We start from the raw sequence: 70,452 nt of genomic DNA, 5'->3' as shown, positions 1-70,452 counted from the left end.
CATGGCTGCCACCCCTTTCTCTGTTCCCCTCTCTCTAGCCCCGGTTCCCTAGCTTCCTTTTTGGCCAGCCCTGAGTGCCCCTCGATGGTGTGCTCCTGCCCCTGCTCATCCCCATCCAACCCCCCTCCTTAGCCCCCTCATTTGTGCCTCGCCGCTGTGCGCCGGGAGCGCGCCGCGCTGTGGTGGTCACGGGCGTGGGCGTGCTCGGCGCGGCGCGCCGTCGCCTGCCCCTCTTGGGCCACCCCTGCCTAAGGCCCAGTAGGCCGGCTTCCCTTCCCCTGTTTTTCCCAGCCCGAGCCGATCTCGCGGGCCTTTGCCAAGGATCCGGCCCGTTGCCAAGTTTTCCCCTTTTGTTTGATTTTCCCATTTCCAATTTTGAGTGCAAACTTTAGAAAATCGTCAAAATTCGTAGAAAAATCCAAAATAGACAAACCAAATTTTGTTGTGCTCTACATTTTGAGTTCTACAACTTTGCCATAGCAATATTTCCTAAAAACCCTCTAGATTAATTTATATAAGTGCAATTGTTTTCCTATTGTATAGAAAATTGTCAAATCTTTATGTGATTCAAAGTTCATGGCAAAATGATGATAGTTTAGTCCTGTTTTTGGTAAATCCTAACAACCTTTCAATTTCAAGTTTTTATGCTTAGGTAGATTCAAAATTTGTTGAAACCCTAATTCAATTACAATATTTATTAATTGCCCAAATTTCTTAAATAATAGTTGCAATTAAATTCCTTAATGCTTATACATTAGAAGATCATTAAAACATGTTATTATTTTTTTCTTCACACAACTTAAAGTGATTTTCCTTTAATTCAAACTTTCATTCAAATGTTATCCCAACTTTGAATCTTGAAGTTCAATTTGATCAATTTAACTCCTTAGGGTTTAAATCTAGGAAATTTAAACTTGTTTGTTTATTTTCCAAACTTTAACCTTTCCTTAAATCAAAATTTAAATTTTTGATTTCAAAAATTCAAACTGAACCCAACCTAAAATGTGCATCCATTCTTTGATTGGTTGTTCTAACCCTTGCATTCCTTGAGCATAAATCATCTTTTCATAAAATAATAATCCTTGTCTCGCATCAGTAGAATCCAAAGTCCCTGTTGCTCCGTTCGAGTACGAGTCCGAAGTTGCCGCCGAGGATTCAGGTGTTGAGGTGTTCGAGGAGCCCGTTCCCGGTGAAGTCCCTGAGCCCCCCTCCCTCCGTAGCTTCTCAAGGCAAGCCCCGGTGCATGTTCCATTCTAAGATAGGTTATATATATATATATATATATATATATCATGATCATCATTGCATACATGCATGTGCATTACGTTGTCTAGGAGTTGATTGGAACCCTCATGCATAGCTAACCTAGTTACCATTTGCTATCCTATTCTAGTATGTGTAGGACACGCTGTCATGTGCAATGGCTAACGGTAGAAGTCGACCGTTGGGTGTCGGCCAACGTTCGCGAGATTGATAGAAGTCGACCGTTGGATGTACACCAACGTTCGTGAGAACAAATCATTTTTCGACCTTTCAGTTTTTTTTGGAACATATGAATCCTATGAGAATGAATTTGAAGTGTTGGACGAGTAAATGAACGATATGGAACGCGGTTCGCATATCGGCCTCATTCAAGCAGATTAAGGACTTGTTGCGGTATTGCTCACACCAGGAATTGAGATGTGTACCATTCGTATACTGTTTTATGGGAACAGCAAACCTATGTAACTTCGAGGGTTACGAGACGAATATCTGGAATGCGCAACGCTTGATGGTGGATCGGTAAGGCAGAGTAGCATGGGAGGAAGCTCGCATGATTGAGTCGCGCTCGACTTGAATGCAGCCCAGTGCTCCGGGCCAAGCAGTTGCAGTGACGTCTCGTAAGTCGCGTTGTGAACGGTGGCCACGTGGCATAGCGATGCACGTGTCGTGCGAATGGGTGAAACCTTGCAAGGTGTCTATTGAAAATCGATTCGAATCGCCGTGCTTTCGGTACAGAGTCCCTTTGGTCCCTGTGCGGTATTCGTAGTAACAATTGAAAGATTGATATTTGTTGCAGTACTGTTGGACAATTATAAAATTGTTTGAAACTTGTTTGCAATAGTTCAGGTGCATAACTAGTTACAGGATAATTACTGAAAAAGGCTAAAACGTGAGCTAAGGATTCACAATTAGTAAGCAATAGGCTCTATGTCAGCTTCCACCAAATTTTCCCTGCATATCCTTGAGAGTCGGACCATTCTATAATAGGTCCTAGTCGGGTAAGCCTTGTTGAGTATTCCTGTACTCAGACTTCCTTAATTAATGTTTTTAGGCTTAGTCGCCGATGAAGATGAAGATCCTCTGTGCTACGTCGACGACGCCGGAGTTTGGACGCTGGAGCCTTTTCCCGAGAAGTGAAGCTTGAAGTTTGTGTGTGTATTGTAGTCTCTGTGGGCTAGAGACTGCAATGTAGGCTTTTGTGTATCGCCGTGTGTCGCGACATTATCCTTGTAATAAGGTTTCCGCTGGAGTAGTAAGACTGATGTAATATTTTGGAACGGCTGAACTCGTGAGCCGGTTGTAATATAACTGTGGTATTGTAATGATGTTGTGATTCACCTTCGAGCAATGAATCTGTGTTTGCGATCCTTGGTTCGGGCAGGTATGCCACACTACCTTTTAACTTCCCCAAGACCACTAAATGCACCTTTTCTGAAGGATAAAATGGTTAGGTTACCTCAGAGTTTGCTTTGGAGGAGAGAATGATAATCATTTTGTAAAAGTATCAAGCGCTACAAAGAAAATATGTGGGAATGAGAGAATAGCCAGGGATTGTGAAAAAGAACCTAAAATTTGGGTACATTGAAATACTATTGGGACTCAAAAGCTATACTAGAAAAATGGTCAGACATACATGTGGGCTCGTGGAATATGAGAGATTAGTCGGGACTAAACAAATAAGATATACTTATTTCCGTCAGAGAATATAAGAGTTTTTAGAGGTTTTGTCTCAGAACATCAAAGGTTTTAGATGTTTTAGGACATATTAGTACATATGACAAAAGACCTTAGTACTCTCTTGAATGGGCTAGCCATCCTAGGCCCCATTTGGATACCATCGGATTCTGGAAATCCGGAATCCAGAATCCGGCTGGCTTCCAAACGATGGGCGGATCCTGGGATGGCATTTGAGCTAGATTCTCAAAATCCCGGAGCCGCTTCTAGCGGATTCTCAAGCGTACAGAGGAGTGGGGCCTGCCACAGACAATGCCGACCCCACCCTACTCGCCACGAACCACATGCCGTCGTCCACTTGTGCCGCCGTCGCCTATTCGCCTGGTCATCCGCCGTCGCCCGCCCGCACCACAGTCGCCCACCCGCCTGCTCGCCCAACGGCCGCTTGCGCCACCATCGCCCGTTGTCACCTACCCGGTGCACCGTCACCCGCCCATCTGTAACGCCCCTCGCTTGCATATCCGAATTACACCGGATTCCTGTCGTCCATCCCGAAGCTCCGGTCGGAAAATGGCTCCGGAAAATGTCGTCCATCAAGCACTTCACCAAGTGCTTCCATCCATCCGTCCATCGTGCTACGAAGAATAGTCATAACTTGAGCGTGCCCCATAACCGAGGCCTCGGCTATTGCAATAGATTTTACTCTCTCGGGAGGTGTACTCTTTTCCCCACATGAGGTCAAGACCACAGCCCATATGATCGCTATCATAAGGTGTGATTCATGCCTCAACCTTTCTCCTACGTGCCCGCAAGATTTCCATACGATCCCAACATGTGCCAAAGTTACCAGCTCCATAGCTATGGCAGCCTGGCCTCCTTTGCTCTGGGATCGCTATCCACGCCAAGTCGAGTCAATGCACGAAATAATGAAGGCACGCAGATACTCGGTTTACTGGTCCCATATACGGCGTGTGGTAGTACGAATAAAGTGCTCAAGAAACTGAATTCAACGAATCGGTCCTTAATCGATCAAGCAAGGCTTGGGAAAAGGCAAAGGCAAATCCAAGAAGACCGGTATACCTACATCCACTTGATCAACTACATCGTCATCGCAGTCCAAACCATATGATACCAAGTGAATAAGGTTGGAAATAGCAACAATCACGCGACTGATGGCCAATTCCCATCAATCGACTTCTACCGTGATTCTAAGCAGGGCTAAGTAGCATTAATGACAAGTTTTAGTTCATTAACAGGTTATCAACCTAGGTTTCAAGGATAATCCGATTCAATACAGAGGATTTATGCAAGTGGTAGGTTCTACCCAGATTATCCCATAATGCATATATACACAGCCTAGGCACATAGTGATTCATATTGCACATTTATAAGAAAATAAGGTAGGAGATATGCAAGTGATTGCCTTGCTCTTCAGAAGAGGTTTAATCAACGGAATTAACCATCATGAGCAATCAGCAGGAGCAACCATCAGGACTAATCATCGCTCTCACGTACTCCAGCTCGGACTCGACCTTCTGGATCCGATTCGACAGCTTCCAGCTCCATGACAACTATCGAATGCAAATGGATGCAATGAGATGAAATCATGCGATGCCGAGGCCAAGTGATGCTCCAATATGATAACAATGAACTAACAAGCATAACATGCCCTTGACCTCTCCTATCTGTCCAAACTCATCGCGTCCGAGCTCCCCCGCTACAGAGCTCTCACCTCTGTCCGTGTGGGCAACGGGCGCCACACCTCATTCTGGCATGATAAATGGCTCTTGAACACTACTATTGCCCAAACGTTTCCAGCACTCTTCTCTCACTGCACCCACCCCAACCTAACTGTGCAAGCGGCGTTCCACGCTCCGTTCGGCCAGTTTCTGCATCCCAGGCTTACCCGCGCTGCCGCCGAGGAAAAAACTCTTCTCTTCGATTGCCTGCAACACTTCTCTCCCACTGAGGATCCGGATGTCCGCTCCCTGTCCCTCCTTCCCCGTGCAGTCTTTTCCTCAAGCTCCGCCTATCATGTTTCACACCTAAATGATTCTCCTGACCCAGATGCTTATCGTTGCTGGAACACTAAACTCCCCTCCAAGGTCCGGTTCTTTGGTTGGCTCTTACATCATGGCAGACTGAACACTCGGTCGAACCTTCTACACCGGAACATCCGTAAACCTGACGAAGCCGGTTGCGAAAGCTGCCCAGGTACACTGGAAACTGATGACCATATTTTCATATCCTGTCCTCGGGCGCAAGAGGTCTGGCGTCGGCTGGGTGTCAGCGTCGTGGGGGGCATGCAGCGAGCTCCTTGGGTGTTGGGATGCGAACTCCAGCTTCCTCATTCAGTTCAGGTGGATGTGATTCTTCTGTTGCTGTGGCAATTGTGGAAGGCCCGCAATGCACTTATTTTTGAAAAGATCAACACCTCTCCTGTAGAGGTTCTTGTTAAAACTGTAAAGGATATAGACTTTTGGAGGTGTCGCTTTAGAAATTTTGCCTCTGATTTTAACAGGTGGCACTCCTTTGTGCTCTCTTGTCTCTAGTCTCCTGATTTCTCCTCCATTGCAGGAGAACGCTGTACTCTCTCCCCGGTATGCCGGGTGTATTTTGTACCTGAACTCTAGTACAATTCGCAATGAATGAAAAGTAGGTGGGGATCCCCCGAATTTGTTCAAAAAAAATCAATCATGTAATTCTCATACTTTGAAGGAACACATATGAAATGACACCTTATTCATTTATATTATTAAACGGATCTGCGGTTCTCGTCGGGGATGAGCGAGCTACTAAGCTCGTGGCTGGTGGCCAGCTAAGCAGAGCCATCACCGAAAGATGGCCGGCTGTCGGTTGTCATCTGGAAGTGGAAGCTATGTTTCCCCCCGTTTTCATTTCTGTTTTCTTTGATCCTGTTTGATTCTTTCTGGCGCAACTTGGGCTAATTTTTTTTTTGCATATATGAAGTATTAAACGAAATTTATTTGCAAAACTTTTTCATAAATAGATGCAACTCTGCGTGACGAATCTAATGAGCCTAATTAATTTATGATTAGCTACAGTAATGCTACAGTAACCATCATCTAATCGTGCGGTCAAAGATCTCATTAGATTCGTTAGCGAAGTAGCGCAGAGACTGTGGAATTAGTTTTGTAAACTGACTTTATTTGATATTCGTAATTAATGATTAAAGTTGGCCACAACATCTAGCACTACTAAACCAAACTGGATCTTATTCGGGAATCGGAAGAGGAAAGAACATTGCTTTTCGTGCTTTCGGCATGGCATTCGTGTGGGTAATCAGATGCGTTCGTTAGTGCCTATTCATGTTTTCCAGAAAAATTGAAGAAAAAGACAGGAGAAAGATGAGGACGCTGGAGCTCGCATGAGGCGGCCGAACAAACCATGCTAATACCACGAGCTTAGTCTAGCCTCACATGCATTGCCATTGATTGGGCAGTAATTGCGAATTCATTTTTTTCCCTCTCATCTGCAGCTCTTAGCTATATAGTATATTTTTGTCCAGAAAATAAAATTTTTTGAAACGTTTTTTTAAACGGTTCAGAAAATGAAAAATGGCCGCAGGTCGGTCTTCCTCTAGAAGAAACGAGGGTTTGACGGTTGACGCCGTCGTGAAATGAGGGCTTCCCTCTTTCCATTCCAGACCGACCAGCCAGCCAAGCCAATCAGTATTTGCTTATCACGTGAAGAAAAACTACTCCAGCAATTGAAATTTCAAAACAGGAAGCACCCTACGCGTTTCATCGTCATCCCAAGCTGTGCTTTCCCTTTCCCAGCTCCACCTCGTTTTTAATCCCACCAATTTTCCATGGTTATTTACTTAAATCACCGTTGGTTAATTACTCTGTTTTTCTGGTATAAGCGCTGATTAATTATTCCTCCGCGCACCAAGGCCCTGTTTGTTTTCAGCTAGAATAGCATAGCACACAATTCCCGAGAAAGGAATCTCACATGCATGGAATACTAAACGAAATTTATTTGCAAAATCTTTTCACGAATGAGTGTAACTTTTCACGACGAATCTAATGACAGTAATTAATCGATGATTGGCTACAATAATGCTACAGTAACCATTCTCTAATCGTGCAGTCAAAGGCCTCATTAGGTTCGTCTCGCGAAGTAGAGCAAGACTTTGAGTTAGTTTTGTAAATTGACTTTATTAATTATTGGTCAAAATTTTTGTGCTAATTGTGCTAGACACAACCAAACAGGACCAAACCAACGCGAAAGGGATCGCGTACCACCTCCGCCTCGTGTCTCTTTCCTCCCCTGCTCGCCAACCCAGCACAACCCCATTCGCATCGCATCGTATCGCAGCGCAGCGCGTCGCGGCGAGCGAGCGACAGCTCGGGAAGAAGAAAAAGGAAGGAAAGCCAGGGGAAGCGGGCGCGACCCGCGCACGACCACCGCCACCCGCCTCCCCTCCCCATTCCGAGCCTCCCGTCGAGTGGAATCCCCGTGGACTCCCCCCGCCCCCGCTTCTGCCTCCGCCGACGCGCCTCGCCGGGGCGAGCCCCCGCCGATCTGCACCCTCGGCCCCGCCTGCCTCCTCAGGTGCGCTTCCGATCGTTTTTTTGTTGCTGCTTCTACTCCTGCTGCTATCACTTCGCCCGGCGGATGTGGTCATGTGGATGTGGGTTTGGAGAGCTTGGCGTGGAATGGCTGGCGCGCCGGATCTCGCCGGGCGACGGGGTGTTGTCGGTGCTGCTAGATCTGGGGCGTTCTGTACGGACGCGGCCGCGAGATTGCCACCGGCGCGGCCCGTGTAGATCTAGCGACCCCTTTGTGGTTGTTGGAGCTGTTTCGATTTTGGTGCCCGGTTATATAGACTTCAAATTTGTTTTGGAGTTCGAGCTTGGTTTGTAGCGCTGAGATTCATGCTTAGAGCTTTGAGTCGGGGCTCGAAAGGGAATGGGGATGCTTGTAATGGGATCTCGATCATAGTTGGATCATATGGATGAATGGATTGTGCAGGTACCCAACCGAGGAGGATATAGAGCTGGGCACAAGAAGCTTGATTTGAAACGGAGCCATGAAGAAAGCGTTCAATCAAACGGTTCGGGACATGTACGTAGTTCCCATGCTATATTCTTGTCGTATACCGCGTGCGATTACGAGCGTTACTTGTTTGCAAGTCGCATGGATTGACCTAGTAATTTGTTTTGATCTCATCCTGCAGAAAAAGAGAGGTGAATAAGAATGTCCTCAAGGTTCCCAGAATAGAACAAAAGGTAAAAGATCTCAAGCATGTTCTTGGGCAAATTTCAGTTGTTTGCTCTTACTTTCCCTTGCCAGTTGTTAGAAAAAAGAATGATGTTCTTGTTCTAATTTGTGCACAGATTCTCGACGCCACAAGCAATGAGCCATGGGGCCCACATGGATCTCTCCTGGCAGACATTGCTCAAGCAACTCATAACTAGTATGCTTTCGTTTCTTCTTCTTCTTTTTTATTGGCTATCTATCAAACAGAAACCAGCTTTCCTGGTGTAATGTGTTTTGCATGTCCGTCTGCAGTCATGAGTATCAGATGATCATGAATATTGTGTGGAAGAGGATCAATGACACTGGTAAAAATTGGCGGCATGTTTACAAGGTAAAATTTTCTTACAGCCATGAATATTAACCATGGGTTTCAGTGCTGCTTTGGGCAGTATTTCAATATTATAATTAATTACTACGATTTTATTGGTCAACTGAAAGTGAAGTTCTATTTTCCGTTTTTCTCATGTGTGGTAGGGATTGATTGTCTTGGATTACCTGGTTGCGCATGGTACCGAGCGAGTTATTGATGACATAAGAGAGCATGCTTATCAGATATCGGTAATGCTATCCACCCAGTTCTCAGCATTATATGTTCACAACCATTATAATGTTAGGTTGTGTCAGCAGAGTTTTTTGGTATCTTACTTGCCTGGTTCTCTGACACTATGCTTAAATTCCAGACACTTGCTGACTTCCAGTACATTGATTCTTCTGGGAGAGATCAAGGCAGCAATGTGCGGAGGAAATCCCAGAGCCTTGTTAGTTTAGTTAACGATAAAGAAAGAATACAGGAAGTTAGGCAGAAAGCGCTTGCGACCAGGGACAAGTGAGTGGAGTCTAGCTTCATCCCATGCTATTCATAATGATCTGTGCACACTGTTTTACAGGCATGTTTGTTTCTTTTGCTGTATTGATTACTTTTATCTGTCATCTTTAGGTACCGGAGTGCATTTGCCACCAGTGGCCTAGGTGGATACAGTGGTGGTTATGACAATGATCATTTTGAGGGCAGCTACGGCAGTAGATATGATAACAGAAATGGAAATGGGAGGGAAAGAGAATATGGATACAGGGACGATGACAGATATGGTGGTCCTGGAGATACACCCAATCGGGAAGGAGATCGTTATTCCAGAGATTCTAATGAACGCTATGGCAGAGATTATAGAGAAGATGAGTACAAAGGAAGTCACAGCAACCATGAATATGCTGAAGGAACAGGCCGCAGGAGCTATGGTCGGGAAAGGGATTCATATGGGGATGATGAAGCTTATTCATCCCGGTCTGTTTTCTTTTTTAGTTCTACTTGAAATTCTTGCTTTGTGGCCATAGTCGTATTGGCAACTAATATACCAAATAGTATTTACTAAATCGGTAATATACTTTTCATCAGATTTTAGGGGTCTTAGTGGATCTTAACATCCTTCTGTTTTCCTTGCAGTGGCCGTGGCAGCAACGCCGATGGTCCTACCCAGGATGAGAGGTAAATAATGGAGATTGGTCACTTTTAGCATTTTCCTTTTGGAGTGTGCCCCCTAAGTTGTGTTAACTGCATTGACAGGCCTATAGAACGAAAGCTTTCTAACCAGCAGATTGCTTCACCACCACCAAACTACGAAGATGTTACAAGAGATGGCCAGGATAATCTTCATGCTGACAGGTGAATAGTCTATTTTGGATGCTTTAATTTCTTGGCTGAGCAATAACCCCTAACTACCAATTTCAGAAATGGAGGAAGTATTCCTGCTGCTGTACCAAAGGTGCCCTCTCCTTCTGTTCCTGCAACAAGTGTTCCCGCAGAACAGGTGAATGGGGTTCACGATAATACTGTCGAAGATGTACCTGCACCACCAACTGCTCACGCTGAGCCTAATGGATTTGACGAGTTTGATCCACGTGGATCTGTATCAGGTATAGTTTGTTCTTTTTTCAGCAATAAGTACATCAATTTGTAAAGTGAAGTAATGTGAGCATCAGTATGTAAGGGCTATTTTGTGGTTTGTTCAGTTACCAGAACACTGTAACCTGGCATGTTGTCGGTATAAATATCTTTTGGTGGTGAATATATATTGATACTATGTCTGCTGATCTGTATCCCTTTTCAGATTCTTCCCCTCCTGTGAACCCTGTGCCAGTGGTGAATAGCTTGGAGATGGATTTATTTGGATCAGATCCTATTAGTTCACTGGCTTTGGTATCCGTGCCTCAACCAACAACCACATCAAATGTTGAGCCACCAGCAAATTCAGGTTTTGAGACAAATAATTTCATGGGCATGCCACCAACTTCTTCCGGATTTGGCGAGGTATATGCATAACTTACTGGCACTAGTATGTTTCTTCTACTGGCTATTGTGATGCAGTTTTACAATGCATATGTTCTTAGATTGGCTTGCAACTTTTGTACTGAAAATATTTTAAGAGTTTTTCATAGTTTTGTGGAGTTTGATCGATTAAATAAGCTAAATGCTATAAGGGGAAATACCTTATTAACAAAGTGATATCTGTTTATTAGAACTGTTCTTAACCTTGAAGCACCTGTAGTAGTAGTAATGACAGAATTTCCGTCAGTAGGAATGCTTTGAATTGAGCTTCAAGTAACTTCATTTAGTGATGGTTCTGCTGTGTTTGCTTTTAATCCATCAAGTCATACTTTCTAATCCAAGCATTCTTTTTATTGTCTTTTAACGTTCCAACAGATTGATGCATCAAATCCTTTTGGGGACCCTACTCCATTCAAGGCGGTTCATGACGAAAGTCCTGCAGTTCCTCAGACAAATGCTGCTCCTGCTGGTTCTTCCCAGTCCACTGGACCTGGTGCAGATGCAAATCCTTTCCAGCCTGCTTCTGCCTCAAGCTTTGGTTTTGGAGATACCCTTGGTGATCTCACTTTTGTATCAAACACTGCACCTGAGCAGCAAGATATTTTTGCAAACACAACCTCCTTTCCATCAGAGGTATCAGCTGTGAATCCATCCGCGGTTCTTCAACAACCAGTTTCTACTAATTTACCCTCTCAGGCACCTCAGCCTGCAGTTGCTGGCCCATCGCCTGTTACTCATGCTGCTCCCACAGCATTTGCTCCTCCTCAAGCACCCCAGGCTGCTCACGCGTTTGCTTATTCACAAGCACCTCATCCTGCTGCTGCCAACCAGTCTCAAATTCCCCAGGCTGTGTCCACTTCATATGCTCCTTCTCAGGTGCCTCAAACTGTAGCACCCAATCTGCCATCAGGGCAGTCAAACTTCTTTATGCAACCAGCACCAGGGGCTGGTTTTGATAGCCAGTTTGGGGTTCCTACACAGAGCGGAGCTCCACCCTACATTCCTCCACAGACTTCTCAGTTCACTGCTCCAGCAAACCAACAACCATCTCAGCCAAGCTTCCTCCCACAAACTGGAACATCAGCCCCACAGCCAGCTTTGATTTCTCGGGGAGCATCCCAACCTCTTGGTGTGCCAAATTCAGTGCCTCCTGCTTCCAGCTTCCCATTGCAGTCAAGTTCATCAGCTCCCCCAGAAACTCTCATTTCAGCTTTGCAAGTTAGTCAGACTGAGCCAGTGAAGAAATTCGAGCCCAAGTCTAAACTGTGGTCTGATACTCTGAGCCGTGGTCTAGTCAATCTGGACATTTCTGGACGTAAGTTGCTTTTCTCATGTGTTCTCTTTTTCTGTGATGCCAACAGCCTACCTTTGTGTTGTCTGACCTCATTGCATGTGTTTTACAGCAAAAGCGAACCCTCATTCTGATATTGGAGTTGACTTTGATTCAATCAATCGCAAGGAGAAAAGGCAAGAAAAGAAAATAAACCAAGCGCCTGTGGTGTCAACCATCACCATGGGCAAAGCCATGGGAGCTGGTTCTGGCATTGGTCGGGCTGGTGCGGGTGCAATGGCATCTCCTCCCAACCCAATGGGTGCTGGCAGGCCCATGGGCATGGGTATGGGTATTGGTGCTGGTTATGGTGGCGGAATGGGGATGAATCGGCCAATGGGGATGGGAATGGGAATGGGAATGGGAATGAACCAACAACAAATGGGAATGGGGATGGGGATGAACCAACAACCAATGGGAGGAATGAACATGGGGATGAACCAGGGGATGCCGATGCGGCCTCCTATGGGAATGGGTCCTGGTGGAATGCCCGGAGCTGGCTACAATCAAATGGGTGCAGCATACGGTGGTCAGCAGCCATATGGAGGATACAGGTGAGATGAGAGGCTTCATCTTACCACACCACAGATTATGCGGCTGGAGGTTGAGGAACAGTTTAGAAGGCATATGTTTCCAGCTCACCTGGTTTTGCTTTGTGTATGATTTCTTGTTCCTTTTGGGGGTGGGTGGTATAATTTTCGTCACTATTCTTTTTACAATCCATGATGGATACTGTACCTACTAAATAGCAAATAGCAAACAGGTGAACGAGGGCGACACTACAACTACTGTGTTGTGTTGGATGCAAAGCCTATTACAAGCTCCCATGTAGTTGTAACTGTATAATTTGCTATAGGTTGCTTTTGCGGTAAACAAATTATTTGTTTCAGCATTCTTGCTGAAGGGACAATAAAAGGTTGTACCATGTGTTTGAGTTCTCTCCTCTTTTTGCAGTGTTATGTTATGTCTCGAATTTGACTACTGTGTAGTACTCCAGTCGGCGGTTGTGTGTACACCATTATTCTAACTATCGAGTAACTGCAGCCTGGAGCTGGCCGGGCATTTCTAGCTATTTGACTAGGGTGTGTTTAGTTGGTGAAAAAGTTTGGGTTTTGGTATTGTAGCATATTTTGTTGTTATTTGATAAATGATGTCTAATCATGGACTAATTAGGTTTAAAAGATTCACTTCGTGGTAATCAGTTAGACTGTGTAATTAGTTATTTTTTTAATTTCATTTAATGTTCTATATATGTGTCAAAAGATTTGATGTGATAGGTACTGTAGAAATTTTTTTAAGAACTAAACAGGGTCAATACAGCTTGGAAATAGCAAACTAAACAGGGTCAATACAGCTTGGAAATAGCAACGTCTCTTGGAGTTGAACTAGCGACAGGCAGTTCGAAGGTAGTTGACTTTTTTTTTTTGAAAACGAGTTAGCTGACTCTAAAAACGGGCTCAAACTACTTTATTTTACAAGCTCATATTATGCCAAAAAAATCGCGCTCTTAAACTTGCCGTTTGTTTGCCGTCTATATGGACTGATCTAGTATTGATAGTTTTTTTAGGTACCATCTAGTATTGACAGTTTTTTTATTGAGACCACACAGTACAATTCCGACACTTGTAACGCACGCACGCTCAATGAACACACGTACGTAAATCCTACCCATATGAGCATCTTCGAAGACTGAGCCGACAAATCCTCGAGATTGACAAAGTCACCACCAGAGTTAGAAAAACCGACCGGTGGACTCAAACCGCCGCCCACCGGTAGCGGTTTACCGGACCAGTTTGACCGGTTACCGGTTAAAACCGGTCAAATTCAAAATCGCATGTTCAACCGGTTCCGGTCGGCTTACCGACCGGTTTGACCGGTCACCGATGTTTCAAATTCAAAATCGCATGTTCAACCGGTTCCGGTTGGCTTACCGACCGGTTTATCAGTCTGGTTTGACCGGTTACTGGTGTTTCAACAAAAAATTCCGACGGTTTTGAAGTGGGCCTTAATGGGCCGACCCATTTTTTTTATTTAACTTCATATGCCCGCAAACTATACTAAATGAACGAATTTTTGAGAAAATTTGCCACCATTAGATTCGCCGCACCTTAAAGTATTTTTAGGAATTTTTTCATTTTTTTGAATTCAAATTTGAATTTTGAATTTGGGCCGGTTTGATACCGGCCCAAACCGTAACCGGCCCAAACCGGTTTGACCGGTAATCGGTCAAACCGGACCGGTTACCACCGGTTTCGTTCACCCTCTCACCACAGGCGGCTCGCTGTCAGCGGAAATGTTTTCTACCACTGAATGCACAACGCCGCTAAATTCCAGAATATTCACTCCCATAGGGAGTCGAACCCAGTATTTCAGATGCTACCGAGACTCTTGTAACCACTAGACTACAAGCTCTTTCACCCTAGTATTGACAGTTTTTTTTTTAGAACATCTAGTATTGACAGTTGGCCTATAGGAGGACGGAGCAGAGGGGAAAGCTTTGGGCCGCCAAAAGCAGACCAGCGCCATCAAATTCGCCAACAGGGCCGCCATAAAAGATGGGCTCCGGTAGATAGGCCTCCGCATGGCCCAGGTAGCTTGGTGAGGCGGAATCCGAGCCGCACCCTTAGGATCGAACAGTTACGGGACCTCCGGCCTGGTCGGTAAATAAAATACCATCCAGACGGGTGGTATTTCAAACTCCGTCCACTGCAGTGGCGAAGCTGCATGTAGTTACCGGGGTGGTCGGACCCCAACGAAATTTACAAATTCCTATGCATAATACTGTTGTATATGTATTTGACCCCGTCTTTTTAGTGATACCGACCCCGGTGGGCAAGCAGTGGCGAAGCTGCATGTAGTCACCGACATGACGTTGGGCGTGCCCGCGTGCGCTCCCCGCCGGCGCGGCCTCACCTCGCCGGAAAAAAATTCTCTGCGGCGGTGCCGCACCGCGCACCTGGTGCGACACCGCCCGAGATCCCGACGCGTGTCCAATGAAATCGTTGATCGGAGCCGCAGCACCGACACCATACCAGGCTGAGCCGTTCTTCCGAACCGCTACGTTTGCAAGCCGCTGCAAAAACAAACAAACAAACCAAGTCATGACTTTTTATTTGCCGAGCCGACGCCAACGCTGCTGGAATCCATCAGATAGTACTCCGTAGATGTACTCCAGTTGCAAGTTAATCAAGGGTTGCTGGCTTCGGCTCTGCGGGACGCCGGAAGCTGCCAAGTCGGAGACGGCTCGATGACAGAACGGTGCCGAGTTTTGTGCGGATGGACCTGCTCCCGATGGAGCCAGCGGAACACGCGTCGGGATCTCGGGCGGTTTCGCACCAGGTGCGCGGTGCGGCACCACCGCAGAGAGAATTTTTTCCCGCCTCGCCTCGGCGATGCGACCTTTCCGTTTACGGCGCCAGTGCGCCACCACTGCACTGCATTCACGCGGCGCCTCCGCGGCACCGGCACTATCCCTCGTCTCATTGTCGTCCTCCTCGGACCGGGCACCCTTCCGGCTCTCCGTTCCTCGCGGTGGCGGGCAGTCGGGCACCATAACGACGGAGGCGACGGACGCGCGCTGAGCCCTATGTCGCTCTTGTCCATGAGACCGCGATGCTTCCGCGTTTGGTTCATCGACGTGCTCCTCCGCGCGGCCGACATGCCTCCGCGGTCTGCGGGGGCCAGGAGCCACTCCTCGCACGCCTCTCCGTCTCCGCGGCCGCGTTAACGATGTCCACAGGAATCCATGGACGAGGTTGCCCAGCGCGAGGCCATGGAGCCATGGAGGACCCCGGCGTCGTCCTCGGTGGTGCTCAGCTTCTGCCATTCCACAAGCTGCAGCTAAGTTGACGGTTGACCGGACCTACGAGGGCTTCATGTTCCAGCTCCGCGTCGCCGACGAGCTCCACCAACTGGCCCGAGATGGCCTCCCGCAAGCGCACCTTGTTTTCATTCAATTCGTTCGCTCGTGGCAAGCCAATGCAATTCCACCACAAAACCAATGCAAGGACATGCCATCTGACCTCGCGCTCCCTCTCGATCGGACGGATGGATGGAACAGGCAACGGTGAACCAACGCAGGGGAATCGACGAGGATGCCGACGAGCACGATGCAAACCAGATCTCTGTATTGGGCTCAACGAAAGGCTGGTAGGTGGGCTTCACTAACTGGGCCGCCGCATGGCCCAGGCGAAACTAGTCATCAGTCCGTCCGATCCAATCGTGGCCGCAGCCTCCAGATCCAACGATCCACACGATCCAGGCCTGGACGGTAAATGGGATACCGTCCGGGCTGGACGGTAATCGATATACCGTCCACCCCGACCGCCCCCCGCTCTCCTGCTCGCCGCGTCGTCGCGATCAGCGCCACCGGCCGACGCCACAACATTGCGGCATCCTCCCTTGGTCCCATCTCGGCTTCCGCCGCGTCCGCCTTGCCGGCGCCCTTCTGATCCCCTTGGCCGCATCGCGTTCCAAGTGGGGCTGCCGCCATCCGTTCGTCTTCCTCCTCCCTCGCGGGCTCGCCGCCACTTCGTCTGTTGCCCAAAAGCGTCGCCGGCGGCCGGCATCTGCGTGTCCCGTCTCGACCACGTCATGATCCTCGCACTCTTCTCCCCACCGCGCGAATCTCAGTCTCCATGTTCGTGTCTGCGTCCTGCAACGCCGCCGCGACCTGAACTGGTGATGCTGACTGCTTCCGGCCGTGACCTGAACTGCTACAATGGCGCCTGCGGACTGCCAAAGTGGATGGCCGGCACAGCTGACTGGTGACGCCCTTGCCGTCAGGTACGCTCCATCGTTCGAAGGGCAAAGCTAGGGTGAGAATGGTACGGTGCAGGGTGGTTGCCAGGCAATGAACCTTGGAGAACCATGGCGTCGTGAATGCCTAGCACAGTTCTGTAAATGGGTCTATGAGAGCGTATTGCTGCTCACTTTTGCATCCTGAACGACAGCAGAGATTGTGCTTCGCAGACGGCACAGGAAACCTTCTGAGTTTTGGCTTCTCCATTACTGCTGCATTCAGACAAGTGGCCCTGTTACTGATCTCCAGCAGTCCAGCTGAACCTCTTTCCTCTCGGCAACATTCCCCGCTCAGATTCAGGATTTCAGGGGATGGTAGCGCAGCAGATAGCCAGCTCTCTGTTTTGCCCGGCAGCACAAGTGTCAGGCAGGCACACATCCAATCCTGAAACCAACTCAACTAGCAGGTTTCAGTTGCGATTTCGCGAGCAGACAATCGGACAGGCTGCGTTGCCCCGTTCAGAAGACTGAACGGATGCGCCTTCTTCTCCTGCACGATCCGTCCATGGTGCCCCGGTGCAGTGGCGGTCTCGGAAAGCTAGTAGCCGGTGAGAAGCAAGGGGGCATCAGAAGAACAAGTCACCGGACGGCTAGCAGCGTTCGCCGGAGTGCCGAACAAGACCTAGCCAGCAGCGTTGTCACTCACGAAGTGTCCTGATTAGTCGTTTTGATTCAGGTGGATGAGCAGCCGGCTCTCTCTGATGGAGCTTGCATCGTCGGCGGCGGGCGGACGCGGGACGCCGCCACACGCGGGCATCCCCGGCCTGAAGCTGGCCGCCTGGCCGTGGCCGTCTCCTTCGATTCCCGCGAGCTCCCTCCAGTCTGGAACGCTGATGCGGCGAGCTGACGCGCGTCCTCGACCGGCGGCGAGCTCCGGCACCAGCAACACCGCAGCCCCGCGTCGCGCCGCGCGCGCTCCCGAGCGCGCGTGGCTGACCTGAAGGACCGCGTCGTTGACTGCAGCCTAGGCCCGATCTGAACCGCAGGTGTTTGATCGGACGGCTACCGGGGACCCCAGGGTGGACGGTATTTGAAATACCGTCCACCCCCGTCCACCTGGCCCTCGCGGCCCCGTCCACCCCTGCACGCCGGAGCTCCGCTCCGCTGCGCGCCGCGGGAATCGATTGCTAACGTCCCCTTCGTCCAGGTTGTGATAAAACCGCCAAATTAAAACTCTAAATTAAGTGTAATGGCTGTCATTTAAACATATCGGGCGCATTCGTTTAATGGTTTAATTTGACGGTCATTTCGCAACCCACGGCCCGATCCAAACAACACCGTTAGTCCCACGCGATGGCGGACGCAGATGGTACAAGCACGACAATTACTTGAAAATACATGGCAAAACGACATAAAGTGATAAAGCATAACTTTTACAACACGAGTTCAAATACATTAGTTTCACAAAGCTGGTTCGAATATATACATAACTTACAACTTTTACAACGGAGAACCCAAGTCCAAATGAAAAAGAATCTACAACTCTACCATCTACTTTAGTTCAGTTTCTATTCAACCGGTCAGACCGGTTCACTTAACCGGTCAGACCGGTAACACTAATCTACCCAAGCCTACCGATCAGACCGGTCTAAGCAAAACAGAAGAGCTGCACACTTCGCCCACAAGCGTACAAGCCGCCAACTCGCTAGTCCATGGGTCTCGCTCAACCACCTCCCACCCCTCTGCATCTCTGCGGATAAACTTAACGCAGCAGGGGCAGAAGTCAACGTCTGGGTGCCCTGAAACAAAAATTGGTGGCAACAAACCCTGAGAAACTAATACTCAGCAAGACTTACCCGAACAATGAGTATAACTTAGCCCACATACCTAGACATGCAAGGCTTTTGGGCTGGTGGTGATTTTGCAGAAAAGCGACTAAAGTAATTCCTTACTTTTCTTATTTTAGCCCAAGTTCTATATAAATTAATCATAGCCTAATATTTGCATAACCAAATATAGAGCAAACATAGTGGAACAATAAATAATAATTCATTGTGTTCATCATCATAGGTATAACTATTATTCCATCACAACACTACGATGCGACGCAGTGACCAAGGTGCTCATATCCGAGAGCGACTGACGGCGAATCGATTCGATTTAACCTTGCAAGGTGGACCTAACCAACACGGCACGCGTATGCCCCGTCGGACCACACGCACCAACCCTTTCCCTCCCCGCCTCGAACTACAGAACCGCCCCACCTACATATAGTCAGTCGAGCTCAACGAGAGACCACCAAAAGTAAACATATGCATCCCGTTTCTCCGCGACTACTCGACTCGCCCTAAGGGGTGGTGATGAAGTTCTGTACTTTCGAAGCGAGACAGTACTAGGCTTACCGGTTTCGACTACCTCCTACTCCCGGCATGCGGTTAGTATAGTTCAAACATGATCAGCAGGGCCAACAACGGTACGGTCCTTAACCGACTCAGACGGGACTAAGACACCCAGGAACCCTGTCCTGCTGCCATACCTATACATCATCATCAATTCTCGTCCGGTCTCAAATTTTCATGCATTCTATATCCATTCAACAACTCATGTGTCGAAATATAAATAAATATCATATCTCGCGAGTAACAGGAAATTACTCGATTTCTAAACATCTTATATCTCGCGAGTGACAAAAAGTCACTCGAATTCTACCGAGAACTCTTAAGCATAGCATTACTATTGTCCTAACATACTAGTATAAACTCAAGGAAATCGAGTGATCATGCAACTAGGGTTTCAACCAATTTCTATACGTAATGCACAAGTAATAGATATATATCGGTGTCATAATTAAAATTAATAGGTTGTGCACCGGGGCTTGCCTTGAGTCTGCTGCTCAGCTCCGGGGTCAACTGGGCCTTGGGCCTAGTTCTCACGCCTCTCCACCTGCTGGGCCTGCTCTAGCCGCTCCCGTGGCTCCGCAACAACCTCGTACACAACCTCCTCCGCGGCGGCTGCTACACGTATGTATATGATATGAGGAATGCAATTATGATTTGTAATGATAAATTAGTCATTGCACGAGTATAGGTACTAATAATCTACCCAAAGGTACGCCCATATTAGTTGACGACATTTTCAGATATCCGGAATATCCGGACCATTATCCGGAGTGTCCGGACCCTCAAGTCCGGAGTTTCCGGGCCTATACCCAGAGTTTCCCCCGGAGTGTTCCAAACCCGGAGTATCTGGGCTTATACCCGGAGTTTCCCCGGAGTGTTCCAAACCCGGAGTATCCGGGCTTATACCCGGAGTTTCCCCCGGAGTGTTCCAAACCCAGAGTATCCGGGCTTATACCCGGAGTCTCTGGGCAGACCTAACAAAAGGACAAAAATAGCATGCATGTCACGGGGTGCAGCGGCGCCCATGGCATTCCCAGTGCGCCGGCAAGAAAAAAATGTGGAAGAAAGGCCGAGGAGGATCGAGAAGGATGCGGTGAAGCTTACCCCTTGCTCGATTCGTGCGGAGGAAGGCCGAACAATGGGGCTCGATGCGTGAGGCGGAGCTTCAAGCGGCCAACAATGGAGGACGCCCGTGGGGAGCCGATTCCGGCCGAGGAATGGATCAAACGGGCTTGGGGAAAGGTGGAGAACGAGGAGAGGAAGATGCTCGTGGAAGGAATCGACGATCCGGTGGCCGAAGGTGGAGATCGATGGGGGGCGGTGGGGGAACGAGCCCAGCTCGTGGAGGAAGAAGAAAGAAAGAAGAGAGAGCTGAGTGAGAGTGGAAAGGCTAAGACTTGAGTTTAAAGACACCTCATCCGTTTTGCCCGGAGTTTCCGGGCCTACGGCCGGAGTATCCGGTCGTGGTGTTACAATCCTTCCCCCTAAAAGAAATCTTGTCCCGAGATTTGGGTGCGAACATTAAATTGAAAAGCAGATGGTGGAGTTAGTTGGGTACCTTCGTGAGTGGCCAAAAACTCCGGATAATTGGTTTTAAGGAATTCTTCGGTTTCCCATGTCGCTTCCCGTTCGGAGTGATTACTCCATTGAACCTTATAGAAACTATTGGTTTGATTTCGAGTGACGCGAGTCTTATGATCAACAATTCTTACGGGACGCTCTGGATAGGCAAGATTGGTCTCCACTTGTAGCTTCTCTATGTCAATCACTTTGCTTGGAACACGAAGACATTTCCTGAGCTGGGAGACATGGAATATATTATGAACCGCAGATAAATGTGGAGGAAGTTCTAGGCTATAGGCTACAGGCCCACATCGCTCAATGATAGGAAAAGGCCCAACATAGCGAGGTGCGAGTTTTCCCTTTACTCCGAACCGTTGGACCCCTTTCATTGGAGATACCCGCAAATAGACATGATCTCCCACTTAGAACGAGATTGATTGACGTTTCTTGTCCGCATAGCTTTTTTGCCGGGATTGGGCTATTTTCAAATTCTCCTGTATAATCCGGACTTGTTCTTCCGCCTCACTGACCATATCAGGGCCGAATACATTTCTTTCACCGGCTTCTGACCAATTCAATGGAGTTCTACACCTCCGCCCATATAATGCATCGAAAGGAGCCATTTTGATGCTCTCTTGATAGCTATTATTATAAGAGAACTCTGCTAATGGCAGTCATTCATCCCATTTCTTGCCATAGGAGAGCACACAGGCTCTAAGCATATCCTCCAGAATTTGATTAATTCGCTCAGTCTGACCATCTGTCTGGGGGTGATATGCTGAGCTACGAATAAGCTGAGTACACAGAGATGCTTGCAATTGTTCCCAGAAATGCGCAATGAATTGTGAACCTCTATCCGATATGATCGTCTTGGGTACACCATAAAGACTCACAATGCGGGCCATATAAATCTCTGCATATTGATGGGATGAATAACGCGTCTTCACGGGAAGAAAATGAGCGGATTTGGTGAGGCGGTCAACTATAACCCAAATAGAATCATATCCTCTTGAGGTGGGAGGCAAACCAACAATGAAGTTCATACTAATATCCTCCCATTTCCATGAAGGAATATCCAAAGGCTGAAGCATACCGGCGGGTTTGAAGTGACTCGCTTTAACTCTTCGGCAGATGTCACACTCAGAAACATAGTGAGCTATCTCCCGCTTCATCCTTGTCCACCAGAACTGCTGTTTCAAATCTTGATACATTTTATTACTGCCCGGGTGGATTGAGTAACTAGAGAGATGAGCCACATCAAGAATTTGTTTCCGAAGTTCCAAATCTTTAGGTACCACCAACCGGTTCTTAAACCATAAAACACCCTCGCCATCTAGCTGGAAGCATGCCACACGAGGGTCCCTTTCTCTAAGCCTTTGCCTAATCTTTTCCATGCCAATATTATTTTTCTGAGCAGCAATAATTTGATCCCGCAGTGTTGGAGTGAGGGTAATGTTGGTAAGTGTACCCTCCGCTACAATGGCCAAATTCATCTTCTCCATTTCTTGGCATAAAGTTTCATGCAAAACTGTAGCTGAGACGCAGCTACAACTAGTCTTGCGACTCAATGCATCGGCAACAACATTTGTCTTGCCCAGGTGATAATGAATCTCCAGATCATAGTCCTTAATTAATTCTAACAACCGTCTCTGGCGCAAATTCAGCTCGCTCTGGGTAAAGATATACTTGAGACTCTTGTGGTCTGAGTATATATACACAGGATTGCCCAGAAGGTAATGGCATTAGATTTTCAATGCATGTACCACTGCTGCCAGCTCCATGTCATGAGTAGCATAATTCTCCTCATGTCGCCTGAGGGCTCTGGAAGCATAAGCAATCACCCGTTGATTTTGCATGAGGACACAGCCGAGGCCCGTACCTGTTACATTTAATAAACATCAAGGACCGAGTATTAGCCGGCTGAGTTAAACAAGGGTGAGGACACAGCGGAGACTCGTACCTGATGCGTCACAATACACATCAAAAGGACGAGTAATATCCGGCTGAGCCAGGACAGGGGCCGACGTCAGAAGCCTTCTCAGAGTCTGAAAAGTCTGCTCACATTTGTCGTCCCAATTAAATCTCACCCCTTTCTTAAGCAACTCCGTCATGGGCCTAGCAATTTTTGAGAACTCCGGAACAAACCGTCGGTAATACCCTGCTAGCCCCAGGAAACTCCGAATCTCCGGAACAGAGGTGGGAGCACTCCAATTCAGGACATCCCGAATCTTGCCAGGATCCACAGAAATTCCATCCTTCGAAATGATGTGGCCCAAGAATTGAACTTCTTTGAGCCAGAAATCACATTTACTGAATTTGGCATACAGCTTATGCTCTCTGAGGCGTTGGAGTACAACGCGAAGATGCTCAGCATGTTCCTCTTCATTCTTAGAATAGATAAGAATGTTATCAATGAAAACCACGACAAACTTATCCAGCTCAGGCATGAATACCGAATTCATGAGATACATGAAGTGAGCAAGAGCATTTGTCAGCCTAAATGACATGACCAGATACTCATAAAGCCTGTATCTAGTAGAGAAAGCCATCTTGGGAATATCCTCAGCTCTGATCTTGATCTGATGATATCCAGAGCGGAGGTCAATCTTTGAAAATACTTTGGCCCCGACTAACTGATCAAATAGAATGTCAATCCGGGGCAAGGGATATTTGTTCTTAATTGTGACAGCATTTAGAGGCCGATAGTCCACACACATCCTAAGACTTTGATCTTTCTTTTTAACAAAGAGTGCAGGACAACCCCAAGGTGAAGTGCTAGGACGGATATAACCCTTGTCAAGCAACTCCTGCAATTACTTCTTCAACTCTGCTAGCTCATTGGGTGGCATACGATAGGGTCTTCTAGAGATGGGTGCCGTGCCCGGTTGCAACTCAATGGTAAACTCCACATTTCGATCCGGTGGCATGCCAGGCAAATCGTCCGGAAAAACATCCGGGTATTCACACACCACTGATATATCGGCTAGGCTCTTGCCCTCGGTGTGGTGCACAATAGGAGTCATCGACTTATGGTTCATCAGAGATAATGTCATAGACCCATGGATAGGAGAGTTTACGTGCACCATATATGATGACGTATCCAGAAGAATCCCATGAAATTTCACCCAATTCATTCCAAGGATAATGTCCACTTTCTGAGTCGGTAACATAATCAGATGAGTGTCAAAGATTTTTCCTTGGAACTTCAAAGGCACTTGCTTAACAGTTTGATTAGTTATTAATCGCTCTCCAGGTGAGTGGATATTGTACGGAATCGACATATTTCCTATTTCCAATCCAAGTCTAGTAGCACACCCCTTGCTAATAAACATGTGCGATGCCCCAGAATCGAATAACACCGTAACAGGTTGATCGTTTATAGAAAACATACCTGACATCACAGGATCTCCCTCTGGGATACCTTCGAGGGTGGTGTAGTGCACGCGCCCGGGTTTGAAATGAGCCACTTGCTGCTTCTGACTCTGCTGACCGGACTGCTGGCCTTGCTTTGGTGGCATTGGGCAGTTACGGGCGAATTGTCCCGATTGTCCGCAGTTGTAACAGGGAAATAAATTTGGGCGCATCCCTGGCTGCTGCACCCATACCTTCTGCTCATTTTGCTGAGGGACAGGAGGCCTGACTGTCCCCGGCAACTGTGTGTACTGATGGGGCCGATACCCCCACTGCTGCTGTGGCTGGTGCTGAAAGGGGGCTTGCTGCGGGCCCGACTGCACCAAGCGAAATCTCTGGGGAGCGCTGCTTGAAGATCCCGCTGCCGGCGCCTTTCTTTTCTTCTCTGCCTTGTGAGCTAGGTGGGCGTCCTCCTGAATGATAGCCCCATTGACTAACTCACTGAAAGTGTCAAACTTAATCATCGCCAGGCGATCCTGTAGCTTTCTGCTAAGCCCCTGCCGGAAACATGCCTGTTTCTTCTCATCTGTATCCACGTGATATCTGGCGTACTGTGACAGTGTGTTGAAGGCCTGGGCATGCTGCATCACGCTATTATTACCCTGCTTCAGGGCTAAGAACTCCGTGAGTTTTCTTCTGATCACCCCTGCTGGAATGTGATGTGCCCTGAACGCTTCTTTAAACTGGGCCCAGGTGAACCGGGTGCCCTCGGGGAACATGTCCACGTGATTCTCCCACCATGTGCGCGCGGGGCCCCTCAACTGCTGGGTAGCCAATCCTGCTTTATCCCCATCGCTGTATGGGTGCAGGGTAAACTTGGACTCGATAGTCCGAAGCCAGCTGTCCGCCTCCAGCGGTTCATCCGCCTTATGGAAGAGCGGTGGTTGAGTAGCCAGAAACTCTGGATATCCAGGAGCAGGTGGCTGGTGGTGATGTTCGTGCCGCTGCGCTCTGCCCTGCTCCACAATCTCCCAGAGGAGTGCTGTCTGCTCATCGCGTCTGGTGAGCATGGCCGCAATGGCCTGAGCCAAATCAGGAGGGTTCGGTGGTTCGCTCATTCTGCATTCCAACCATTATTGGATTAGTTACATATCTTTATTACATAAAAATAATCTTGACAACGACTAATATCCCTGAATTGATAATGAGAGAAATTAATTGTAAGTATAACCCCTATTTATGATACATGAAGAACATGCAAGAACATTAGGAATAATTTAGTTACACAAACATGTCACCCATCAAAACATTCTAAAATTTTCTTTTGGTAAGGATGCCATCAGAACTTTCACGTCCTAGGAATGATTTCATTGATTTCCCGTATGTGTATGCTCCAAAGAAATGGGTTAAAAGTGAAAAGAAATAATGCAAGAAGACAATCGGTAATTATGCATCTAGTTTATTTAATCAGGAATTGGTGAGATATTTAAGTTGCAGAGCCAAGGAATATGTAGGTCTGCAAGAGAGGAATTTCAGTCTCCATCTTACAAAAATGATAGTACCAGCGAAAGGCTAAGCAACTTCTTACTGCAACAGGACATATCTGATAACAAAGAGCATGCAAATACTAGGTGAAAAATGATAGTACCAGTGAAGATGTTCATGCTGCCAGTCGAGACATTGTTCCATCCCTAGGAGAAAGCTCTACAGCAGGGACAAGGCTAGCTCTGTTAATACTAGGTCACCGTCTGTCCTGGAACTGGATGCGGATGTCGAAACCTGCTTACCTGCATCGTTGGCACCCAGCGTGCGGCGGCGGAGACGGCGACCTGGAGCTTGCCGCCGCACGCGGGCATCTCCCCCGAAGCCGGCCGCCTGGCCGTCGTCTCCTTCCCGTGAGCTCCCTCTAGTCTTCTTGAACCCTGATGCATTGCGGCGAGCTTCAATTTCCTGCGTCCTCGACCGGGCAACGAGCTCCGGCACCAGCAACGCCGTAGCGCCGCGCCGCGCTCCCGCTCCCGCGCTGACTTGAACGACCGTGCCGCTGACCGCAGCTAACGCCAGATCCGAGCCGCAAGTGTGTGATCCGACGGCTCTCGGGGACCCCAAGGGTGGACGGTATCTGAAATACCGTCCCCCCCGGTCCACCTGGCCCTCGCGCCCCCGTCCACCCCCGCACGCCGGAGCTCCGCCGCTCGCCGCGGGGACTCGATTGCTGTCGTCCCCTTGGTCCAGGCTCCCTCCCCCATAGCCCTTGACGCCACCAGCTCGCGTCACCAAGCAAGAAACAGAGCCCAGGCCACTATCAGCTGCGCGCCGACTCGCCGGACGGAACCCCGGGCGGCGAGGCGAGGCGGCCGCAGCAGGCGCTCGGCACCACGCCCGCCCCGGCCGTGCGCTCAGAGTGAGACGAGCGGCGCGACTTGCGGTGCCGGCCGCCCCCGGCGGCGGCGGCGGCGAAGATGGTGACACCACAGGCGGCACGCACCTCTCCAAGTCGGCAAGTCCAAGCAGCTTGCCGGCCGCCGAGGCGCCGTCTCCTCAGGCCAGCAGACTCTTTCGCCCATAACGTATCGCGAGAGCTTCGGCAAGAGCTCCGGAATCCTCGACGGCCGCCGGGCGCTCACCGACGAGCCCGAGCGACGCCGCGCCGCGCTCCCGTGCCCACCTGAAGAGGACGACCAAGCGCTAACCGAAGTCCACGCCCGATCTGGGCCGCTCGTTCTTGATCTAACGGACGGCAGGGACCCCAGGGTGGACGGTGTTTCAAATACCGTCCACCCCTGGACGTTGTTTCGCTCGCCGTCCGCCCCTGGTTGTCCGCCTCCGCTGCACGCCGGAGCTCCGCGGCGCCCCAGGACCACTGCCCCTTCCGTCCAGGCCCTCCTCCTCCGGTTACAGCGTGACGACACCGGCTCGGATCGCACCGGCGGCCATGGCCATTGTTGCCTGTTTTCAATCAGCATTGCATTACTTTGGCACACATCAACGCTCTGATCTACTCTGCAACGTTGTTGAGCCCTTGAGCAAGGCTGTGTTTTCGTTTTACAGTTGAGGCATAGATGCCTAGCTACTGGATTACCCATTCTAGTATTGATCTGAGACAGATGGCATGGGATTTCACGAACTGCATATTGCCCATGTGATTGGTACGGATAATTTAGGGAAAAGTCCTATTTTGAACCCTAAACTATCCCGAGAGTCCGATTTTCAACCTCGAACTCCAAAACCAGACATAATGCATCCTTGAACTAACGAAACCGGACAAATTTCCCCCCTGAGCCGAATCCACCGCGGTTTTTGCCTCGTCACCCGTCCGACGTGGACTTCGTCGCCCAGTCAGCCACTTCAATGGGCTTTTGTCTCCGCGCGGCCACTGTGGTCCCTCCCCACTCATTTCCCCACCCGCTCCAGAACCTTAACCCTAGAGGCGGCGGCGACCACCACGGCGGCGGCGCCTCCGGCGGCGAGCACGGCGACGACGGCCCTGATCTTCATCGAATCCGCGATTGGCTGGTGATGCTGCTCGAGATCTGAGGGCTGCACCAAACCGGTGAGTGCTGCAAACCGATTCCAGTGTAGGAGATGGGCTAGATCTTAGGGATTAGAGTTATACAAGGTCGGGATTGCCGGTTTTTATGGGTTTTTGCTTCTCCTGTGCACAGCAGCGACATGGATGTGTTCGGAACTCTCCCAGTTAGGTTTCATTTCAACGGTGAGTTCATAAAGTCTGGGTCTGATCTGCAGTATTGTGGTGGAAATGTTGCAATGGTATACATAGATCGAGATAAAGTTTCACTTCCAGAGCTTGTAGGTCATTTGAAAGATCATTGTGTAGTACTCGATGGAACCCTTTTGCACTGGCTTGTACCTGGGAATGAGCTTAAGTCTGGTCTGCGAGCTATTGTGGATGACAATACTTGCATTGAGATGGCAAATAGCACAGAAGAATGTTGCGTTGCAGATGTATTTGTTGAGGCCCCAGCTACACATGATAAATCTGAATCAGGCTCAGAAGAAGATAGTGATTATGAAGCTGAGTTAGGCTGTGATACAGGCTCAGAAGAAGAAGGCAGCATGGAGGAAGAGGCAGTGCCTGAAGATGTTGACATGGGAGCTGGTTCAGCAGCTGTGAAGCGATTAAATACTGAAAGCAGAGAGAAAATTGATAAGCAGATTCAGTTTGTCAAGGAGTTTTATAGGCCTAGCAAGGGTAAGGCAAAAGTTTGTGATAGTGGACCTATGATTGGTGACAAGTCTAGCTCTGACAGTGAGTACTTGCCTGGAGATAGCTGCACATCAGGTGAGGATGATGAGGCCAAAGAGATTCTCAGGAATTTTAAGGTGTTCAAGAAGAAGGTTAGATTAGGTAGAGCTGCAGAGTTAGATGATGTGTTTGTTGATGGACCCAAGACTCAAGTTGGTGACTGCAGTGATGATGAGAATGAGTCATTTGATGATGAGGGGGAAAGAAGAGCTAGCCAGTACCAAAGGTTTAGCAAAAAGGATGCAGTGAAAGACAACAAAACCTGCCAAGTTCAGTAATTGTTAATGTATCCTCAGGATCAGCATTTACTAAGGCCAAAGCCCAAGAACCATCAGGGAGGAGAAAGACAACAAAACCTGCCAAGTTCAGTGAATATTTGATGCTACCTCCTGCTGGTACTAAGTAATGCAAGAGTGCAAGCATATTTATGTGTCTCAACTTAGTTCTGTATGAACTTTATGTAATGCCAAAACTGCTGGCTTATTTGTGTTATGTGTGAACTTCATGTAATGCCAAGACTGCTGGCTTATTTGTGTTATGTGTGAACTTCATGTAATGCCAAGACTGTTGGCTTATTTGTGTTGTGTGTGAATTTGATGTACTGCCAAGACTGTTGGCTTACTTATGTTATCTCTGAACTTGATTACTTTGAACAATGCCTTGCATACCATTACTCCACTACATTACATAGAGTCGACACAGACATTACATAGCAATCACTTCCTACAGATTAGAGCTACCACGACAGCAATGCAAACACCAATTACAAGCCTAAGCACAACTCTCTCCTTCTGTAACATTTGCCAATCTGTTCATATTGACCCTGCAGAGCATTCTCAGCAGCATTCTGAGCAGTCGCAAACCCTTCTTCCATCTCCTTCTTCTCCTTCTTCAGTGACCTGACAGCATCGCGCAAATCTCTGAGAAGCTGGGCTATGAATGGAGTCGTCATGTTGTTCTCATACCACCTCCAGAAATCACATCCACCAGAAATCACATCCACCAGCCTAAAATCACAGAACAAATTGATGCAAAACAACTACAAATAGACACTGAAACTACTGGTATATCAACTCACCCGTGCAAAAAAGCACTTTAGGTACCTTCGTCCTGGATTCTCGTCACTCCATGAAATCCACCTTGCCGCCTTGGCTCCGCACTTGCAGTTCACCGCCGGCTCATACTCCAGAGGTCGCTCGCGGTAAGGGATGGGCGAGGAGTAATCCTCGATGTTGTAGCCGCTCCATGCTCGGGAGGAGGTGCTTGAGTTCCTCGAGTTCCTGGATGTCGCCATCAAGGCCGCCGTCGCCCCGTGCTCGCCGCCGAGGGCGCCGCCGCCGTGGTGGTCGCCGCCGCCTCTAGGGTTAGGGTTCTGGAGCGGGTGGGCAAATTCTGAGTGGGCCGCGCGGGGTTAAGGAGCCCATTGAAGTGGCTGACTGGGCGACGAAGTCCACGTCGGACGGGTGACGAGGCAAAAACCGCGGTGGATTCGGCTCGGGGGGGGGGGGATTTACCCGGTTTCGTTAGTTCAAGGATGCATTATGTCTGGTTTTGGAGTTCGAGGTTGAAAATCGGACTCTCGGGATAGTTTAGGGTTGAAAATAGGACTTTTCCCGATAATTTATACCTACAGCGGTATTGGCATATGTGATTTTACTCTGCAGCGTTGAGCACTTGAGCAAGGCTGTATTTTTTGTTTTACAGTTAAGGCATAGTATATCCTACTGAATTATCCATTCTAGTATTGATTTGAGAGACATGGCATGGCATTTAACTAACTGCATTAGACTAACTGAATTATCCTTGGCACTAGAGCTTGATCCAAAGCCACACATGAGACCACTACAGCTGCAATGCAAATGCAAAGCCAGCGTCATTTTTATTTTTTGATGAAACAGGAGGGGCAAGGCCCCTACTGGTTATATATTATAGAGTAAAAACAGAAACAAAGTCTGCAATTGGTACAAGAGTTCAAGAAACAAAGAAAATGAAAGCAATTACAGCAAGGCTTCCATCCATGTGGACATAACAGTTTGAGAGGAACTTTTTGCCCTAAGAACAACCACAGCAAATTCAGATTTGAACCTAAACTGAATTTAAGGTTGCTGCAAAGCCTTTGAATATCAGGTCGTTTCTCGCCATCCAAATGCACCAAGCCATGATAATTATAATGTCCAAAGAAAAAGGGACATTGAGCTGAGTGCTGAAGTTTTCAATAATCTGGAAAGGATCGCTATTAGTGATCTGCAATCCTAACAAATTCCCGCAAACCTGTGCAAACTGACAGTCCAAGAACAAGTGAAACTGAGATTCTTCAGTCTGGCAGGAGCAAAGCACACAGCCAAAAGATGGTAGTTCCATCCCTCTTCTTCTTAGCAGACTTCTTGTACTTAATCTCTCCTTCAGTAAGAGCCAGAAAGAAACTATATGCTTATGTTGACAACGAGTTTTCCATATTCTCTTGAAGATGTTATGAACATCACGGCTCCCTAACAAATGCCGATAGACTCTTGAGACTGAAAAATGGAAGGAACCCCATAAGAATGACCACACATCATGTTCCTCACTAAAAACAGCATCCTGAATATCTTGGGCCAACTGAGTCAGTTGTTGAAAGGACAATTCTGAAAGAGGAAGGTGAAACAAGGTATCCAGGGAAGGTGAAACATGGCAAGGCCTTGTGTGATCAAAGTGTAGCATTATGCAGTTTCCAACTTTCCACAAGGCTGAAGATGCTTTACTCTGGAAAGAGCACCCACCTGTCCTTCTGGTGCTTGCTTACAAATAGGAAACAAAAGATTAAAAATTTCGAAGCTAGCATTGTTGTTTTGGAGTAACAGATCAAATGCACTAGCAAAGATTTGGAAATTTGATAAAGCTGCTGCTATTGTTCAATCCAATCTTCCAGCACAATAGCAAAGATTGCTCTGTGTATTTACTCTGCTGCACGTACAGTTTCCCCGTGCTCCAAAACGATCAAAAGCTTTGTTTATTTCTACTCTTATTATTCTGGCCCCAAAATCTGTACCGGGTTGTGGCAAATTGTTGCATTCCCAATCTGTCCTGCTCACATGCTATTGACTGATATCACTTTGGGATGAAAAAAGCCCCAATCTCTTGGATGACACTCCAACAACTAACAGCCTGTTCGGCTGGTCTAGGCTTGGCTTGGCTTGACTTATTATGGTTTATTTCCTCTCACACATTACTATTCAATCTACCAGCCGAGCACTATTCATTCTACCAGCCGAACAGGCTTTAACAGTCTAACACTTGCCTTAGCTTGTCAGCGAGAAATCGAAGCAGCAAGACGAGCTGCACAGATCACTAGATCAGAGGCCGGTTCATCACAAACGCATGCTGCAATTTTCAAAAAAAGAACAAACGCATGCTGCTCTCAGTTTCAGTTGCAGTTGCAGTTGCAGTTGCAGTTTCAGGGGATGGCACGGTCTGGAACAGCCTGAAGGTGTCGTCGTACTAGCTGTGTTCAGGCAAGTCGCCGGACGGTTAACGGTGTTCGCCGGAGTGCTTAAGGAGACTCTCTCTATTCGGAGCTGCCACCGGCCATGGCAGGCCGAAGCTCGATCGCCGCAGCGCACGCCGTCTCGATCTTGACTAGCTGATCCATGCATGAGGACGGGCAGCCACTTGTCTCTGAAGATTATGCAGGCGCATGTCCGCTGGGTGTTCATCACATTGCATCCGATCCAGTGTTCGCTCGAGTGCTGAACAAGACCTCACCGTCAGCGGCCAGCAGCGTTGACGGCGACGAGCTCCGGCCGTCTCTTTCTTGGAGCTTGCGGCCGCACGCGGGCATCCCTCGAAGCCGGCGGGCCGGCCATCTATTTCCCGCGAGCTCCCTCTAGTCTGGAACGCTGATGCGGCGAGCTGTCCCGCGTCCTCGACCGGCGACAAGCTCCGGCACCGGCAACGCTGCAGCGCCGCGTCGCGCGCTCCCGCGCTGACCTGAAGGACCGCGTCGTTGACCGCATCCCAGGCCCGATCTGAGCCACAGATGTTTGATCCGACGGCTTTCAGGGACCCAGGGGTGGACGGTATCTGAAATACCGTCCACCCCCGTCCACCAGGCCCTCACACCCCCGTCCACCCCCGCACGCAGGAGCTCCGCCGCGCGCCGCGGGGAGTTGATTGCTGCCGTCCCCTTGGTCCAGGCTCCCTCCCCCACAGCCCGCGACGCCACCAGCTCGCATCACCAAGCAAGAAACAAATAGAGCCCAGGCCAATAGCAGCGGCGCGCCGACTTGCCTCTCTCCGAACGGAACCCTGGGCGGCGTGGCGGCCACGGCAGGCGCGCAGGGTGAGACGAGCGGCACGACTTGCTGTGGCGGCCGCCCCGGGAGGCAGCGGCGGTGGCGTAGACGGCGACACGGCAGGCGGCACGCACCTCTCCAAGTCCAAGCAGCTTGCCGGCCGCCGGGGCGCCGTCTCCTCAGGCCAGCAGACGATTTCGCCCAGAACGGATGGCGAGAGCTCCAGAAAGGTCTCCGGGATCCTCGACGGCCGCCGGGCACTCGCCGACGAGCCCGCGCGACGCCGCGCTGCGCTCCCGTGCCCACCTGAAGAGGACGACGAAGCTGCTGACCAAAGTCCACGCCCGATCTCGACCGCTGGTGCTTGATCTAATGGACGGCAGGGGCCCAGGGGTGGACGGTGTTTCAAATACCGTCCACCCCCTGGACGTTGTTTCGCTCGCCGTCCGCCCTGGTCGTCCGCCTCCGCTGCACGCCGGAGCTCCGCGGCGCCCCAGGACCACCGCTGTGCATGCAGGTGCACACGTCGCGGGGGGTCGCTGCCGTTGTCATGCGGCGGGCGCCGGAGCCGGGGATCAGGGGCGTGGCGGCCTCCTCGACGTCGCAGGTGGCCGACGGCGGAGGTCGAGAGCTCCCAGCGGCGGCGCAAGGTCCCCCAGTGGCAGAGGGCGCGGCGGCCGGAGAGGCCCCGCCAGTGATTGGAGAGCTTCATGGGAGCTTCACAGGAGCATGAGAGGGAGAGGTTGAGGTGAGTTGGAGAGTTGATTTGGAGACGCTATTGGTTACCACACTTTTTGGATAGTTAAATATTTTTTTAACTAGCCTGTTACCTCTTCATTTAGCTAGCATATTTACTTAATCTGTTAAAGATGCTCTTAGAAGAAAGAGAAGTGTTGTACTTTATTTGGTTTCCAACACATTCAGAAGAAATATGAATTATATTTGTAGATCGCCAAGGGTACCCAATCGAAAGATGAAAAGATGTAAACAACATAAGTACGATTAATGGGAACTTGAATAGGCTATGCTGCCTACTGGGCTAGCTTATTTCTACAAATAATTCATACTTTCTCTGATAGTAAAATAAAACAAAATTTCAATGTCAATTATCTTAAATTTTCTGTTTAGAGTAATAAAAGTTATATATTTTAATAATGAGAATTGCTCTTTATCTGTTGATAGATTTTTTTAGAAAAAATCTGTCAGATTTATACCTATTAGATATGCTTCGTGATATGTGCAAAAAAATGCTAGCCGCAGATCCCTTTTCCAAAGACTTTCTTCATTCTCTTTTCCTCCCTCTTATTTTCAAAAAATCTGTCATATTTCTTATTGCTTTATCTGTCATATTTTCTGTCATAAATCTGTCACATTTATCTTTGTGATAATGTGGCACCTCTGTATTAGTTGAAAATCTAATAGATTTTGTCTCATAAAATCTGTCAATAGATATCTAAACACGAGCAAAGCAACCAGCAGACCGGCGCAGGCCTCGTCGGCGTCCAATCTCACGGGTGTGGATCCGGTGCTCCATCCCCCGTAGCTTTTCTGTCACCAGATTTGTTAAGTTTTAATTTGTTAGATTTTGGATCATTGGATGGCGATCCAAAGAAGGTGAGGGCGATTTGTATGGCACCGCAAGCACGGAGGCCCACGTCGCACTCGTTTGGGAGATGGAGACCCAGGACAGGCAACGATTACTGTGAACCATTTCGAATGTGCCCATCCTTATATTTTCTTGTCCCCTGCAGTTCATTCCCCCTTCCTTTGGTGTTTCATTCCCTCTCATAGCGCAACTGCTCTCTTCCTCCATTCCGCTCTTTGGAGCTCTCCCCACTGCCTGAGTTGTTGACGTTGCGCCCCTTCCCTCCGCGAGAGCTCCCTAGAGACGGCACCCCTTCCCTCCACGTGAGCCGCCCAGCAAGGCCACCAATTCCCTCCGCGCGAGCCTTCCAACAAGGTAGCCTCACCCCTTAGTGCGAGCCATCCAACGAGTCCACTAATCCCCTCTACACGAGCCTCCGGAGTCCGGACGAGGCAGCCCTTCCCTCCGCGCAAGCCGCCCGGTGGCATTCCCCTCCCTTCTACACGAGCCGGCCTTGCGACCCCGCGATGGCGCCTTCGATTTTTTAATTTATTTGTATTTGAGTTCATTTAGTTTATTTAGGTAGTTTAGTTTTGTTAGTTATTATGATTAATTTTATTATTTATTTTTTCCCCTATGTTTGGGTAATGTGTTTGTTTGTGGTGTATGTTATTAATTTAATGTTTTTTTCAGGTGTGCTGTGAGTTTAAGGAGTTTGGATTTTTTTTTTATGTTTTGTTTTGAGGTATGTGTGTATGACGTGATTTGTATCCTGTATTATTCGTGTGTATGTTTGTACTGAGATTTTGAGGAGTTGGAATTGCACGATTTGTAATCTGTACTATGCATGTGTATGTTTGTTTGTGCTGAAATTTTGCAGTCATGCAACCCCCAACATTGTTTTTTGAGTGTGTGTTTGTTTTCTGGGTTAACTATTTTCTATGATCTATATGCTGATTTTTTATTATCTATATCCTGAGTATATATATGTCAAAAAATTCCCAACGGTGAGGCGTTTTGTTTACATCTGTAGTGTGTTTATTTGTTATAATTGTTTTTACAGCTGTCAAGGTTCTACTGGATAAAAATCTGACAGATTTAGAAGGCTAAAATCTGTCAACAGATATATAGAGGCTCCCTTTAATAATAATAGTGATCCTCAAAACCAATAATATTATTCACCTCGTAAATATATATTAATTATCTATAGTAATATATATTGACTCAGGAAATATGACTTCCATCTTATTATATTAACAGGATAATATGTATTTCTCAATGAATAGCTAGCAAACTGTTCCCCTAGTTTAACTATTAACAAGCTAATATCTATTGACTCAGGAAATATGACTTCCATCTTATTATATTAACAGGATAATATGTATTTCTCTCTTATTACAAAGATAGGCAGCTCTCCTATGTGTTCTAGGAAAAAAAACAGGATAATATTGTATTGACTCGTAAAAAAGAGGCTACTCCTTGAGTATTATTTATCAAACATACAGTGGAACAATGTCACCCGAACAAAAGATAGGTGTAACTAGAAACTGTAGTGGCACAAGGCATGTTACCAGTCCAACTTGAACACATGCTAATAGCAAAGAAATTAATCAACCAATTGCAGCAAAGTTGGAGCTGAAATATGTCAAGCACCATAGATAGATATCACAGAGATTGGGGCACGTTTTAAGGTTCAATCCTCACAGTTGCCAAGTGAGAGACCAACAATATCAGAAAATTGAAACAACGTGATGTTGCAATAACATGGCATCAGACATGAGCAACACCATTTCAAGCCTCAAATAGGAAACGAAACATGAAGTACTGCATGATCATCTGTCTTACAACAAACTCACAAGCAAGCTGGCTATGAAAAGGAATGAAAAAGATGGATCACACACCAGCAGTCAAAGGAAAAAATAACCTAAATCGCAACATACCTCCCAGTCAGTACAGACTGGCAAAATGTGCTTTAAGTTACTGCACTGTAAAGCATATACAGCCATCTCACAACGTCCACCATCTTGTTTGGCGATTTTCTGAAATAGCACTATCAATTCCAAATGAGTGTACCAAAGAAGTGAAGTTAAAGAAAAATCAGAGCAGTTCTTGAACACATGCAGCACTATTTCAAACAAAAAGAAGCATACTCTAGATATGAGTAGAGTTCACCTCTGAAGCACAGTATGGCGCCCATTTCCAAAGATGCCACTGCCGTCCAACACCACCTTCCAATTCAATGGCTTGTAGAGTTCTGGATTTCCCATTCTTGAGCAATGCATCCAGGGAAGGGAACGTATCTCTGCCACCAAAAGGGCAAAGAGTGGCAGCTCTCCATGCCCGAAAATACACTCAAGAGTCAAGGCATCACAAAATAAGTAGAGATGATCGATATGCAATAAAATAATATAGTCTACACTGGTTGATCTACCTGGCCAGCAGAACAACATAACTCGGATGCCTCTCCTAATCTTCCCGCTCTTAAAAGAGTCCAGATATCTTCTAGAAGCAATTCATCTTGCTTAAACATTTCTCACCATACCCTAATGTGATCATGATGATGATGTGTGACAAGGACTAATAATTTTTTTGGAAGGGAATCGACAAGATCGAGTGCAGTTGCGAATGTGACTGTAACTTTAGCAGTCACTGATTCTCAGCCACTCAAGTAACATCCGACGGCTAAAATGAGCTAGCTTGCTTCCTTCTTCCTCCTTCCCCATTCACCTGATTTTACTACGGTGCTACTTCCTGCTCCCCTTAAGGCCGCGGCGAGGGAGTGACGGCAGCTCACCATCCCTTCGTCGGGAGCCATTAAGGCCCACGGAGCTCGCCTTCCTCTTCTCATCCACGCTCGACACCGCGATAGCGCGCGGGCGAGCTCCGCCCTGACCACCGTGGCGTGCTCTGCGGCGCGAAGGGCCGGCGAGCTCGCCAGGAGCGGCTCACGGGGCCGACGAGCGCCGATGTCGGGGCGGAGGCGGGCGGTGGCCACATGAGCTCAGTGGCGCGGACCTTCCACGCCAAGCTGCTGCTCACGAGGATGGGCTTCCCGCTCGGCGCGGTGCAGGGGTGCTCGAGCTTGGGGTCGGCCGGTCGTAGCTCGAGGTCGGCGGCGCGGGCGCCGATGCTCGGGCCGGCAGCTTGGGGTAGGGCCGCGGGCGTCGGAGCTCAGAGCCGGCATCTTGGGGAAGTGGCGCGGGCGCCGTAGCTCGCGGCCGGCGGCGCGGGCGCTGAAGCACGGGTCCGGCGGCCCGGGCGCCGGAGCTCGCGCCCGGCGGTGGGGACACATGCTTAAAATCATTCTCGTCGATGTTCTCGCCGCCGCCTTGCCGGTCTAGAAGAGATCAAAGAAATTTCCGAGAGCACAAGTGCAGTCGCATGGACGGAGCGGACGGGGATTGCGTGGAACATCCTGGAGCACATAGACATTCGCTACCAGCCATGAGGCACCTCGCTCCCACCTTGCTTAGCTGAAGCGCGCTGAATGCTGTGAAGACCTCAAGGGAGGGGAGCAGGAAGTAGCACTGAAGTGAAATCAGATGAATGCGCAAGGAGGAAGAAGAAAGCAAAGCTTGGCTCATTTTGCGTAGGCAGTGTTATCTATTGGGCTCAACGAAAGGGTGGTAGCTGGGCTTCACTAACTGGGCCGCCGCATGGCCCAGGCGAAGCTAGTCATCAGTCCATCCGATCCAATCGTGGCCGCAGCCTCCAGATCCAACGATCCACAGAACCCAGGCACGGACGGTAAATGGAATACCGTCCGGGCTGGACGATAATTGAGATACCGTCCACCCCGCCCGCCCGCGCGCGTTCTCCTCCTCGCCGCGGTGTTGCGACCAGTGCCACCGGCCGACGCCACAGCATTGCAGCCTTCTCCCTTGGTCCCATCTCGTCTTCCGCCGCGTCTGCCTTGCCGGCGCCCTTCCGATCCCCTAGGCCGCGTCGCGTTCCAAGTGGGGCTGCCCCTATCCGTTCGTCTTCCTCCTCCCTCGCGGGCTCGCCGCCACTTCGTCTGTTGCCCAAAAGCGTCGCCGGCGGCCGGCATCTGCGTGTCCCGTCTCTACCACGTCATGAGCCCCGCACTCTTCTCCCCACCGCGCGCATCTCAGGCTCCATGTTCGTGTCTGCGCTGCGTCCTGCACCGCCGCCGCGACCTGAACTGGTGATGCTGACTGCTTTCCGGCCGTGACCTGAACTGCTACAATGGCGCCTGCGGACTGCCAAAGTGGATGGCCGGCACTAGCAGGCTACTGGTGACGCCCTTGCCGTCAGGTACGCTCCAACGTTCCAAGGGCAAAGCTAGGGTGAGACGCGGCGGCAGCGGTGGCGAAGACGGCGCCACGCACTCCTCCGAGTCGAAGCTAGCCCGGCCGCAGGGGCGTCGTCTCCCCAGGCCAGCAGACGCTTTCGCCCAGAACGGATCGCGAGAGCTCCGGCGACGTTCCTTGGGTCCTCGACGGCCGCCGGGCGCTCGCCCGCCGTGCTGCGCTCCCGCACCAGCATGACGGGAACGACCCTGCCGCTGACCGAGGTCAACACAGGATCTGGGCCGCTCATGCTTGATCTAAAGTACGGAAGGGACCCAGGGGTGGACGGTGTTTCAAATACCGTCCACCCCGTGGACGTTGTTCCGCTCGCCGTCCGCCCCTCATCGTCACGCCGGAGCTCCGCGGCGCCCCAGGAGGCCAGGACCGCCCCTCCCATCCAGGTCCCCTCCTCCCGTGACCGCGTGGAGACACCAGCTCGGATCGCTCCGGCCATAGCCGCGGGCACAAGGCAAGGAGCAACGATCGGAGCTCATGCCGGCCTTCAGCAGCGGCGCCAGACGGAGCAGCCCAGGACGGAGGCGGCCGCGGCAGGCGCTCGGCGGCGCTGGGAGTTCCTGCTGCTGCCGCCGCGACAGGCGAGCACGGCGACGAGAGCCTCCGGGCCGGGACGTGGTCGACGGCCGCCAACTTCCTCTGGTACCGCATCTCATCTAATTAGTCGGTCGGTGACTGTCAGGTTTCTTGTTCGTGGTATGCTATTGCTGACAAGATTGCATCTCGCCGGAGCGCTGCTGGACGACGAAAGTTCCGATGGGCGTCGCTTGCCTCGCTCTCCCCCAATCTATGGACGACGAGCCTGCCTGACATTGACGACGGTCGATCAGGAAGAAGCAGCCAAACAGGCAAGCTTGGTTCAGGACAGTTTTCAAGCTCTGAAACTTTTACCAATGTTGTGTTAAAGCTTATTCCACTATTAATTCAGCTGTTTGTTTAACTTTGAAATGATCGATCGAAGCAATCAAGCAATGTAAGCTGGTACAGACAGAATCTGCACAAGATTTTCTTAGTAGGAGCGCCATGGGACCTTGTAATACTAATTGGGTAGCTTGACAACTTTGGAAGCGTTCTCTTGATCCTTTCATGCTTTCCAGGTGGTTCATGTTTTTTTTGGAATAAAACTGGTTCATGTTATTCAATTGGAGAAGTTTGGATTTAAATTTTTAGTGAAGCTTCTGTCAAGCTTGTCCTGTAATTCAGTTTTGGAAATTGAGATCTAACTAACAGTGCTACTCTTTGGATCAGGGTTATCCTCTCGGACAGAAAGCTTCCTGATCTTTGGCATTTCAGTATGCATGCTTGACAGTTGCTTCTTCACCGCATCAACTTTCTCGCTCTTTAAGGGTAAGATGATGGTGGTTGTAGCCTTGTAGGTAGGATTTTGGAGCATCCATATATGGCTTCAATGTCTGAAAGGCTAGGTGCTGATTCCACCCATTCAGGGACAATGTATCCAATGTTGCATTTAGTGCATGGTTTCTCATTTAACTTGATCTGATAGCCGTTACTGAATATATGCGGTTCACTTGATATCAAGAAAACACTCTTGAACCTAATCCCTGAATCAAAAGGAAAAAAGTTATAACTCATAGTGAGGAAGAAAAAGAGAGGCAGTGTGTGTTAACTCCTAGAAATGAATTGGGTGCGGTGGGTCAACAGATATTGACAGAATACTAAAAAGATTTTGACAGCTCAACATGTTTGGTTATTTATCTGTGAATCTGTATTGATATGTATGGATTAACTTTCCCATTTAAGCTAGCTCACTGGCAGGGTTAAACTAGTCCATCTAAACATGAAGTATAATATGAGCATACACTCTTTTAAAAGGTAAGGAATAATTTCTTAAATTCATTTAAAAAATTGATATACCAACTTACTGCAGTAATCTGTTCCAAATATATAAGTTAAGAATATTAAATGCTAGGACCTTAAAACAAAATACTTGCTAGTATCTTGTCCTATTCATTGTAACCCCATACTGAAATCTTTATTAAAAGAACCTGCTTCAGTTAAATCGGATTCAAAATTCAAATGTGGCAGCTTATATACCAACAAGGAGCCCTTTGCCTCCACACAATACAGGGCACCAAAACAATATTCAAGAAAAATGAATAATCAGCACTCAACAAAAATTCCAACCATTTGAAATTAAAATTTTGTTTGATACTGATATGTTATCATATTAAAAAGTGACACAAAAAGTTATAAACTACATTTGCCTCGGGGAAAAAACAATTGTTTTTCATATTCATGAATAGAGAAAAAAGATTTATCTAGTTATAAGCAGTACACATAGTTCTTACCATTTGTCAATATCATTTCATCTATATCATATATCATAATTTTTGACAATGATATAGAAGAGTTCCAACTAATTTTGCCTCTACAAAAAAGTTAAATAATTCTATTTGGTGAGAAAAACAAAAGATTGAACCAGCTGCCGATATTTACCTTTCTCTCCAATGTAACCCTGATGTCTGTTTCCCTTCTTTGTTGATTTCCCAACACGACAGATGGGAACTATATTGGTTTATGAGAATCCCCTCTCATTGTTAAAGACGAGCAAAGTTGAGCATGCACCTGATCCGGTAATGTCCTTCGATGTAATTAGAAATTCCTATGAAGGTGCTACTCCAGAAGGGTATTCATTATCTTCAGCCTTCTATTTTTTGAGAAAGAAAACATTAATATGAGAAGTAATAGTAAGATTCATCCAGTAAGAAATTGATGTGATAATAGTAAGATATATCCTCTAACAACTGCAAACTTGAACAAGTCAGGTAGACTGATCACGGAGAATGGCACATTAAACGAATTATTTTTTTATTGGCTTCACAACTTTAATGGAAATAAGCAGACCATGCCAACACACAAGTACATGCATTTTTTTTCTAGGGGCTTCGGTTGTCATTGAAGAAGAGGAGTACATACTTTTTAAATATTATCAAGGGACAGATAATCTGTGAAGCAATAAATTGGGATCATAAGTCAGTAGTTAATGATAATATGGGGGGGAAATCTGAAGAAAAAATTGCAAGGGCAGTCCAGCTGAAATTGAACTCTGCAAAAAGGAACATCATTTGAACAAACAATATGCATTCTTCTAGCAAAATACACAAGATCCATGCCTGTTACATGCGCAAATGACAACAATAATACAGACAAAAAGAATATGACAAAATAAGTGTAGCACCCAGGAAACTGCGGACGGTCTGCTAGGGAGCGGCGGACGGTCCGCCTAAGTAACGCCCAGATATTTATCTGGTTGTGGGCCCGGTCGTCATCTCCTCCTTCCTCCTTCCCCCATCGATCAGAGACGAGCTCCGCTCGTCCGCTCGCTCCACCGTCGCCCCCTTCCTTCGATCTCCCTCCTCCGGCCACCACACCTCGATTCCTTGCGCGAGCATCTTTCCCAGCACCTCCTCCACCTTCCCCAACCCCTAGCCCAGCTCCTCCCGACCGGAATCGCCCCCGACACCGCCAGTCACCATTGGAGCCCGCTTGAAGCTTTGCTCCACCGTCGATCCGCTTCTCTGGTCATCCTCCGCCCAAACCGATCGCGAGAATGGATTCGTGGTGAGTTATTTGTGCTCCCCGGCCTTTTTCCCCTTCCGTTGTGCGCCGCCGGCGCCGGTGAACGGCCGCCGCCGCGCTTGCTGCTGCCTGTCGCGCGATGTTAAAAAGACGAACCGCGGACGGTCCGCTCAGGGGGGCCGGACAGTCCGCAAGTTAGGTTAGAGTTTGTCCAGAGGCGTTGTGTTTCTGGGGGTCTCGCGTAAATGAACTGCGGACGGTCCGCCAAGGAGGGCCGGACGGTCCGCCGGTAAGATTAGAAGTTTGTCCAGAGACGTCGTTATCTCTGGCGGATTGGCAGAGTGAACTGCAGACGGTCTGCTAATGGAGAGCGGACAGTCCGCCATAGAGCTTGAATTTCGTCCAGAGACATTGTAGGTTCTGGCAAGTTGGCAGAAGTGTACTGCGGACAGTCCGCTACTGGATCGCGGACCGTTCGCCGTATAGTTATAAGTTTATCCAGAGACGTTGGTAGGTCTGATAGGTCGGCAAGTTTGAGTTGCGGACAGTCCGCTGCTGCATAGCGGACAGTCCGCCAACTAGTTCATTTTTTAGTATGATTCTTTTGTAAGTAGGGAATTTTAGCTGCACTAATTTGTGTCATATGCATGTGCATTAATTGGCATTTCATATATATTCATGCATATGCATTATTGCACCTCATTTAGGTGCGCTAGATGTACACGTGTGGATGTGAAGCACGCGGTGTTGGAGTCGACCCACAAGACGGTGTTCGACGGATATCGCCAGAAGATGGAAGGACCCGCTGAAGCAACCAAAGACCCGGCCCAAGATCGGAAGGGCCCAAGGCCTTAATAGCATTAACACTGACTTAGTGTTACCCTAGGCAAGCCCCGGTGCACATCTTATTATTTCAAATTACGACACCTATATATGTCTTTATTATTTGTGCATTAGGTTTAGGAATTATTTGGAACCCTAGTTGCATGATCTCTAGGTTTTCTTGAGTTATACTAATATGTATAGGACGATAGAAGTGATGTGCTTAATGGTTCCCGGTAGAAGACGAGTGCTCTCTTGTCACTCGCGAGATATAGGATGTTTAGAAGTCGAGTAATTTCCGGTTACTCGCGAGATATATGATATATTCTTATTCTAGTACATGAGTTGTGTATTCGATATGGAATGAATGGAGAATTGAGACCGGACGGGAATGATAAGGGTATGTAGGTATGGCAGCAGAACAGGATTCTTGGGTGTCTTAGTCCCGTCTGTGTTGAATAAGGACCGTACCGTTGTCGGCCCTGCTGATCATGTTTGAACTGTACTAATCGCATGCCGGGAGTAGGAGGTAGTCGAAACCGGTAAACTTAGTACTGCCTCACTTCGAAAGTACAGGATCCCATCTCACCTCCTGGGGTAGTCGAGTAGTCGCGGAGAAATGGGTTGTACGTATTTACTTTTAGTGGTCTCACGTTGAGCTCGGCTGACCATATAATGGTGGGGCGATCCTGTAGTTCGAGGCGGGGAGGGAAAATGTTGGTGCGTGTGGTCCAACGAGGCTTTTGCGTGCCATGTTGGTTAGGTCCACCTTGCAAGGTTAAATCGGATCGATTCGTCGTCAGTCGCTCTCGGATATGAGTACCTTGATCAACTGCGTCACATCGTAGTAATATGATATGGAACATGGATTATATTATATATGTTGATGTCTACTTTGAATTGTGATTTAATACTTTATCATGTTTGTTCTAGTTGGTTTGTGCAAATATTAGATTATGGTTAATCTATATAGAACTTGGAGCTAAAATATTAAAAATAAGGATCCACTTTGAGACGCTTTTCTGTAAAATAAACCACCAGTCAGAAAGCTTTGCATGTCTAGATATGTGGGCTAAGTATACCCAACAGTCGGGTAAGTCTTGCTGAGTATTAGTATACTCAGGGTTTGTTGTTTACCCTATTTTCAGGTATAGGGGTTAACCAGGATTTGTATCGGTGGGCTCGATGTGACGTCATGTCTTCACGCCTCGGTAGTTCGTGATTTATTTTGTTTATTTTATTTGTTTTCTATTAAAAATGCTCCTCAGGTCAAATTCTCTTCTGCTGCTATCATTTCTTATGTTTATTCTAAATGGAAAGCGGTTTTGTAAATAATTTAAAATTAATTACTATTGTTGTAAAATTTTATAATGGTGATACCTTCTGCGCTCGCCTTCGTGTGAGACTTCTGGTGTGTTTCGATCGTCCTGTGGGTTAGAAACAGCCTGTCGAGTTATACTTAACTAAGCTAACGCGCCTGATGTGTTCAAATGATGGCGGTTACGCTTAATTAAGCGTTTTATCTCGGGTCTGTCACAATAAGTAATAGTGGTCGTCGCTGGCGTCAGGGAGAAGGAAGTAGCGCGTCCACGTGGCCAGTTTCAGGGTATAAATTGATCAGCTCAATACCACCAAAATCAGTCTCAGGGTATAATTTGATCTGGTTTTGAAAGTTCGGGTGTCCATTGTGCCCGGTTTCGTAGTTGGGGGTCAAAGTTGGACAAACCCAATAGTTGGGAGACCAAAAGTAGATTTTTTTTCCTTTTATCCAATTAGAGAGTTACTTCCTGCCCCCCCCCCCCAGTAGAGGGAATGTGGCTCACCCATTTGAAACCTTTTCACTTTTGTTCCCCTGAATTAATAATGAGAGAAATTAATTGTAAGTATAACCCCTATTTATGGTACATGAAGAACATGTAAGAACATTATGAATAATTTAGTTACACAAACATGTCACCCATCAAAACATTCTAAAATTTTCTTTTGGTAAGGATGCCATCAGAACTTTCACGTCCTAGGAATGATTTCATTGATTTCCCGTATGTGTATGCTCCAAAGAAATGGGTTAAAAGTGAAAAGAAATAATGCAAGAAGACAATCGGTAATTATGCATCTAGTTTATTTAATCAGGAATTGGTGAGATATTTAAGTTGCAGAGCCAAGGAATATGTAGGTCGGCAAGAGAGGAATTTCAGTCTCCATCTTACAAAAATGATAGTACCAGCGATAGGCTAAGCAACTTCTTACTGCAACAGGACATATCTGATAACAAAGAGCATGCAAATACTAGGTGAAAAATGATAGTACCAGTGAAGATGTTCATGCCGCCAGTCGAGATATTGTTCCATCCCTAGGAGAAAGCTCTACAGCAGGGACAAGGCTAGCTCTGTTAATACTAGGTCACCGTCTGTCCTGGAACTGGATGCGGATGTCGAAACCTGCTTACCTGCATCGTCGGCAACCAGCGTGCGGCGGCGGAGACGGCGACCTGGAGCTTGCCGCCGCACGCGGCCATCTCCCCCGAAGCCGGCCGCCTGGCCGTCGTCTCCTTCCCGTGAGCTCCCTCTAGTCTTCTTGAACCCTGATGCATTGCGGTGAGCTTCAATTTTCTGCGTCCTCGACCGGGCAACGAGCTCCGGCACCAGCAACGCCGTAGCACCGCGCCGCGCTCCCGCTCCCGCGCTGACTTGAACGACCGTGCCGCTGACCGCAGCTAACGCCAGATCCGAGCCGCAAGTGTTTGATCCGACGGTTCCCGGGGACCCCAAGGGGGACGGTATCTGAAATACCGTCCACCCGGTCCACCTGGTCCTCGCGCCCCCGTCCCCCCCCCCCCCCGCCGGAGCTCCGCCGCTCGCCGCGGGGACTCGATTGCTGCCGTGCCCTTGGTCCAGGCTCCCTCCCCCATAGCCCTTGACGCCACCAGCTCGCGTCACCAAGCAAGAAACAGAGCCCAGGCCACTAGCAGCTGCGCGCCGACTCGCCTCTCGCCGGACGGAACCCCGGGCGGCGAGGCGGCCGCAGCAGGCGCTCGGCACCATGCCCGCCCCGGACGTGCGCTCAGGGTGAGACGAGCGGTGCGACTTGCGGTGCCGGCCGCCCCCCGGCGGCGGCGGCGGCGAAGACGGTGACTCCGCAGGCGGCACGCACCTCTCCAAGTCGGCAAGTCCAAGCAGCTTGCCGGCCGCCGAGGCGCCGTCTCCTCAGGCCAGCAGACTCTTTCGCCCATAACGTATCGCGAGAGCTTCGGCAAGAGCTCCGGAATCCTCGACGGCCGCCGGGCGCTCGCCGACGAGCACGAGCGACGCCGCGCCGCGCTCCCGCGCCCACCTGAAGAGGACGACCAAGCGCTAACCAAAGTCCACGCACGATCTGGGCCGCTCGTTTTTGATCTAACGGACGGAAGGGACCCCAGGGTGGACGGTGTTTCAAATACGGTCCATCCCTGGACGTTGTTTCGCTCGCCGTCCGCCCCTGGTTGTCCGCCTCCGCTGCACGCCGGAGCTCCGCGGCGCCCCAGGACCACTGCCCCTTCCGTCGCCCTCCTCCTCCGGTAACCGCGTGACGACACCGGCTCGGATCGCACCGGCGGCCATGGCCATTGTTGCCTGTTTTCAATCAGCATTGCATTACTTTGGCACACATCAACGCTCTGATCTACTCTGCAACGTTGTTGAGCCCTTGAGCAAGGCTGTGTTTTCGTTTTACAGTTGAGGCATAGATGCCTAGCTACTGGATTACCCATTCTAGTATTGATCTGAAACAGATGGCATGGGATTTCACGAACTGCATATTGCCCATGTGATTGGTACGGATAATTTATACCTACAGCGGTATTGGCATATGTGATTTTACTCTGCAGCGTTGAGCACTTGAGCAAGGCTGTATTTTTTGTTTTACAGTTAAGGCATAGTATATCCTACTGAATTATCCATTCTAGTATTGATTTGAGAGACATGGCATGGCATTTAACTAACTGCATTAGACTAACTGAATTATCCTTGGCACTAGAGCTTGATCCAAAGCCACACATGAGACCACTACAGCTGCAATGCAAATGCAAAGCCAGCGTCATTTTTATTTTTTGATGAAACAGGAGGGGCAAGGCCCCTACTGGTTATATATTATAGAGTAAAAACAGAAACAAAGTCTGCACTTGGTACAAGAGTTCAAGAAACAAAGAAAATGAAAGCAATTACAGCAAGGCTTCCATCCATGTGGACATAGCAGTTTGAGAGGAACTTTTTGCCCTAAGAACAACCACAGCAAATTCAGATTTGAACCTAAACTGAATTTAAGGTTGCTGCAAAGCCTTTGAATATCAGGTCGTTTCTCGCCATCCAAATGCACCAAGCCATGATAATTATAATGTCCAAAGAAAAAGGGACATTGAGCTGAGTGCTGAAGTTTTCAATAATCTGGAAAGGATCGCTATTAGTGATCTGCAATCCTAACAAATTCCAGCAAACCTGTGCAAACTGACAGTCCAAGAACAAGTGAAACTGAGATTCTTCAGTCTGGCAGGAGCAAAGCACACAGCCAAAAGATGGTTGTTCCATCCCTCCTCTTCTTAGCAGACTTCTTGTACTTAATCTATCCTTCAGTAAGAGCCAGAAAGAAACTATATGCTTATGTTGACAACGAGTTTTCCATATTCTCTTGAAGATGTTATGAACATCACGGCTCCCTAACAAATGCCGATAGACTCTTGAGACTGAAAAATGGAAGGAACCCCATAAGAATGACCACACATCATGTTCCTCACTAAAAACAGCATCCTGAATATCTTGGGCCAACTGAGTCAGTTGTTGAAAGGCCAATTCTGAAAGAGGAAGGTGAAACAAGGTATCCAGAGAAGGTGAAACATGGCAAGGCCTTGTGTGATCAAAGTGTAGCACTATGCAGTTTCCAACTTTCCACAAGGCTGAAGATGCTTTACTCCAAAAAGAGCACCCACCTGTCCTTCTGATGCTTGCTTACAAATAGGAAACAAAAGATTAAAAATTTTGAAGCTAGCATTGTTGTTTTGAGTAACAGATCAAATGCACTAGCAAAGATTTGGAAATTTGATAAAGCTGCTGCTATTGTTCAATTCAATCTTCCAGGCTTCCAGCACACTAGCAAAGATTGCTCTGTGTATTTACTCTGCTGCACGTACAGTTTCCCCGTGCTCCAAAACGATCAAAAGCTTTGTTTATTTCTACTCTTCTTATTATTCTGGCCCAAAATCTGTACCGGGTTGTGGCAAATTGTTGCATTCCCAATCTGTCCTGCTCACATGCTACTGACTGATATCACTTTGGGATGAAAAAAGCCCCAATCTCTTGGATGACACTCCAACAACTAACAGTCTAACACCTGCCTTAGCTTATCAGCGAGAAATCGAAGCAGCAAGACGAGCTGCACAGATCACTAGATCAGAGGCCGGTTCATCACAAACGCATGCTGCAATTTTCAAAAAAAAAAAAACAAACAAACAAACAAACGCATGCTGCTCTGTTTCAGTTGCAGTTTCAGGGGATGGTACGGTCTGGAACAGCCTGAAGGTGTCGTCGCACTAGCTGTGTTCAGGCAAGTTGCCGGACGGTTAACGGTGTTCGCCGGAGTGCTCAAGGAGACTCTCTCTATTCGGAGCTGCCACCGGCCATGGCAGGCCGAAGCTCGATCGCCGCAGCGCACGCCGTCTCGATCTTGACTAGCTGATCCATGCATGGGGACGGGCAGCCACTTGTCTCTGAAGATTATGCAGGCACATGTCCGCTGGGACTGGGTGTTCATCACATTGCATCCGATCCAGTGTTCGCTCGAGTGCTGAACAAGACCTCACCGTCAGCCGTCAGCGGCCAGCAGCGTTGATGGCGACGAGCTCCGGCTGTCTCTTTCCTGGAGCTTGCGGCCGCACGCGGGCATCCCTCGAAGCCGGCGGGCCGGCCATCTATTTCCCGCGAGCTCCCTCTAGTCTGGAACGCTGATGCGGCGAGCTGTCCCGCGTCCTCGACCGGCGACAAGCTCCGGAACCGGCAACGCTGCAGCGTCGCGTCGCGCGCTCCCGCGCTGACCTGAAGGACCGCGTCGTTGACCGCAGCCCAGGCCCGATCTGAGCCACATGTGTTTGATCCGACGGCTCTCAGGGACCCAGGGGTGGACGGTATCTGAAATACCGTCCACCCCCCGTCCACCAGGCCCTCACGCCCCCGTCCTCCCCCGCACGCAGGAGCTCCGCCGCGCGCCGCGGGGAGTTGATTGCTGCCGTCCTCTTGGTCCAGGCTCCCTCCCCCACAGCCCGCGACGCCACCAGCTCGCATCACCAAGCAAGAAACAAATAGAGCACAGGCCACTAGCAGCGGCGCGCCGACTTGCCTCTCTCCGAACGGAACCTTGGGCGGCGTGGCGGCCGCGGCAGGCGCGCAGGGTGAGACGAGCGGCGCGACTTGCTGTGGCGGCCGCCCCGGGAGGTGGCGGCGGTGGCGTAGACGGCGACACCGCAGGCGGCACGCACCTCTCCAAGTCCAAGCAGCTTGCCGGCCGCTGGGGCGCCGTCTCCTCAGGCTAGCCAATGCAATTCGTTCGCTCGCGGCAAGCCAATGCAATTCTACCACAAAACCAATGCAAGGGCATGTCATCTGACCTCGCGCTCCCTCTCGAGCGGACGGATGGATGGAACAGGGAAACGGTGAACCAAGGGAATCGACGAGGACGACGACGAGCTCGACGCAAACCAGCTCTCTCTATTGGGCTCAACAAAAAGGTAGGTGGTCTTATTAACTAACTGGGCCGCCGCATGGCCCAGGCGAAGCTAGTCATCAGTCTGTCCGATCCAATCGTGGCCGCAGCCTCCAGATCCAATGATCCACATAATCCAGGCCCCGATCCAATCCGGGCTGGACGGTAATTCCACCCCGACCGCCCCCCGCGCGCTCTCCTGCTCGCCGCGGCGTCGCGGTCAGCACCACTGGCCGACCCCTAGAGCTCTGCAGCATCCTCCCTTGGTCTATCTCGTCGGCGGCCGCGTTCGCCTTGCCGGTGCGCTTCTGACCCCGTGACCCAGGTCATGATTCTTACGGGCATGGCCGCTGAAGGTGCTTGTCAATGGACGCACGGGCGGCGAGGGCTCGCCGCGCCGCCGCTCGGGAAGGGGGTTTAGCTGTTGCGTGCCTGGTCGCCACTGCCCGCCCCTGTCGCACACGTCTAGGGAGGACGACGAGTGTCGCGCTCATCCAGTCGCGAATGCTGCGTGGAGTCCGTGGACCATATCCTTCGACGCGACGGTCTCCAGGAACGCTGGACACAGGTAACTCTTGGCCCAGGCACTTTGCCTCACGAGGTCCGGCCAAATTCCATCTGCATCTTCCTGGTGTGTTTCTTTCTGTTCGTCACAGTCCTGCTTTGCCGGCCGCGGTGACTGCAACGACGCCGTCGCACGCGTTGGTGGACGGCGAGGTCCGCACTGCATGCGGGCAAGTCGAAGCCACCTGGTTGACTGGAAGCGCGCCGCGACATTACTCACCTGCCTGGATGCCTCTTCGTCTGCCCACCTCCGGCTTCGGTTTCTTCTGAACTGCCCGCTGCGCTGCGGGTGCCAGTACCTGCTGCAAAGGTGCGGCGGCGTCGCGCTCAGCTCGTCTCCGGCACTGAGGGCCAGGCCAAGTGGCTAATGAATGGATCGTGCCCCGGGGGCTCGCCAAGCCAGCGGCCAGCGGTCAGTGGCGGCGGGCGACATCTCCGGTCGCCGCATCCGGGCGGCGGGGCGGGTCAACGACGAACACGGCAATGGTCCTCCACACGGATCAAATTCTCAAACGGGCCTCAACTGAAACGTGTGGCTCCAGTAACTGGGCCTCCGCTTGGCCCAGACCCAGCCTCCCTCCTTCAGTTGGTCCGGTCCAATCGTGGCCGCAGCCTCCGGATCCAACGATCCACAGAACCCAGGCAGGGACGGTAAATGGAATACCGTCCGGGCTGGACGGTAATTCCCGCCCGCCCGCGCGCGTTCTCCTCCTCGCCGCGGCGTCGCGATCAGCGCCGCCGGCCGACACCACAGCATCGCAGCATCCTCCCTTGGTCCCATCTCGGCGTCCGCCTTGCTGGCGGCCGGCGTCCTTCCGATCCCCTTGGCCGCATCGCATTCCAGGTGGGGCTGCCGCCATCCGGGCGTCTTCCTCCCTCGCGGCCACTTCGTCATCTGTTGCCCAAAAGCGTCGGCGGCCGTCTGCGTATCCCGTCTCTACCACCGCGCGCATGTCAGGCTTCATGTTCGTGTCTGCGTCCTGCAACGCCGCCGCTACCTGAACTGGTGATGCTGACTGCTTCCGGCCGTGACCTGAACTGCTACAATAGCGCCCGCGGACTGCCAAAGTGGATGGCCGGCCCTAGCAGGCTTCTGGTGACGCCCTTGCCGTCAGGTGCGCTCCATCGTTCGAAGGGCAAGGTTCTGGATCTATGACAGCATCAGCAAGTCAGAAATGCAGGACTGGAGGTGCGGCAAGGTTCTGTATCATCCATGACAACATCATCAGCAATTCACAAATGATGATCAGAACCAGGCATCTTCAACTAAACCAGTGAGCGAGATCGGAACCGTCCCCTCCGATCCAGACTGGCGTTCACGCATCCGTACCTTACCTACGAACGTATGTACGTGCTCCTCCCTGGCCTCCAGTTTTTAATCCCCGTTTGACTTGCTGCACGGCATTACAGCAGTAGCGTGGTAGCTACTGAATTTGTTGGCGGCGGTTTTCTCCTTTTGAGAATCCCACGGTCGCCGCAACTCGACGCCTCCTGATCGAGGTCAACGAGCTAAAGCCTAAAGGAATTAGGCTCGTGCAGTCATGCTTGTACGTTACTACTTAATCGTCGGCTATTGAGCCAGCTTTTGAGCCAGAAGTTGAATTAGGCTCATACAGTACAAAAACACATTTACACAGCTTTTGAGCCAGAAGTTGAAGAGAAGAGCACAGGTCGTCTATCTACTCCAGTCCAAGCTTAATGCGTCGTCAGTTCGCCTATTCTTCAGCTGCACTAGCTAGTGACACATTGCCTCACAGTAACCAAACACATGTTACTATTGCCTTTTAATTAGGTGGTGTACCTTAGTAGGGATACTAAAATGGTTACTACTAGAACTAGATACGAGAGGGAGTTAAAGGTTGTGAGCAACATATATACTGCAGTAGTTTCTTCCTACCTGTAAATCCAACTAGATAGGATGGAGTTTTGATTGAACTGTGTTTTCAGTTCAGAACAGCTCTAAAAAGACAGTACTGGTGCTGCAACTTCATGTCAGATAACGATGTTGTTGAGCTCAAGACCAACGTACACAACGCAGAATTGATTTTCCTTGGCCGAGTAGAGGGAGAAATTAAGATAAAAAAGCAGTGTTTGTTAAGTTAATAAATTAACAGACACTGGCATCTTTGTCCCCAGTTAGCAGCAAACTCGATAGCGTACATTCCAGTCTGGTTTGGAGCTCCACGTTGCTAATCTCTACAAGATCCGTGATCGCCGGTGGTCGACGCGCCTGCGCAATGGCAGCCCTTCCACTGTCTGTCGTCGCTTGGACTAACTGCATGACGCGACCCCTTTTCCCTTTCCTTCGCTCGCTCGTCGCCTCGCTATGTCTCTCCTCGTGCGATGCTATCATCTACTATTCATCTATCTCCTCCCTTTGAAGTTTTAACTCTCAGCTTTTCAATAAAAGTTTTAACTCTCGATCGATCACACTCGCTCCCATCTGTCACCATTGTAACTTGGTTTACCTAGGGTTTACGCTACGTGTTTGACATTGTGCACACATCTCTCCCCCCCCCCCCCCCCCCCCCGATCCGAGTGCGGCTAAGGAATTACGTCAACTGATACGAATTAGTAGTATCCGCTTCAAGAGAGGGAGAGAAAAAAAAGATGAGAATCAGTAGTAGGGCTCTCACTCGTAGCTTCAGATTTACTTTCTGTGCGTTAATAGTACTAGTATGCCGTCAGCTTGTTTTCCTTTCTGTGCAGCAACGACCAACAAATGTGCATTGGTACTTCGTCAGTCAGTCTTAGCTGAACTGAACTACCAAAGCAAAACGTATGTTTGAAATGATGCTTCTTACTAACACAAAAGCAAACTTTTGTTCGAAATGATGCTGCGCTTCACTCTGAGATTCCTCAAACCCGATTTATGCTACTGTTCAGTCTGAAACGATAGATGCCAGTCCTGTGATCAGGTGACCTGTAACTGAGTATATGATACATTTCCCAGCAGATAATCCGGAAGATCTTAATTGGGGCTGTTTAATCCCTATTCCCTACTCCCATAGTTTTTCAGGTCTAGGATGGGATGCAATGCAACCCATTGGCACTTGTTCAGTTGTTTGTTTCCTCTGCTCCGTTAGGCCGGAGCGCGTTGCACGATGAGCCAGAGCTTTTTTTTTTTTTTTTGATCTCGAGCCAGAGAGGTGGAGACAAAGCTCGCACTGCGTTTGCCACAATTCACGGGCTCAGCGTGAAGTGGTTTTTCATCAGCCATTTTTTCTTCCTCCCGTCCATGGGCGACCTGCGCGACGAACCTTACTGACGACGACGAGATGTGAAGGTGCCGCGACGCAATCATGCCATGCGCGGCGCAGGGCGTGCTCGCGTAGCTCCGCGCTCACCACCCCCATCTTTCCATCCCGTTCCATGTGAGGGAGGCGGCAGACGAGGCGAGAGCCGCTCCGTTTGTGGACGCTCCAGAGCAACCCTCGCTTTGGTGGACCTCGCTTCTCTCGCACTCACGGTCGTCGATCGTGCCTGTTCCTCCTCCAAGCTTCAGTCTTTTGCCGAAGCAGCAAGTGATCTGCTCGTCCCATTCATTTTTTTTTCTTTTGTACAATGACAATGTGATGTGCCACGTTGCCACTAGCCATCTCGTCTCAGAACGATGTTGCGTTGCAATCGCCTCCCTTATAAAAGGCAGGGCTCCTGGCCCCCTGCAACCTAGGGTCCCTGCATGATCGCTAGACTAGCCAAGCTTCCCTCTCTGGACTCTCCTGTATCTTCCTTTAGTTTCCCAGCCTGCGATTCGTTGCATGCTCCTCTGTATCCTAGCTGCAGCTTCAGTGGTACCTGTGTTCTGCTCTGCATACACGATTACACCTGAATAGTGAAAAGTGTTTCTTGCTGGCTTTTCATTTAAGCCAAGGTAACAATTTTACCCCCTTCCAGCTGAACATTTTCCCCCCAAAGTACTATGCGTGTCAATTTGCAATTAGCTGCATCAACAATCAAACAAAGTCATACATGACCACCAAAAAAAGAAGAAAGGAAGTCGTATATGTGTTGCTTGTTCTTGGCTGTTCGCTTTGCTGAATCACTACTGCATCATCACTTGGATGCTCACTAGCTAAGCAATTCGTCCATCATTAATAGCCTATATATAATCTTTCTTTAGTGCACTGAAGATTTTTGTAGTCACTTACATTTGTTATTGCCTTCACTCTGCAACTCTGCAGTCTGCATTGCAGACTGAAAGTCTGAAAAAGGCTATAGGTCCTCTTCTGAACGAAACTCTTCCTTGTCTGTTCTTTTCAAATCAAATCAGGCCTGGCGGTGGCCGCGAGCAGTTGAGTTCCCGCCATGGGCGTCACCCGCGCGCACATCGTCAGGAATGACTCCCTGGAAGGTGTGATCGGGGACTACGTCGGCGGCAAGGGCAGCAGCAAGTCCTTCCGCGGAGGCGTGGCGAGGAACTCGTCCCGGCTGGTGGCGGCGCTGACGTGCCTCCAGTTCGCGTTCGCCATGTACGCCACCTTCCTCCTCTACTACATGAGCCCCGCCGTGGACATGCGCGTGAAGCCGGACCTGGCGTGGGCGTCCCGCCTGGCGCAGCACTGGAAGCAGCTCATGGCCCCCGGCGGGGACGCGGCGCCGCTGTCCCCGCAGGAGGTGTGCGAGCACGAGAGCATCGACTTCGAGCAGAAGAAGTCGACGGACGAGGTGATGATCCGGCTCAAGCGCGAGCTCTACGACGAGGTGCTGGCGTTCCAGCAGCGGAGCCTGGGCGCTGAGACGCTGCCGGAGCTGCTCCGGATGCGGTCGCGGTGGAGCGCGTCGGGCCCCAGCGTGCCGCGTGTCACCGTCATCCTCAACCACTTCAAGCGGCGCACGCTGTGCGCGCAGCTGGAGCAGCTGAGGCGGCAGACGCTGCCGTTCCACCGCGCCTGGGTGCTCTCCTTCGGGAGCCCCAACGAGGCGTCGCTCCGGCGCATCGTCGAGAGCTACAACGACTCGCGCATCAGCTTCGTCGCCTCCGGCTACGACTTCAAGTACTACGGCCGCTTCCAGATGGCGCTGCAGTCCGAGTCCGACTTCGTCTACGTGCTCGACGACGACATGATCCCGGGCGCCCGCATGCTGGAGATCCTCTGCCACGTCGCCGGCACGGACAAGTACGGCAACGCCGTGCTCGGCAGCATTGGCCGCATCCTGCCCTTCCGCCAGAAGGACTTCACCTTCCCGAGCTACCGCAAGTTCCGGTCCAAGGAGGCCGGGCTCTACCTCCCGGACCCGGCCTACGACATCGCCGTCGACCGCATCGTGCAGGTGGACTTCCTCTCCAGCTCGTGGTTCCTCCCGGCGGAGCTCGTGAAGGCGCTATTCATCGAGACGCCCTTCACCTTCATGACCGGCGAGGACCTGCACCTGAGCTACCAGCTGCAGAAGTACATGGGGGCCGGGTCCTTCGTGCTCCCCGTGGACCCCGGCGACAAGGAGACGTGGGGGGACAGCGAGCACCGCCTGGCCTACGTGTCCGAGACGACGGTCATCTTCAAGGACATCGTTCAGGTGCGCGACGAGCAGTGGTGGCGCGCGCTCACCTCCGGCTACGTCACGCAGTGGGCGGCCATGCACCCGCAGAAGGTGGACGCGCTCCTGTACGCGCACACGCTCGGCGAGGTCCGGGCGCTGGCGCCGCTGCTGGAGCGGTTCCGCACCACGCCCGGGCGCAAGGCGTACCTGGTCGTGTCCGGCGGCGGGCACTGCCCCTGCGAGGAGTCCGCCACGGTGCTCAAGTGGCCCAAGGTGGTGTGCAAGGACCGGCGGTTCAAGATCTTCGACCTGGGCATCGGCGCGCTGTCCGGGCCGTCGCGCTCCGAGGTGCCCGTCCTGCAGGCCGTGTACGCCGGCATGCGCGGCATCGTGCGGATGCACAACCCCAGCGTGGTGGTCGCCCTGAGCGACGTCGACGGCAAGGTGAGGGAGGCGCTCCGGATGGCCGCCGACGCCGCCGTGAACCGCACCGCGCTCGTCCTGCTGCCGAGGAGCTCCGTGTCCAAGGTGCTCTGGATGGCCACGTTAAAGCCGGCCTCGCTGCCAAGTAAGCATTATGCTTCTTCGTCTTGGACTCGATCGCCATGCGTTGCATTGCATTGCAAGTTGAGACTTGAGAATGGGGAATTTAATTTTTGCATCAATAAAATAAATAATGGCTGCAGACTGGAACCGGATGCGGATCTCCGTGAACATCATCACGCAGAACCGCGCCAAGTCGCTGCTGCGGCTGCTGACCTCGCTGCGGAGCGCCTACTACCTGGGCGACGAGGTGCCCATCAGCTTCAACATGGACAGCCGCGTGGACGCGGCGACGCTGCAGGTGGTGAACTCCTTCGAGTGGCCGCACGGGCCCAAGACGCTGCGGCGGCGCATCATCCAGGGCGGCCTGATCCGCGCCGTGAGCGAGAGCTGGTACCCGTCCTCGGACGACGACTACGGCCTCCTCCTGGAGGACGACATCGAGGTGTCCCCCTACTACTACCTCTGGGTCAAGTACGCTCTGCTGGCCTACCACTACGACCCCGCCGTCGCCCTGCCGGAGCTCTCCTCCATCTCGCTCTACACGCCGCGCCTGGTGGAGGTGGTCAAGGAGCGGCCCAGGTGGAACGCCACCGAGTTCTTCGGCAAGAGGAAGGCGCACCCCAACACGCCCTACCTCCACCAGCTCCCCTGCAGCTGGGGCGCCGTCTTCTTCCCCAAGCACTGGCGCGAGTTCTACGCCTACATGGCGGCGCGCTTCACGGAGGACGCCAAGCAGAACCCCGTGCAGATCCCGCGCTCGCGCACCAACGGCTGGCAGGCGTCCTGGAAGAAGTTCCTCATCGACATGATGTACCTGCGCGGGTACGTCAGCCTCTACCCCAACTTCCCCAACCAGACGAGCTTCTCCACCAACCACATGGAGCCCGGCGCGCACATCAGCGCCAAGGACAACGTGCTCAAGCACGACAAGACGGACTTCGAGGTGCCGCTCGTCGCCGACGACTTCGCGCCGCTGCTGCCGCAGGGGAAGATGCCGCCGGCGTCCAAGCTGCCGGTCATCAACCTCTTCAACCAGGCCGTCTCGCTCAAGGGGCTCAAGGCCGCCGGCGCCAAGCTAGGGCAGGACGTCCTCAGCTGCGCCGCCAAGGAGACCGTCGCCGTCGACCGCGTCACCGGCTTGCCCACAAACTGCACCTCCTTCGTCTGAGATTGATCGATCGATCGATCAAATTCACATGCGGCTAGCTCTAGCTTACTTGATGATTCCTTCAACATACAGATACAGATACACGCAGCATCGCATCGTATCGCATCGCATCCCATTGCGTTCGTTACCATTCGGCCTGCACATGCATGATCAATTCTTTGTTCCTTCCAAACATCAGCCTCTACCTGTACGTAGTTGTGTTTTTGTAATTTCAATTTATCTTGTACTCACTACATTTTAGCACTGTCTGAAACAAAATCAATGGATTGGAGGAGGCCAGAAGTGGCTCTCTCTCTCTCTCTCTCTCTCTCTCTCTCTCTCTCTCTCTCTCTCTCTCTCTCTCTCTCTCTCTCTCTCTCTCTCTCTCTCTCTCTCTCTGCGGTGGATCATCTTTGTTGGCTGTAATGGACCGATGGCGCTACAGTAATGTAGTAGTCGTCTAAAGTAAACTACTAATCACTGATCGGCGTCTATGTAAAGATCTTACGCCTGTCTGCTAAACACAGCCATATTCAGACACATTGTTATTTCTCCAAAGAAAATAATATGCAGAGATTGCTCTAGTTTTTCCTGTAACAATGGGCATGGTCTTTGCCGTGCGTTTCCACATTGTTATATGCAGGGGAAGCTGAGCTGAACATCTTTTGCTTCGACGAATTTGAGAGGTTCAGACATCATTGTGCTACTGTATTTTTGGGCTCATCGTTCCCTATTTGCATTTTGAATAGCAGGCCGCAGCCCACCATCACATTTGCTTTCATGAATCACTCTTTCATAAGGTGCTTGCACCGGAAAGCTATATTCGCCCTGTTCGGCTGGGCCAAACGGCCGGAGCTAGCTGAAAGTACTGTAGCAATAGTACTTTTGTAATGAGCGCAACCAACACCAGCCACCGCTGGAGCTGGCTGAACGCTCAGCCGAACAGGGCCATTGTCTCTATCCCGTCCTACTTTGTCCAGCTCATCTGCCAAAGATGTCTCAGATGTCCAGGCTGTCCGTCTCTTGCCTGCTTTTGGAGTCATTAGGCATTATTTTTACATTTTTTAAATATTTGTATTTATTTTAGTAAAAAAAATACAGTTCTGATTGAAATTCCCCATGGCTTGTTATGAATTCTGCAATGCTCATCACTTCATCAGTTCATGTCACTACTTGTTAGGTGTTTTACAGGGGCAACGTATCTGATGCAAACCATATTTTTTTTGTGAAAACCTGTGCAAACTACGGTAAAAAAATCGTCTAAATTCACCAGAAAAATCACACATGTAGGTGATATGATGATACACAACCTTGTAAAATATCTTGTCCAAACTCGACTTTATTTGTGAGATATAAAAATAACAAATTTCTAACAAATCTTCTGGACAGCTTTCGGACTTGAAATTTATTTTTTTATATTTCACAAACGAAGTCGAGTTTGGACAAGATATTTTACAAAATTGTATATCATCATATCATCTACATATGTGATTTTTTTGGTGAATTTAGACAACTTTTTTACCGTAGTTTGCACGAGTTTTCACAAAGTTGTGGTTTTCACTAGATATGTTCCCGTTTTACAGGAGGGCAACGTATGCTATGGAAACCAGCCTGCTGTGAAAACCCGTGCAAACCACGATAAAAAAGTCGTCTAAATTTACCAAAAAAATTACACATGCAGATGATATGATGACACACGATCTTGTAAAATATCTTGTCCAAACTCGACTTCGTTTGTGAGATATAAAAATAACAAATTTCTAACAAATCATCTGACAGCTTTCTGGGTTGAAATTTGTTATTTTTATATCTTACAAACGAAGTCGAGTTTGGACAAAATATTTTACAAGGTTGTGTATCATCATATCATCAGCATGTGTGATTTTTTTGATGAATTTAGACGACCTTTTTGCCGTGGTTTGCACGAGTTTTCACAGTAGGCTGGTTTCCATAGCATACGTTGCCCTCCTGTAAAACGGGAACATATCTAGTGAAAACCACAACTTTGTGAAAACTCGTGCAAACTACGGTAAAAAAGTTGTCTAAATTCACCAAAAAAATCACATATGTAGATGATATGATGATATACAATTTTGTAAAATATCTTGTCCAAACTCGACTTCGTTTGTGAAACGAAAGAGATTCTCATATTGGGAGATCACAACCGTGTCAGAGGTAGTAAAGCGTAGCGGAACCGTGTCAGAGGTAACCACCAACACCACATGGTCCACAACCAGATGAAGAGCTTGAAGGTTTGATCCTCAGATTGGGAGATCACAACCCTTACAGATTGAGGCAACAAGGCAGGAGGAAACGAAAGAGATTCTCATATAATTATTCACTAAAATGTAGCACTACTAGTATAGAAGAAACCAAACAACACTTATCAATCCCTAAACATAGATGGACTGCAAAAAGAATTTTCAGAGTTCAGTACACCAAGCTCCAAATACAGACTATGATGGATGATGGCTGTCCCCCTCTCTTCAAGTTTCAAATCCTGATGGGTGATAGCTACAACCTGATCTGACAGAATCTTCCTTCTAATTAGCAAACCAACAAACTCCCCTTTTGCTTGCTGAAACACTTTTCTTCTAATTGACTGACTGACTAGCTGCAAAGTTTCCTCTCTAAATCTGTCTCCCTCTGCTGCTGGTTTAGCTCTCCTTCTCACCTACCTAACTTGCAAGCAACTGCAATTGCAATGCAACAACCACTCCGATTCATCTATTTCTCCTGCCCTCCTCTCCCACCCTCCTCTCTCTCTTTCTCTCTCTATACAAACAAAAAAACATTCAGGGGAACCAATTAACCAATAGACAAAAAGTAAAGATAAAATAACACTAACCCCCGATGAAAAAAGCCCTAATGAACTAACGCCAGGATGCCCGGCGATGGATTTGATGGATGCTGACAGAAACACATGCAGGTGAAGATGGGTGGATCCATGGCGGTGATGATGATGATGACCACGATGAAGACGACGACGACGACTGACGACTGATGAAGCAACCATATGCATGCATACATACTAACATGTATACATATATAGCTTAGCTAAGGGGGACGAGACCGACGGACCGACCGTCGATTTAATCCCGGCGGCGGATGAACTGCAGGAGGTCGCACGACGGGTCGCCGCTCCGGACGGCCTTCTGGCGCATCTCCACCACCTTCTTGTGGGAGTTGGAGTGGATGGTCGGCACGAAGGTGGGGCTCGCCGCGGGGCGGTACTCCGGGAAGAGGCGCCCGGACTTGTAGCGCACGCCGCAGGCGTTGCAGAGCGTCTTGGGGCCCAGGGGACCCGCGCGCCACTGCGGTGTCTTCTCGATCTGGCAATGCGTGCACCTCCTGACGGCGCCCTGAGGCTGCGAGCGCTCGCCGCCTTCCTCGTAGTCGGCGTCGCCGTCGTTGTCACCGTTCGCGTCGGAGGCTGTCGGCGCGGGGGGCGCCGGCTTCTTGGCCTTCTTCTTCTTCTTGGGAAAAGCCTGGTGTGGGCTGGACTCGGCAATGCTCTCGGGGTCCGAGTGCGAGGAGGTGGACGAGTACATGGGCGTCGGCACGAGGATGGTGGGCGCCTCCGCGGCGCGCGGGAACGCGGACGGGCGGGAGCGCTTGCTCCGCGCGCGCGCCGGTATGACGAGCACCGGCGGCTCCGGGCGCGGCGACACGGGCGCCGACCAGGCGTACCCGCCGCCGCTCCCGGAGAAGGACTCGGACGAGGACGAGGCCGAGGCCGAGGAGGAGGAGGAGGAGGCGGAGCCGACGTTGTTGTTGGCGTTGAAGCCGTTGTGCTCCAGCACCGAGATGGGGCTGGAGCTACGGAAGAGCGCGTCCTCCATCTTGTCCGGCGGCAGCAGCGCGACGCCGGCGTTGGCCGCCAGCGCGGAGCTCTTGATGGGGGCCGCGCAGGTGGCCCCCGGGAACGCCGGCTCGTGCGGGATGGAGGCGTCGTCGAAGAGCCCCGACAGCCACTCCAGCTGCGCCATGTCCATGTCCAGGTCCTCGCACTGCAAACCAAAAGAATCAGGATATTGCCACGTCACAACAGAACCAGAATCTGAATCTTGCGCCAGTGGCACCAGCACCGACGCTGCGACTCTGCGGCAACTTCGCATTCGGCATTCGGCATTCGGCACCGACACTGCAGCTATCTGACATGACATCATCATCTGCCCCCCACCCATTTTAATATTATTCTATTACTATTAATTACTGCTGCTCATCAAGTAGTAATCACATCGAATTTGCACTGCAGCAATCATGAAGCAACGAGCCGGGCTGGCGGGCCCCAGTTTTGATTTCGGTTGCGTAAAGCAGCGGAGAGGCCGGGAGGAAAAAACTCAAAAAGGCCAGGACAAGTTCCTATTACCATTCTAGTACAGCCGTGGTTTAGTTGTTGGGCTGGCGAGCTACCAAGAACAGCGACGGGCCCTCCGACGTAATACGGGCCCGGCCGTAATATCCAATCCAACCAACGAACCAAATCGCGGGCGGCGTGTGGTAACTCGGCGATCCCAGCGGCCACCGACGCCGCCCGCTCCTCCACCCACGCCCCAACCACCCCCCAACCATCCACCGCGCACGGACAAGAAGATCATCACCCCACCCGGGCCGGGCGGAGTGAAGCCGCCTGCCACCGTGTGCGCGGGCGTGGCGTGTGCTGCCTCGCGCCCGCGGTGTGGGGGCGGCGCGGCTTCATTGGCGCCCAGCTGTTTTGAACTTATTTCACGAGAAATCTAATAATCTAATAATAAGTAAGAAAAAAAAATTGAAGGAAATGTGTTGCACGACCGACAAGGGCAGTGCGCGCGGTGGTCACAGACTCACAGGCGACGGCCACCGTCCGGCGGTGGGCCGAAGGCTCATCGTAGTGAACACACGCGCCCTGGTGGCCGTACGCGGAAGAGCCAAACGGAACCCGACCCCGGCCGGCGACGGAGACACAGCAGGGGGAGGGTAGGGAGGGAGGGACGGCTCACCGAGCCAATATGGCCGCCAACGTCCTTGGCGTCGAAGACTGGCGCCCCCGCGGCGGCGAAGAAGGCGGCGGCGTCCTCCTGCGCCGCGGGCGGGGGCAGCGCCATCAGCGGCTCCAGCGCGGGCGCGGCCGGCGCATTGCCGCCGACGTCGATGATGCGCGCCGAGAGCGGACTCCCCGGCGCCGGCGCGTCCAGGAGGAGCACGTCGGCGGCGGACTCCTCCTTGGGGAAGTCGAGCAGGTCCTCGATGTGGTCGAAGAGGTCGCCGCAGGTCGCCTCCAGGAGGCTCTGCTCCCTCATCATCTCCTCCACGAATCCGGCGCTCGCCATCTGTCTCCGATCAATCGCCTGCGGGCGTTCCAAAACCGCGTATAAATAGGGGTGAAGTGAATATATATCCTCACGCACGCCAAAAGGAAATCAAACTGGATATGCATGCGTTAATCAGCAGCTATTGTTAAAAATGGAAGCGAATTAAGACAACACGGATTATTCACCAACTAAATATTTATTGATTCCAAATATACGCCTGCATATATGGCTATGGATGAATTTGTATCTTTGGCGGAGACGTTGCCCAACACGGCAACACAAATCCCTCCCCCTCCCTTTTTTTCAGAAAAACGAAGACGCGTTGCGGAATGGATGGTATGGATGGAGGATGATGATGACACACCCTGCTACTGCTAATCTAATCTACCCCTCCTCACTAATCAAAATGTGATCTTGGCTTTGCGTTATGGATGAGCTGTAAGCAAACAAATGAGGAAAGAGAAGACAGACAGAGATTTTTTTTCAAAGTTACGGCTGGGCGGGCTCCATGGCCCCATATGTATGCGGTGCATGATGATGCGGGCCGGGCGCGGGGCCCACGCACCATGTGAGCAGCGCATGTGACGGCCCGCGGGGCGGGTCGATTTTCTCGGGCTTTCTTTATTCTGAAGCAAGCATAGGCGACCAGATGGAGTAGTAGAAAGTACGTAGTCCATGCAGGCGATGAATCGTATTTTAATAAAAAAATTAAATATTTACGTGTAAAAAAACAGGTAGTAGAAAAATCAGAGCGTTTGATTGATTCACCACCAAGGTGGTGGTGCTGGTGTACCGGTGTAAAAGTCAAAGCGGCCAGCACAAGGAATTTGTCAAAAGAGATGCGCTGACGTGGAGGCAGGTCATTGGCCCGGACGCGTCATTGCGCTGCCACCTGGCCGGCGGCTTCGAATCGAAGCGCCTTCGCCCCTCGGTAAAGCAGCTAATTATTGCCAAGTCCTCGGGTGAAAACCCCGAGGAATTCTACTATTCCTGGTACCCCGTTTTTATACTTGTATTTTATTTTCCCCCACTTCACCATTTGCGTTGATCCGATCACACTGCTTGGAAATAATGCAAGGAATCTTCCTGTCTTTTTACTTCCTACGCATTTTAATCTTTTTATCCCTCCAATCCAAATATGCTGTAGCAGCAGTACGTGGCAACTATTCAAATTTGGACATTTTCCACTGTCTGCCTGTCCCCTCCGCTTCCAGAGAATCCAGACTGGAAGGAAGGGAAGCGTATATCTGTAAAAGCACGGGGGGTGCATGCAAAGGTAGGAGTACAGACAAGGACGCTGTGGAAAAAAGGCCGGGAATGGAATACCGTGTGACCCGGAGCATCCATCCCAGTCAATTCCAATTCCACCAGTTCAAACGCAAGTTCTTGTAAAATCGGAAGCTTCGCAAGCTCCCTCCCTCAACCAGTTTTTGCAGTCTTCAAATTCAGAAACAGTCCAAACTGGAGGCTCTTTTTTTTCTGTGTGTTTCCCTTGTCTTTTTCTTACCCAGGAATTGAAGAATGAATTGTGCAACTACAGAAATGCATGGGATGAATCGGATATGACAATGAAGCTGGCGACAAATGGCCGCCAGCCAGGGCGGCTATCAAGAAATGGCAACTCGAGGATGCGATAAAAAAGAAAGAAAGATGTAAAACGGCCACACAAAATGGAAAAATATGCAATTTTTGGGTTCTGGCTGTGATCAATCCTTGCTATTTCGGATGCAAAAGATGGGTAATTTGCAGAGGTGATGGGAAATGGAATGGGAACACAACACATGGTATGCACCCTCGGCGATTTGACTCACCTTTGTGAATTCCTGCTTGCTCTCTTCCTCGGAAACGATCGGCCAAAGGGAAGCTCGCTAGCTCTCTTCTTCTCCCTTGGTGCACACAGAACACAGGTCCTTTTTTTTTCTAGCTGCTAGCTATCTCTGCCTGCTGCACTCTAGCTGACGACTAGCTATTGCTGATCACGAACGCCTGTAAATAAGGGACAGTGGTGGGTGGAATCAAGGAGCTGCGAGCTAACTCACTTTCTCTGGTTGTACTCTACTCCTCCTGCATGGCTTGGTGGCTGGCTGTGTGTCGATGGATGGACAGAGAGAGAGGGAGGGAGGAAGATGAAGAAGAAAGTTGCTGGGTGCCTTGGACAAGTCCAATTATAAGGAGAACTGTACTCCTAACAAGAGAGAGGAGGCCCGGGGAATTATGGAGAGCTATATAGGTGGAGGTAAATGGAAAGGGGATGACTGAGAGGTGCGTGGGTCGGTGGAATTCAATTCCTGGCCCTGTCTTCCTCTCTCTCTCTTCCTGTGCCCTTCCCTCGGCTTCTTCTTCCTCCACCTCTTAAGAGAGAGAAGAGAAGCTAGCAGAGGTGAGGACAGAGAGAGGGATAGAGAACAAGATTGGGAGAGAGTATATTATACAGGCCAGGGCAGGCGACAGGGTGAGCTCGGAGAGGGGAAAAATAATGGAGGAGGCTGTGGCGATTAAATTATGGGTGCAGAACGTGATGGAAGGTAATTGAGGCCTCCAGCTACAGGGCTTTTATCAAGATGAGGAAGAAAGAGGAAAAAAGAAAAGGGGGCTCCTGTCCTGGGTTTTGAACGTTGGGGGCCAGGCAGGCGGGTTGAAGCGACGGAAGTGGCGATCCACTCCCCCGTTTACACCTTGAGGAGGAGCAGCGCCCGCACACGCACGCGGCAGGGCGCGAGGACGGCGACGAGGAAGACGGCCTAGCTGCAGCTGGCTGGCCCAGCGGAAGCAGGGGACGAAACAGGACCAGCTGGTGCAACCAGCTAAACCACTCGGTCGTTCCCAAAAAAAAAAAGCTAAACCACTCGGTCACTAATGGATCCAGTCCACCAAAATTACTGTACCACGATGGAGGGGTACATGCAAATAGTTAGTGATGGTAATTATATTAGCACCGGCGAGCAACCACAGGTTGTTGTTGCACCACTAGCAAGCAAGCAGTGCGGCACAGAGGACGTGGGAAGAGAGAAACTAGAGAGAGAGGACACGCGGTAGGTGAGCGTTCCTCCCTCACTGCTAGCTGTCTCCCCCCTCCTTTCCTGTCGTGACGTTGAAGTTTCTTCTCCTCTTCTCCCCCCTCTCTCATCTTTTTTTTCCCTCAGCCCACAAACACGCCCAAAAAAAATCAGGAAAAAGGCGAAAACGCAGCCCAGATCGATTTCCCCTGTACACATGGCACATGAGTACACGAGGGGGACGAGATGGGATACTCCTGCTGCTACTGCTCCACCACCACCGCCGCGTTCGTGCCACAGCTGCCGCCGGTTCTCCTCTTCACACCGTTAACTAACCGACAGCCACACCGCAAGGTCTCGGATCCTCTGCGGCGCGCGCGGCCACACGCAGTCACCCACAAACCGCGGCCGCGTCGCCGGACGCTCGCGCGGTCACGCTACCGTCCGCGGCCGTCGCGGTTAGTGGCATCCACGGAAGCATCCTCCTAAAAATCGCCGGACACCGCGTGCGCCCGCCTCATTGACCGCCGCGGCTCGGCCCGGCAGCCAGGCACGCGCGCCTCCCGCCCTCACAGTTCTCGCGTCCGCTGCTGACCCGTATTCTGTGCACACCCCCGCGCCCGCCCGCGCGGTGCCTGCCATACGAAGCCGCGTCGCCGCTCGGGGTGGCGGAATTGGCTTGGTGATTGAGAAAGACGCGGACCGGCCTTGCGTGCTCGGTTTCCCCGGTCCAAAGACGAGGCGTGGACGATGGGTTCAACTTTCAAACCCTATCTAACTCCGCCGGCCGCGTCCCCCGTTATTTCTTCGTCCGCGTCCGTAGTGGATTCGTAGCACTCGGGCTGCCAGTGTGCTCGCCCGCCTAACCTTTGCTTCCGTCCGTTCTGGCCTGTGACCCAACCCATGTAGTCCTGCGTGCTCGTGCAGTGGCTCGTCCCAGGTTTAGTGAGAGTGATGATCGGTCGATGCTTACCGAACTTACTGCGCGCTAACGTGGCATCGTGCTAATGCTAGTTGAAATTCAGGCCTGATCTACCCTGGATTATATTATCTTAAGAGTAAAATGCACTGGTTTACTTAAACTAGTTGACATGTTCTGTTTAGGTCTATGAACTTCGAAAATGCATTTATAGGTCCACAATCTATTCAAGTGTGTCACTTGAGGTCCAAAACACCTCTGACCAGCGTTGACCGCCTACGTGGACCGCCACGTCCGATCCAACGTGACTGCTGGCCGCCACGCGTGCCTCGCCGGCTCCCGCGCGCGTAGTCCCGCCACCGCCGCTCGCTCGCTCCCAACTGCTCCGCGTCGCGCCGGCCCCACTCGCCTGCCCCAGCCGCTCGCCGCACCCTGGCCGCGAGCCAGCCATCTGCGCGCCGAGGCCCTGCCTCCACCTTCGCCTCGGCGTTGCCCAGCGCCGGGCAGGCCTACGGCGCAGCCCTGCGGGGGGGGCCGCCTGGGAGGACGAGGATGTCGGAGTCGAGGTAGAGGACGCGTGGGACGGAGCACGGGAGGAGGTCGGCGAGGTAGATGCGAGTGTAGTTGAGGGGCGGGTCGAGCGCGCGGCGGACCGAGGAGATCTTGCCGCGGACCGGAACCCAGGGAGCTCCCCGCCGCCGCCGCCTGCGACGTTGCCCCGCCGCGGCCGACCGAGCGCCGTCCTGGCCCGCTCCGCCGCTCCGACCTGCCGCGCGTCGGCCCGCCGCCGCCGAAGCACGCCGGCCGGAGAGGGGGAGCCGGATCCGACAGCGCGCCGATCCGCCATGGCCGGCCGAGCTCCGCCGCGCGCAGATCCGCCATGGCCGACCGACCTCCGCCACCCGCAGATCCGCCATGGCCTTGCTCGCCCGCCGCAGCTCCGCGCCGGCGAGGTAGAGGAGGATGTGGTCGCCGGGGCGTCGGACAGGAGGGCCCCTCCGCCGCCAGCCTCGCCTCGCCGGGGCTCCGGCCCCTCCGCTACGGCTCACTTCGCCGGGGCTCCGGTCCCTCCGTCGTGGCTCGCCTCGCCTGCGGCGCAGGGGGAAGAGAGGGGGCGGCGCCGGCTAGAAATGGGAGGCGGAGGCGCGGTGCAGAGGGGGAGAACGGGGAGAGAGAGAAAGAGAGAGAAAGAGAGACAGAGAGAGGGGGAGGGCAGAGCGGCGAGCGATGTAGCAGGACTGCGCATGGGAGCCGGCGAGGCACGCGTGGCGGCCAGCAGTCACGTTGGATCGGACATGGCGGTCCACGTAGGCGGTCAATACTGGTCAGAGGTGTTTTGGACCTCAAGTGACACACTTGAATAGATTGTGAACCTATAAATGCATTTTCGAAGTTCATGGACCTAAACAGAACATGTCAATTAGTTTAAGGACCCCAGTGCATTTTACTCTTATCTTAATTAGTAGTATGCTACTACCGACAGCGCCACCAGCTAGCTGCCAGTGGCGGATCACATCGAGTGAGTGAGCCACGCGGCAGGTCGCGTCTCTGCTGCTGCTGCTGCTGCTTAACAAACCCGCATGTCCTGGCCATGTGATCAAGGGAGAGGTACTATCGGTGCTGCTGGCCTGCTGCAGTTAGCTGATGAGTTAGCGGCAGGGTTAACCGAACCGACCGGTCCGGTCAAACCGCCGCCCTCCGGTAGCGGTTTACCGGACCGGTTTGACCAGTAACCGGTGGAAACCGGTTGAATTCAAATCCAAATTCAAATAAATTCAAAAAATCCCGTGCAACCGGTTCCGACCGGTTTACCGGCCGGTTTGACCATTTTACCGGTCGGTTTGACCGGTTTGAATTCAAATTCAAATTCAATAGCTCCCGTGCAACCGGTTTACCGGCCGGTTTGACCGGTGGGCTTTAATGGGCCGGCCCATTTTTTTCTTTTTTCTTTTTTGATTTAATTTTAAATCCCCGCAAACTATACTAAATGAATGAATTTTTGAGAAAATTTGACACTATTAGATTCATTGCACCTTGAAGTATTTTTAGGAATTTTTTGGAATTTTTTCATTTTTTGAATTTTGACCGGTTGGGTACCGGACCAAACCGGAACCGGGCCGGACCGGTTTGACCGGTAACCGGTCAAACCGGACCGGTTCCCACCGGTTTGGTGAACCTTGGTTAGCGGTGGAGCAGGAAACAGAACGACGAGACGGCACGGAAAACAGCTAGTAGTGTACTAGGGATTAAATGTGGGCAAAGGAGGAAAAAAAAAGAAAAAGGGAAAGGTGTTGTGCTGCAGGGGAAAGGGGCAGAGGAGTAAAGTGACCGCACACCCGATGGTGGTTCGGGCCTCACTGCAAATCATATGAGCGCGGAAGATGAGAGGGCCCCCCACCGGCTCGATCTCCCTCTCCTTTTGCATCGTAACTAACTTGGGTTGCACTCCTTGCATCCTTGCCTTGAGCTTTACTCCCCCCTCACACTCACTCTCGCTGATCAGTGATCACCACCTATTGGCCGGCCAGCCAGCTCGATCGTCCGTCCAGTCCACGGCAGCCTCGGCTCCCAAAAGGCACCCATTGCTCGAATCGATCGCGCACGCACATCTGAGCCCTTTTTTTTCCCCTTTCCTTTTCAATAGTTGCGGTTGCCGCGGCCGTTTTCGGTGGCCGGGGGCGAGCTGACATGGGCGAAAATCTCGGCTTTTCGTTGCGCAGCAACGCATGCGTGGTATGTTGGCCACCGACGGGGCCGAGCCAAGCAGAGCCGACCGTGACCGGGTGAGTGAGTGAGGTTGCGCCATCAGGCGCCGCCAACCCGCGCCGATGGATCGGCCAGCGCGGGGAACGCTGACGTGTGTTCGTGCCGCCGGGCCGCGGCTCAGGTTTGCCCGTGGCTGTCTGGCGAGGTACGGCCTCAATTTGTTGGTGTCGGACGGAACGCCACTCACCGTTCGTGCAGCCTGCCTGACGATCGAGTGCCGATAGATCAGCGAGCTCCGAGGAGGCATCAACTCCTCCCTCTCACCTCACCCATCCAAGTATCCAACCGCCGCCGCGGCCTCCCGTCCAGATCGTCGTCGCTTGCACTCCCAGGAAGCGACACGGGAAAAAGGGAACCTGGAACAGTGAGTGCCGCAATGAAACCCGGCGGAACGCCGCTGCGAGCCCCCCAGCATTATTGACAAGTAGTATTAGAACGGTATCGATCAGGGCTGTTGCCGGCTGCCGCGCCGCGCCTCTCGGTCGGAGCCCCCCTAAAGATGGCAACGGGTAGAAAAAACTCGCAAATCCGCGGATACCGAATCCGTTGGGCGCGGATTCGGGTTTGGGTTTATACCTGCGGGCACGGGCGCGGGTACAACTTCAAACCCAATGGGTATTTGCTAACGGGTTTCAAAATTTGATATCCGAACCCGCAAACCCGCAAATCCGCTGACATGTGGGCCCAAACTACATCCATATATAAAACAGCTTCTAGGGTTTCCTCATTCCGCGTCCACCACCCAGACCCAGCCGCCACCCACGCAACCAGCGGCCAGCGCTCCCAACCCCATCCGCGGATCATAACCCCAACTCCCACGGGCTCGGCCCCTACTTGGGCTCCTGTGCGCCGGTGTCGCCCATGCTCCTACGCGCCGTCGCGGGCCAGGCCTGCAGCTCTGTCCGGTTCCTTCACGCCGCCGCCGCCGCCGTCTCCACTCTTCCGCGCCACGGACGCCAGCCGGGCTCGCCGCACCACCCTTCTCTGCGCCGCCGCCGGACCCGTGCCGCCCCTGCTCCTCTGTGCTGCCACCGGACCACCGCCGTCGAGTCGAATCCACCCTGCTCCTCCGCGCCGCCGCCGAACCAGCATCGCCCTGCTTCTCCGCAAGTTCCGCTCGGGCGCTCCGCGCTCGGCCCCCAGGCCCCAGGACACCGCTCCCCGCCTCCCCCTCCGGACTCCGGCCGCCGGCCCGCCGCTCTCCCTCCGGCCAGATCCCCTCTGGCTCGGCGTTCCCCTGCTGCCATCGCGCCCTCCACCCTCCGCCTTCCTCGCCG

The 70,452-nt window shown here is 50.9% G+C and overlaps 3 protein-coding genes and 1 long non-coding RNA gene across 5 annotated transcripts; 2 read left to right on the top strand and 2 right to left on the bottom strand.

The window, feature by feature from the left end:
- Window positions 1-7,237: 7,237 nt before the first annotated feature.
- Window positions 7,238-12,816, top strand: LOC120645646 (clathrin interactor EPSIN 2-like). The gene is made up of 14 exons (XM_039922419.1): window positions 7,238-7,515; window positions 7,936-8,028; window positions 8,141-8,192; window positions 8,301-8,380; window positions 8,476-8,554; window positions 8,698-8,781; window positions 8,904-9,049; window positions 9,161-9,505; window positions 9,665-9,706; window positions 9,785-9,883; window positions 9,950-10,134; window positions 10,329-10,528; window positions 10,922-11,861; window positions 11,950-12,816. The coding sequence occupies exons 2-14, from the start codon at window positions 7,994-7,996 to the stop codon at window positions 12,432-12,434; spliced, it is 2,772 nt and encodes a 923-aa protein (XP_039778353.1). The 5' UTR covers window positions 7,238-7,515; window positions 7,936-7,993; the 3' UTR covers window positions 12,435-12,816.
- A 23,009-nt stretch (window positions 12,817-35,825) lies between these two features.
- LOC120645641 lies at window positions 35,826-36,474 on the bottom strand. The gene is made up of 2 exons (XR_005664242.1): window positions 36,225-36,474; window positions 35,826-36,091 (listed from the first exon to the last, which is right to left on the bottom strand). It is a non-coding gene; the product is annotated as an uncharacterized LOC120645641 (long non-coding RNA).
- Window positions 36,475-53,721: 17,247 nt separating this feature from the next.
- On the top strand, window positions 53,722-57,512 carry LOC120645616. The gene is made up of 3 exons (XM_039922392.1): window positions 53,722-53,900; window positions 54,300-56,075; window positions 56,194-57,512. The coding sequence occupies exons 2-3, from the start codon at window positions 54,335-54,337 to the stop codon at window positions 57,219-57,221; spliced, it is 2,769 nt and encodes a 922-aa protein (XP_039778326.1). The 5' UTR covers window positions 53,722-53,900; window positions 54,300-54,334; the 3' UTR covers window positions 57,222-57,512.
- A 1,995-nt stretch (window positions 57,513-59,507) lies between these two features.
- On the bottom strand, window positions 59,508-65,141 carry LOC120645626 (GATA transcription factor 8-like). Of its 2 annotated transcripts, none has more exons than XM_039922400.1 (3): window positions 64,306-65,141; window positions 62,183-62,530; window positions 59,508-61,210 (listed from the first exon to the last, which is right to left on the bottom strand). In XM_039922400.1, exons 2-3 carry the CDS (start codon window positions 62,510-62,512, stop codon window positions 60,293-60,295), a joined length of 1,248 nt encoding a protein of 415 aa, XP_039778334.1. In that variant the 5' UTR covers window positions 62,513-62,530; window positions 64,306-65,141; the 3' UTR covers window positions 59,508-60,292. The 2 variants fall into 2 exon arrangements, with proteins under 2 accessions (XP_039778334.1, XP_039778340.1); XM_039922406.1 differs by lacking the exon at window positions 64,306-65,141 and adding an exon at window positions 62,680-64,297.
- Window positions 65,142-70,452: the final 5,311 nt, after the last annotated feature.

Source organism: Panicum virgatum, chromosome 1K (genome assembly GCF_016808335.1).
Source record: "Panicum virgatum strain AP13 chromosome 1K, P.virgatum_v5, whole genome shotgun sequence".
Taxonomy (NCBI): Eukaryota; Viridiplantae; Streptophyta; class Magnoliopsida; order Poales; family Poaceae; genus Panicum; species Panicum virgatum.
Note: the sequence above shows the minus strand (reverse complement) of the source record. Positions and strands in the feature narration are given on the sequence as shown.

Coding starts and splice junctions, on each gene's coding strand:
- LOC120645646 (XM_039922419.1), top strand. CDS start 7,994: ATGAAGAAAGCGTTCAATCAAACGGTTCGGGACAT. Junction 8,555..8,697: donor ATTGGCGGCATGTTTACAAG/GTAAAATTTTCT, acceptor CATGTGTGGTAG/GGATTGATTGTCTTGGATTA. Junction 10,135..10,328: donor TCCACGTGGATCTGTATCAG/GTATAGTTTGTT, acceptor ATCCCTTTTCAG/ATTCTTCCCCTCCTGTGAAC.
- LOC120645616 (XM_039922392.1), top strand. CDS start 54,335: ATGGGCGTCACCCGCGCGCACATCGTCAGGAATGACTCCCTGGAAGGT. Junction 56,076..56,193: donor AAAGCCGGCCTCGCTGCCAA/GTAAGCATTATG, acceptor TAATGGCTGCAG/ACTGGAACCGGATGCGGATC.
- LOC120645626 (XM_039922400.1), bottom strand. CDS start 62,512: ATGGCGAGCGCCGGATTCGTGGAGGAGATGATGAGGGAGCAGAGCCTC. Junction 61,211..62,182: donor TTGGCGGCCATATTGGCTCG/GTGAGCCGTCCC, acceptor TTTGGTTTGCAG/TGCGAGGACCTGGACATGGA.